This window comes from Vipera ursinii, assembly GCF_947247035.1.
Source record: "Vipera ursinii genome assembly, chromosome: 1".
NCBI lineage: Eukaryota > Metazoa > Chordata > Lepidosauria > Squamata > Viperidae > Vipera > Vipera ursinii.
The window spans coordinates 25,204,501-25,276,589 of NC_139512.1; the positions used below are offsets into that span (position 1 = coordinate 25,204,501).

Below are 72,089 nucleotides of genomic sequence, written 5' to 3' on the forward strand. Positions count from 1 at the left end.
CACGTCGGAAGGAGCGAAGGTCGGGAGCCTTCCGGAGCTCAACCGGTAAACGGTTCCAAAGGTCAGGCGCACCCACAGAGAACGCCCTCCCCCTGAGAGCCACCAGACGGCATTCTCCGACCGGTGGCACCCTAAGGAGGCCCTCTCTGTGGGAGCGCACTGGGCGGAGGGAAGTTGATGCCGGCCGCAGGTGCTCCCTAAGGTATTCCGGACCCATGCCATGTAGGGCTTTGTAGGTCATTACCAGTATCTTGAATCTCACCCGGAAGGTAACCGGAAGGTAACCGGAAGCCAATGCAGTTCACGGAGCAGAGGTGGGAGTATCGGGAGACCCCCAACACAACTCGCGCGGCTGCATTCTGCACCAGTTGGAGCCTCCGAGTGGTCCTCAAGGGCAGCCCCATGTAGAGAGCGTTGCAGTAGTCTAACCGAGAGGTCATGAGCGCATGAGTGACTGTACACAAGGCATCCCGGTCTAGATAGGGCCGCAACTGGTGCACCAGGCGAACCTGGGCGAAGGCCCCCCTAGTCACAGTTACTATATGATCTTCTAAAGAAAGCTGTGAATCTAGGAGAACTCCCAAGTTGTGAGCCTTATCTACGGGTGGTAATAACTCAGCCCCCATAGTGAGAGATGGATTTTGATTAGAACTCTTCTTCCCTTAGACTTTCAAATATTATTTGTCTTGGATATTGTCTTTTGCAGACACCTGAATGCTGAAATGATTTATTTTAAAACAATATCTAGTTAATAGACAAGATGGAAAGAGAGACTGATACTATTTGAGGAATAGTCAAGTCATTAGATATAAGAGAATAAGCACCTTCTCTGTGTATTTTAATTGAATATTGGACAGAGAAGGAAAAAGAAAAAAAAGTCAGAAAATGACAGGCACTTAAAACACCAGAAGCTGACGACGTATATTCCATTAGATAATGATGGAATGGTCATGTTGATAAATGCTCGTAATACTAACATAACTTTCACACACTCAAAAGTTCTAGCAGTATTACTGACTGAAGCAAATATCTCTTCTGCTTCCCAGCCAACTGCATGCATGGTTCAGCGTGTTAGACAGTGGATACTGTGTTGCATACAAGTCACAATCTGTGACCTGTGAAATCATGATTTGTGAAATAACTCTCACTGGCTGTGTTCAATCCATACTAAGTAATAAGCGATAGTTTACAGACCACTGTTACTGAATTTTCACACAAGGTAAGTCAAAATGAAAGCAACTATGTGCACCCAGAGATTCACAATAGAAATATTTTGCTAAGGTGTATTACCAAAAGTAATTCTCTTAGGGAGGAAAGAGTGCCTGGGAAATTTCTTTCATTGGTCCATGGAAGAAGGAAAGTACTAGGCAGTCAAAAAATGGTTTAAAATAGTGATACAGGGAGATGCTGAAATGTGAAAACACTTCACATTTTAGCCCAAACAGAAATGAATGTAACTCTAATGTAATGTAATAATTAAAAGGAATTGAAACAGCAAGACAGACTAGACAGTGAAATTTATATGGAGCAATTTAACTTTTGAAATGGTTTCCTGCTGGAAATTATTAGCTCCACAGACAGCCAAGTCATAATACAACTAGTCCTCGATTAGTGACCAAAATTGGAACTTAGTTGCTAAGCAAAGCAGTCGCTAAGTCAAACATCAAGATGTTATAATTTGACTTCAACTTTCAATCCTGCAAAGGATGTAAACACATGGATTATGACTACTTTTCCATCACTGTCATAATTGAAGCAAGTCAGTCACTAAACAAGGACCTAATTATATAGTTACTGTATTAGGCCTAATCCTAGTTTTGTGAACAATGAATCCATTAGAACAGACATGTCAAACTCGCGATGTCATGCAACGTATTGGAGCTTTTTCGCCATTGCCAGCAATGGGGTGGGCATGGTTTCCTGATGAGGACCCAGATTGTTGGGGGCAATAAGCTGACTTTGTAATAATGCCGCTTGGGAGGCCCCGAAAGCCCTAATAAGCAGGCATATACATAGAATGAAGGCCATTGCTAAGCACATTGATTTGTGCTTAGATTGTAAGCCGCCCTGAGTCTTCGGAGAAGGGCGGGATATAAATGGGATTAAAATAAAATAAATGACGCTTCTGGCCCGTGGGCTGGCAGTTTAACACCTCTGCATTTCTCATACAGGAGAAAACATATCAACCCATGGTCTGTCCTCATCCAATTCTATTTCTTCATAAGTGCTTTTAATTTTTTTCCTAACCAATATATTAGGAAATACCTCCTGTATTGTGTCTGATTTGACCATTAGTTATCTCCTGTATAAGGACATTATTATTCATCTGCCATTGTTTTCAGAACCAAGAGCCATCCATACTCTCAGCAGAATCCAATGGTTCAACTTTCCCATTTCAGAATGCAGAAGGGAACATCATCATCATCATCATCATAATGTTGGAAGGTACCTTGGAGGTAATCTAGTCCAACCCCCTGCTTAGGCAGGAAACCCTATACCGGGGTGTCAAACTGCCGGCCAATGGGTGTGTCATGCTGAAACCGCGCCCACCCCATTGCCGGCAATGGAAAAGTCACAATATGTTGCGACACATCACATGACATTGCGAGTTTCACACCCTTGCCCTCTACCATTTCAGACAAATGGTTGTCCAGTCTCTTCTTAAAAACAAGTGTTGGAGCATTCACAGCTTCTGGACGAGGGTTGTTCCACTGTTGTTAATTAATTTGTTTGAATGTAGTCTCATAATTAAGGAAACTTCTTCCTGTACTTGATAACCCTTTCGTGCAGCATTTCCTACATATAGAACTAGCTAAATACAGAAGCTGGGCTATAACTGAGGTTCCCTTGACCAAGAGGATCCTTGTAACAAGGAAAAGCTTATAAGAACTCCAGTGGTCCAATCCAGAATCAAATATCTCTCTTTATATAAATTAACTGAATGTAAAATGCAGTAGGTGAATCTATGCACAATAAAGGATTAGCTCGAATACACACGTTTGTCTACCTATGTGCCCCACTCCCTCCTTCTCTCAAGAAGCAACTAACACCTGTACAGGTGGTATCTCCTAGATGTTATCTTTGAGAAAAACAGAGTTTTTAATTTCAGTTCACCCTGGTTGTCTTTTTTAGAAATTTGGCCAAACAGTTTCAGCTAAGCAGCATGGTTTGTGCTAATCAAGCTACGTTTTATTATGTTTAACCAACTATTAGATTACCATCTCAACCTGGGGTATTTTTTAAAATTATCTTACTTTTAAAATTTCTCCACTACGTACAAACACTGATATTATTTATCACCTCGCATACTGTTAAACAAAACTTTTGTCAGTGTATCTGGTTTAGAAAAAAGCCATTTGTCTTTCTTTTGTGCTATTCTTAGGTTCCCAAGGCTTCTAATAACCTTCTGGAGGTTTGTTCATTTTCTGATAATTCACTGCACCTCAATTTCCCGTCTTCCTAAATATATCAGTTAAAAAAAGTAAAGCAGAATTAGTATGTCACATCTGTGGTCTTTGGCTTATTTTAAAACAGGATCAAGTTAATGACTATGTTAATGCCAGTTAGGAAAGGCATTCTGCTTTTTTAGCATTCTAGGTTTTAGGAATTGTTCCTGGTGTTTTAAAGTTTTTAGTAAGAAGATTCCATAAACAAATTTAGAAAAGAACAAAAAATTACACTGAAAAATATAGTGAAGTGAGGAAACCCAAAATATCTAAGAACGTTGTCAGTTTCTTGTTTTTCAGAACAATAATATGGACATGTTGCTGTTGATATAGAGAATGTGGGAGGCTGGATACAATCATTTCTGACTGCCCATCACAGCTGTTTCATCCATGTGCTACTGTTAGATTGGTCTCTTGAAATGTAGTTTTAACCTAAGAGTGGTGTCTAGAAAACCTGCCAGAGATGATACAGATGCACACTGGCAATGATCGAGGTTTGGGGGAAAACTATTGTGTCTAAATAATCTATAAAAGAAAAGCACACAAGGGCATGGATTTTCTTCTTTTTTTCCTTCTGTTTTTAGTCAATACTAGTTTATCCACTTCGATAAAATAGTTCAGAATGAGGTTTGCAGACTTGCAATTTTTCTTTCAGAAGAAACAACTTGAGTCAATACTTTTGATGGCACATTTTCATTTTGAACCATATTGCTTTCTGTAATGCATCTTTTTTTCCATTTATTTGGAGTGATTTGCACCAGCCGCTATGATGACCTGCCTTATGTGTGTGTGTGTGTGTGTGTGTGTGTGTGTGTATTCTAGATGAACCTTTTAATTTCTCAAATGTGATAAAAGTAATAATTGGTATTGTCTTCCTTCCACTGTAGCCTAGTTTTATATTCAATATTTATTTCACTGAACCAGGAGCTGCCATTACCAGTGTAACTACAGAGCTAAATTATAGCATTGAGCCATCAAGTGGCCAACTTCAAATTTTTTGGAGGACAATCATGTACCTGTTGGGTGTCAGAGTGCAGGTAACAAGGCAGAGATATAGGACTGAAATACTCACAATTGGCCAGGATCAGAACATAGGTTCCTTGGACTTCCAGTTTTGCGTATATAGCAATGCAGCCAAGGGATTTTGCCCTGCCAGGGGATCCTAAATGGGTCTAAAGTCGCCCCAGAGAAGCGACAAATGAGGAGGGGCCCCCATGGATCACGGAAAGATGGTAGTCAATCCGTTTGGTCCAGGAGAAGCCCTCCAACCTAACAGGAGAAAGGCTAGCTGCACTCTGGTGACTAGCCCAAGCTATTGGCAACCGAAGTCCAAAAGCACCAACTAGAACTGTGAACATTTGGAAACTGGGTGAGAATATCTTTTTTTCCCCCTATTTTGCAACTAATTTCCTGGAAAAGATCCCCAAGAAGCAAAAATCCTCCAAAAGTGAGAAGGAAGGGGATTGCCCCACCCTTCCATAGATGGAAGCAGCTCTATTTTTTATGGGGAACAGAAACATATTGAAACGGAATTTAATATAAAACTAAAGTCTGGATAAATCTGAAAACTGTGGAAATTGTTAAGACCTTCTCTTTGAAAGAGTATTGATGAAACTACAAGAAAACATTTTTTTTGTTTTAAAAGTTGAAAAATGAACAACTACTGACATCTAGTGGTGGATTAGAGCATAAAATTATAGCTGCCTGGGCTCAGAAACTGGCAAGACATCCAGAAACAGATAACAACCTGTCCCTTTGATCCTCAGCAACTCCCAGATAAACAGAGAACAGCTGGGAACAGAGGAGAGAAAATACATTGGGCTATCTATTATAGAGTGAGATCTACAAGTGTTATAAAATTGCTGACCTTGTTGGATTATAAACACTTACTGAGCGGAGATTTGTTAGGCTTAAAAATTATTTGTAAAGAAAGAAAAACTTTGACTTTTGGCCATTCTTCTAGGGGGGAAACTACTGAATTACCTTTGGATGGTTGAACATTTTGGACTGCAAATTGTGAATGATTGATAATGGTAGCACCCGAGCAGAAGAACCGTTATAAATTATTGTTTTCAGTGGTAGATTGACAAATGGAAACGCATTAGAGTATAAAGTCCACATATAAAGACAACAGCTATATAAAAATGTGTTGTTTGGACCTTAAGATTGGTTGGTTGGATAAAACTAATAGAGGGGATTATTCAGAGGGGGGAGACAAAATGGATGTTGCATACCCAGCTAGAAGTGGTAGGAAACCACAGTCAAGATTTTTTTTACTGAAGCTCCCAGCCTGGATCATCAGAGATCTGCATGAGTAATACTTCAAGACAAGGCAAATATTTTCCAGGAGGAAATGCATGCAATGTTGCAATTAATTCAAATGACAATTGTTTTAAATCATAATGAGATTAAAAACAATTTTGATGACATAAATGAGCACATCTTTAACCTAAGCTCACAACCAAAAAACTCTCAGAAAATGACAATAAAAAATGAACAAATAAATCAGACAATAGAATACAAACAAGAGGAAAGTGACCCAAAGATGGAGGCTATAAATGAAAGGAAGTACAGCTTAGCACAGGCAAAGAAAAATCTGCAAGATTCTGTTATAATATCGGAAAGGGAAAAGACTTATTTTTCAGAACTTCAAAATAAACCAGAGGATAAGAAAAGAGATCCAACAAAATGGATTATAAAGATGCCAGGAGAACTACTAGAGTTTGGGAGACAAAAAATAAAAATAAAAATTGAGGGAGAAGGAAAGGGGAAGCCTTTTAATGAATACAAATGGGCGAAACTCCCCATCAAAATACTCCACCTAATCTGTCTTCCCCAGCTCTAATAACACTTATAAAAACACCAGAAGAATTCCCTGGCAAACTGAATACACTGATGTAGAAAGTTGTCTGGCAAAAGAAGAAGCCTAAAGTTAGATTTAAGAGATCAGATGATTCGACTTACCAGATGGAGTACTATATGACTAAACACTTGTTTGAATATGGCTAAAAATTAGATAAACGTTGGATATAAATGGGTTCTATAATAAAAGGGATGTGATTTATAAATAGTATAATATCTTTGTTCATTTTTTTCTGTTAAGAGAAATATAAAAATACTGAGATGCAGAATGTATAGACATTTAAATGTAATTAATTTTGAGAAAATTAAAATTGATAAGAACGTTTTGAATGCTGAATGGAAACTAAGCTTAAAAAAGAATGTTGAAAACAGGACCTATGGTGATTCAATAAAATGACTCTTCACAAATACAACTGAAACATAAGCTGATTAGAAAAGATATTATACACTGATGTTAATGTTATTTGTATAAACACCAGAAAAATATTTACATTTAACTTTGTATGTATTGAAAGTACTAATAATTGTAGTTACTCAATGTTGGCAAAAGGAAAATACTATTGGAAGAAGAGAAGATCAAGGAAATGTATTACTAACTAGTATGTTGATTATGGAATCATAGAAACTATTATTGATTGTTGTTAAATATATGAACACAGATAGCACCTTGTTTACCAAGTACTAAAGATTATTGTAAAAAATTAATAAAATATATTTTTAAAAAAGAACATAGGTTTCTTGATCTTAACTCATTTTACTAAGAACTCATAGCATTAATATTGGAATTAATTTAATTAAAAGATGTTGATTTCAGCTCCTGATTTCTTGCCCAAGCTTAACTGGAACAGTAGTTTTATGTACAACCCAGCAGTAGCTTCTTTTGAAAAAACAAGTGTTTTGTCCTAAATCAAGAACTTATTCTGTTTTATTCTTTAACAGACGAATGACTGTGTTAAAAACTGTCTGGATATCAATATGCTCAGGCAAACATTTTAAATACATTCTTCCTCTTGAAGATCTTTTCCTAAGATACAGAAGATTAGTTCCTTTATCATCCCTATACTATGGAATGAACTTCCATAGGAACTGTACTTGCACTAGTTCACTTTTAAGAAAATAGTTAAGACACACACCTTAAATCTGTTTTTTAAAATTATTTTAACAATAGGCTGCATGTTGCTTATTTTGCTTTTAAAAAGTTTTTATTTGTATATATGATTTTATGCTGTAAATTGTCTTGATAGCTCTTATTTATATGGAATACAAATAACATGAATAAATTCAGCTACTTCTGACTGGAAACTATACTTTTAAAAATTATCTGTAAAACTAGAATACCAATGGTTTTTATGTCAGTATAAGGACAGGAGTGAAGTAGCTGTCAGTATAAATTGCTGCCCCTCTCAGGAATAAAAGCAGCAAAGAAAAGTGGCAACTTATGTATAACAAGATTAAATCTACAAATTCAAGAATATTTTCTACAGTTTAAACTCATATATCCAATGCATCTGGAGTACATCTAATTTGGTAGAAAGAGACTGTGGTTGCTCAATGTAAAAAGGTAAATACTTTTCAGTATGTATATAGTCAGAGGTACTTTTAAATTTCTGTTTCTTCAAAACAGAATGTATAGAAACGATGCTCAACGACTTAGTTAAGGTTGGGAAATGTGACAGTAAAATCAACAATACACACAAGAAAGATTTTAATTTCCAAGTAATGTATTTGGCACCAGGTAAGTTTGATTGTCTAAGAGTTATATATCATGCAATATCTCTAATAGCACACTCACAGAGAAACTTTAGTCATTTTAAATAACAGAAAAATGATCATTTAATATTTTGTTTTACCTCGAACAGAAGCTTCAGAATGGATGTAAAACACTTTGGCAATACATTTTTCCTAGTACAAAACTGAATAGAAAATTTAGAAAAGTAAAGTTCTATATACAACAGGTGCTGGGGCTTTGGAATTCCAGATGTAGTAATCTGATGAAAGTACCTCACGAGCTAAAATTCAAAGAAATGGAGAAGGTAAGTTCTTAGATTGATTATATATACATTTCATTTTTTAAAATTTAGAAAACAGATGCTTTCATAAGACATAATAAAGTGGCAGAATATTCTAACATAGAGATACATGCTTCATTAAAAACTTAAATTTTCAGACCAATACACAACAAACAGGCATAAAGGTTTGGAAGTTAAATGTATTTGCTTCAATTCAAATTGCCAAAGATGTAATATGCTCACCTGTACTGATCTTGGCTTTGCCTGATGAAAAGACCTGGATGGAATGTTGGTCTGTGTAACATCCAGTAAGTGTGAAATCCAAGATTTTAAAATAAAGCTAAAGACAACCAAGCAAAGAACACTGAGAAAGAGATGCAGTGACTCTCATTTCTGGTTTTTTCAGCGGGGGGGGGGGGAGAGGGGAGCAATATACTAGCAATTTATATATAATTGATGAACTACAAAGAAATGCGGCAATCAATTTAAATGTACAGATGATTGGTCTACATAACACAAAGATCTATATGTCAATCTACAGCGGGGGTGTCAAACTGGTGGCCTGCGGATGCATCACATGCAGGCCACGCCCGCCCTGGCTCTGCAAAGGCAAAAAATGTTGCGATATGTCACGTGACGCGATTGAGTTTGACACCCATGATCTACAGTAAAGGCTGACTTCCTTATTTATTTGTTTTAAACTGAAAACTAAGTTAGCTACACCATAGCTTTTTGAGTAATTTTTACCTTGATAAGATTTGATTTTTTTAAAAAGTTGGAGAGATTGGTTCTTACAATGGTAATTTTCTTATACATACAACTGATTCTGAAAATGAGATCTCTTGGAAAGATTCATATTGTTCCTTTACCCAACAGCACCTAGAAACTGCCATCCTCTGAGCACACGGATACCATTTTCCATTGACTGCAAAGCCAGATAGCTAACATCTAGTTTTCCCCACAACTTACTTTGATGTATGCAGTATTTCCGGTACAAACAGCATCCACTGGCTGATCCTGATTTGTTGGACCAAAAGCAACAGTCCCAGTAAGAGAAATTTCCAGTGATTTTGGAAATTTTTGTCCTTTAGAGTTAAGAAAAAGAGGCTAGAAATATTTCACAGAAATGACATTAACATTTATATGGCACTTTTTCTACAGGATAAATTATGTAGGATAAAGATCTGTTGGTCCTACATAAAACAGAGATGGGGGAAAGCCAAGAACAAAAGCTGTGTTTGGAGGAGGAACATTTTACCAGTCAGAATACATCTTCTTGCAATGTACTTCAGTGTAATTTTTGGTCAGACTCACTTTTGATATTGGAGCCTAACTCAGAAAAAGCAGGAAAGTTTGCAAGATATTTCAGAAAAAAAAAATCCAAAGGAATCCTGGCTTACAATGATGTTCGTGGAAGAGGTGGACATATGAGAAAATGACCAAGAAAAAAAAATCCTCCAGGTGCCATTAAGGTTTGCAAAGAATTAATAGCCTATTTTCAGAAACAGATACTAGAATTAGTGCACTGTGTGTGGAAAATAAAAATGGAAGGGATCCAGGAAGATAATAAAGCAGAGGAGTGTAGTTTACAGCTAACTACAGCTTTCAAAGCCCTCCAAGTTTACAGAGTTGAAAATTTTCACAAAAATAATTAAAGTAAGCACGATAAACCTTACAGTTATTTTGTATTGATCCTATCTACATGGGCCAAAATATTTGGCCTGTCAGCTGATGATACCACAACACTGCCATGTATTCTGCGGCTATGAAACCTCGCCAAAGTGCACCTTTAGCTGCAAATAAAAGATTGCTCGTGCCTTTTGATCTCATCTGCTACTTTGGAAAAAAAAATCTGGAAAGATGGTAAGACAGAATATGGTACTTTACCAAGCAACTTAATTTCATTCCAGATGGAGAAGACAAGTACAGGCCTAGATGAAAGAATCTATCTTTGGAATTGTTTGGTTTATCAGAGACCTCTAGTATATTTTTAGGAACATGGAAAGGGGCTGTATATTAGCATTGCTCTGTTTAAGCCCAGTTTTGTCAACACAGTGCTTCCAGCAGCCTTTAGGTAGGAATTTTCCCCACTTTATTTGGAACTGTCCGGAATTAAATGATAAAGCACAATATAAAATAAATTCCTTCCTTCATTAGGAAACAAAGCAGCCTGCAAGGTGTTTCCAAATGAGGTTGAGCCTTTCCTTGGATCAGATGGGGCCAAATATACTTAACTTACCTATGAACCAAATCAGTAAGCTTTTCTCTTTTGATACCTCCAGTTGGCCATAGCTGATTTTGTATTCCAAGTGTGTAATAGGACCTCTAAGAATCAAGAGCAAAGCATTATTACTTATTGCAGAATGGTAGTCTAAATGACCTTATTATTTAATAAAGTAATTTTGAGTAATTTCTGAACAACTAAGAAAATAGCACATGCCTTTTTTATGAATTATATCTGACACAAATCAACAATTTATATTAGTTATTCCCACTCTTGGTGCCCTGTAGATATATGGATTTCAATTTCCAGAATTCTCAGCAATGGACATGCTTGTGGGGATAATTGTGGCATATAAAATCCTTACATCTGGAATGTGTCCAGTTTTCTGGAAGGCTGGTAACTAAATAAATTCCACATTAAAGACATGGCTTTGGGATTTCAAATGATTGCAATAGAGAAAACTTACAATAAAGCACATTTCAATTTTGAAATTCACTTAACTATCTCTAAAATTCAATTACATAAGTCATTTAAGGATTTCCTCAGTGCTCATTTTCACCTTCTCTTTTTCAAAGCTTCATATGCTATTTCAGTATTCAAGTTAACTATGCTGCGTTCTATACAGGTAGCCCTTGCTTAATGCTCCTAAATGGAACCGGCAATGCTGCTACTAAGCAATGCGGTTGCTAAGTGGGAACTCACATGACCATGACTGTGTTCTTTTGGCTAGAAACAAGACTACTCAAGTTTTACACACTCGGCCTTTTTTTCTCTTCCTTTTACTCCTAACTACTCCTCTGCCCTTTGGCTCAACTGCCTGCTTATTGTCTTGTATTGCACTGAAAGCCGAGGGCTGGGAGCCATGGGTGCACTACAGAAACAGCTTATAGCAATAGCACTTAGACTTATATACTGCTTCACAGTGCTTTACAGCCTTGTCTAAGTGGTTTACAGAGTCAGCCTATTGCTCCCAACAATCTGGGTCCTCACTGATGCTCTCTAGAGAAAACAGAAAATGTAGAAACTGTATTCTCTACAGCAGTCTACAGAAATCACAGAGGGGAGAGACTTGATCTTGCTAGGGTGGGGTTTCAGTATGTTCCTCTCCATCTAAAGCCCTTAGCTTCCAGATTCTGAGTCAGAACCTCAATAGCATCACTTGGACATCAAGAGCTATAACTGGCTATAATCAGCACATTGCTACCTGACACCTGACACCCCATGTTGATATCTGGCAACCTCAGGTAGATGTTAAAACAAGAGTGGGGAGGGAATTGAGTCCTGGGATATACCACAAAGAAAGGATTAAGAGCTAGAATTCTCCCCGTTTAAATGCCAACCAGAACTGCACTGAAGTAAAAACAGTGCAACACTATGTTTCCTGCTCATAAGCCTGCGTCTGTAGAGAGTTATATCATGATTGATAGTATTAAAGGCCACTGAGAGATTAAGGAAGGCCAGAATATATGCACTACCCTTATTCTGATTCCATCACTGGTCATCTACAAGCATGATCAATGTCATCTCTATACTGTGTTCAGACTTGAAAGTCAACTGAAAGGAATCTCAATAATCTGTTTCCTCAAGAGCCTTGTGAAGTTGCTGGCTGACCACTTTTCAACAACATATCTCCAAAAGGAAAGTCAGAAGACAATTCAGAAATCATCCACCACTACTTGGTCAAGGAATAGCCTCTTGAGGAAGGGATGGACACTGCTCAGGCAGATTCATCCCTTCATTCAAGAATGAATTCCCCACTCTTGAGACACAACTACTTGTCATCTTCCAGAAAAGCAATAGCATTAAGACTTAGATACCACTTTACAGTGCTTTACAGCCCTCTCTAAGCGATTTACAGAGTCAGCACATGGCCCACAGCTATCTGGGTCCTCATTTTACTGACCTTGGAAGGATGGAAGGCTGAATCAACCTTGAGCTGGCTAGAATTGAACTCCTGGCAGTCAGCAGAATTAGCCTGCAATACTGCATTCTAACCACTGTGCCACTAGTAAGGTAAAGGTAAAGGTTCCCCCGCACATGCATGCTAGTCGTTTCCGACTCTAGGGGCCGGTGCTCATCTCCGTTTCAGAGCCGAAGAACCAGCACTTGTCCGAGGACGTCTCCGTGGTCATGTGGCCAGCATGACTAGATGCCAAAGGCGCACGGAATGCTGTTACCTTCCCACCGGAGTGGTCCCTATTTTTCTACTTGCATTTTTATGTGCTTTTGAACTGCTAGGTTGGCAGAAGCTGGGACGAGTAACAGGCGCTCACTCTGTTACGTTACGCGGCACTCGGGATTCGACCCGCCAAACTGCCAACCTTCTGATTGACAAGCTCAGCGTCCTAACCCACTGAGCCACCACGTCCCTATACTATGGCTCTCTAAATAATGCTTTAACCAACCAAAGAGGGGTCTACTGAGTTTACATTCTTAGGCCTAAGGAGCCTGCTCACTTCCCACATAACCAGATGATTAATCAAGTCAACAGTTGGAGTCCAGCTCACAGTTAATCTAAATGATTTTATTTGCCAGATCTCTTGAAAAAATGTCACAACAGCCCTTCAGATGATTTTCTGAATCATCTCTCTTTCCTCATGGAGGTTTAGAGCAAGTTACCTTTAACAGGGCCACAGGGTGGCAAAATGCAGAGGAAAGATGAGAGGAAAAATACTGGGATTTTGCCACTCTTATTGTCATGATGTCATCCTTAATAATGGCCATTATCTGTGTTTAGTCAGGCATGTCCTTTACCTTCCTACAGTGGTACTCTACTGCTTCATCTCTCAGAGCCAATCTGAGCCAAGACTCCAGCCACCCTCTGACTCCAAGAGGAAAATAAGGCCTGTGTACAATAAACAGTCAGAAACCTCCTCAAGCACCCCCTAAAACCCAATAGGTATCTGGAAGACCAATAAAATGGTTCCTACACTCAGCTACTCTGCCCTCACCCCGCCCCACCCCCCCAAAAAATTCTATAAATGCAGATTTTTCAAGTACTCCCCAAACAACAGTCTCTATAAAGAAGTCTTTGTTTTGTTGATTTGAGGGAGGGAGGGATTATTCTCACCGGTTAAAAAAGGGAATATAAGCTTTGCAGTATTCAAAAGTATTTTTCATACTTTCATGAAGTTTCAAGTGAATTGTGAACTTCCATTGTGATTCTTCTTCTTTCAACTGATAAAATCCCAAAATAGGTGGAACAGGTACCTGGTTGGGATGCACAGAGATAAATAGCTGAATTTGTTATATTTCTAAATTAAAATCATTTAATGTATTCTATAAATTGTTGGTTTCCATTTTAGTATGTTGTAAAGCTACCCTTAGGCTTCTTTTGGAAGTATGTGATAAGGGTGCACATTCTAAAATAAAATAAATTAAAATAGGATGACAGCTTCCAGATGTCAGATATAAACTCTGTGATTGCTAAACAGTAAGATAATTAGGCAGAGAGTGCTTAATTCTAATGGAAAATAGGAATTAACAACTCATTTGCAAGCTAGATTCTCTAAACCACTGATCAGCAGGGTGCTGGAAATATTTCTAGGATGAAGGCCAAAAGCTCTCCTAACACCACACAAAGCATGTAATGAGCTGGAGGGTTATTGCTAACTTGAAAATTCCTTTCAGAATCACATAGTTGAGAAGGGATCATCTGTCATGTTGAGAAGCCAAGCTATTGCCAAGGAAGATACTGGGGCTGCCTTGTCTTTCAGAGATGAAAATTTAGGTAAAAGTCAACTCACATGTAAAAACATTACTCATTAAAAGTTCAGTTTAAGGCATTTTTTCATAATAAATTTAGATGAGCATTGTTACTTCAATATCCTTAACGAGTGTAGTCAAACTGTCCTATCAACTTTTTTCCCCTAGTTTGATATAGGAGCCTTTGGTAAACATTAGATGATGTTGTTTCTGACTGGTTTATTACAAATCTTGAAAACTTACCTGGGAAGTGTAAAAGCACAGATTAAACAAATCTGAAGGCGGTATAAGAGGGAATCTGTAAGGTCCACTGAAAGCTGAGTCATCCATTGCATCAACACTACTGGAGGTCAGAATAGCAGAATCAAGGGATGTTACACAGGGATGGACCAAAATATCTTGGAGAGGAGAACCATTGGCAGGGAGGTTCAGACCAACAGTCACATTGGGAGCAGTGCCTTCTATATCACACTTCAAACACAAAAACATAGCAAAATAGGAACTTACTGGTGAACAACCTAATTTAATACACTTCCTACAATAAATTGTGTATTACCTTATGGCAAGAGGAAACCTCAATTTTTTTCTTGCTTAGAGTAAGGAGTGGGCAAACATCGTTTCCGTAGCTAAAATGAACCTTAGTCTTATATCATATTTTTAGTTAGTTTTCAGATCAGAACTGAGTTCTTAAATTATTTCCTTACAAAATACAAGTACAGTAAATACAATAACTGATGTTTAAAGTAAGTTCATTACAACCCTCAATTCTATAAATGTTGCCTTATACAAAGTATAGTGATTCATTCAACCACAATAATGTACTCTGATTAGCAACACCCTTCAAAATATCAAGCAAGAGTTCTGTTTTCACTATGGTCTATAGATTCCTTTAATAGAAATTGATGGTAAATGATTTATAGAATCCAGCATGCATATTATAGCATAGGATTATGGTTCTTCTTTATTATAATGTTTTAATCTTTTTTTGTAAAAGTATTGATTTAGTAAAGTATTATTATCTACTGCATATGTAAATATATGACATCTAAATTTGCTTTCCAACCTGGACTTTGTCATTTACACTGTAAACTACTCAATTATTTTTACCTAGAAAATAGATTCAAATCTCTACTGAGTTGTTAAACACACTCAAGTTGCAGTCTTACTTTTTTAAGTATAAGACACACTGGAAAAAGTAGCACTTATTTTGGAGTATGCACATATTAGATTACATTGCCAGTGCTTCTACTCAAATCAAACACCATACCAATATATGATTTAAATGAACCATAATTGGACTTCCAAATAAACACAGGTAAATCAGATTTAGAGCAGTTTACTCTTTTTGCTTTTTATCTCTTCAACTCTTCCATGTCAAGTTATAGGAGTATATAATGTATCAGAAATGGGTTACTGCTTCTCAGTTTAATTCTCAATTTAACCCTCAATTTCATAATTGGCTATACTGTTGGTGTCTGCACTCTGCTCATGGAACGCGTCACCGGTCTGTTTGTTGAGGTCGGCCGTATTTCTTTGAGTTGTCGCGCATCCGTTTTTGGGGATGTAGTTGTTTCTGAGTGTCTGTTGTCAAAAGTGGATTGCTGATAGTTCCATGTGTTGTAGTCACGCATTGCAGCATGAATAAGGCAAAAAGCGAAGAAAGACGCCGCCTTTATCGTGTCTGCAGAAACAACGGGTACCCACCCAACTTCATTAGACAACACAGCAGGCCAGGTGAACCTACCTGCCATCAATGTGAAAATGCCTTAACATCACGAATAACACTGCCATATATCCACGGTGTATCCAAGGCCACAGCGCGCATACTAGCCCCTCACAAGGTCGGTGTTGCCCACAGAACTGATCGGACTTTACGAGCTTGTGTCATGCACCCTAAAGATCCACTCCCCAATGAAGAAAAATCCTCGGTCATGTAAAAGATGTCATGCCAGAATTGCAATTGCAATTACACTGGGGAGACGGCAAAACGACTGAGGACTAGAGTGCATGAACACAAACTCGCTATTAGAAGACAAGAACAACATTCACAGGTGTGGGCACACATGGCTACACACAACCACGTCTTTAATCTAACAGGGACCGAGGCAATTGCCAGTGACAACTCTAAAGGCGGCCGCTTGTTTAAGGAAGCTTGGTTTTCAAACCACTCCTCTATCAACTGGCACATAGACCTCCCCGCTGCATACCAGGCACTAAGGAACTGGGAAGAGGAACGACGTGCGCGATACGAAGGCAAACAGCGCAAGCATTCACAGAGTGCCTCATTGTATCAAAATCAAGATTGCACAAACACACAACCACCCTGCATTGTAGAACACAGGGAAGAAGAGCAACAACTATCTAGAACCTCTGGTGTAACTATCAGCAATCCACTTTTGACAAGAGACACTCAGAGACAACTACATCCCCCAAAAACGGATGTGCACTAAGGAATTGGGAAGAGGAACGACGTGCGCGATACGAAGGCAAACAGCGCAAGCATTCACAGAGTGCCTCATTGTATCAAAATCAAGATTGCACAAACACACAACCACCCTGCATTGTAGAACACAGGGAAGAAGAGCAACAACTATCTAGAACCTCTGGTGTAACTATCAGCAATCCACTTTTGACAAGAGACACTCAGAGATAACCACATCCCCCAAAAACGGATGTGCGACAACTCAAAGAAATACGGCCGACCTCAACAAACAGACCGGTGACAAGCTCCATGAGCAGAGTACAGACACCAACAGTATAAACGTGATCTCCCCACCCCAGTGTTTCCATCCTGACATTGGCAGTTAGCCAACAAAAGGTTGATCTTTTAGCAATAAAAACTTATTTCATCCCAGTATTCACTGTTTATTTATATACACACACACACATATATATACACATACATATACATACATACATATATATATATATATATATATATATATATATATATATATATATATATATATATATATGCAAAATTGATAAAAAAATTTAGCAGCTTGTCCTATTACCAGCAAAACTAAGAGCAAGATATGCAAGAGCATAACTGTAAAGTGAGACTTTCATTCTAGTTTAATTTACCAGAATGAACCGAGTCTAAAAAACCCCAATATCTTTGCTTTGACGTGCTGAAGCATTAAAAATATTAAGTTCAGCTTCTCTACACACCAAGATGAGCTGAACTCTTGCTCTTCCAGATGCATCCATGTGTCAAATAGGTTATAGAGTTTTGCAATAGGAATCATCTCACCTTGCATGTTACAGTTCCATAAACTTGCCACATGTCTGCCACATCCCTTTGGTCATACTGGACAGATTTGACTTTTTCAACAATACAGATATTAACTTGAGGCTTTCCCTTGTACGTGTTGCTTCTCCAAGCTGGTGGTTTCTGAGTGTGACTACTTACAGCAACGTGACTATTTTCCAATGAACCATTTAAATTTGCATCTAGGGGAGTCCCCAGAGGACAGGCCTGCATAACCAAACTTGGCAGCTGGGCAATTTTGGCACTCCTCTCTGCTTCACTCTTCTGATTAGAGTTCATAAAAGCCAGGAGTCCCGACAAGAAGTCAAAAGCCTGAGAGATTCCACAGATACTGAAGAGAGGTGGTCGTGGTATAAGGGACTGCTCAACTAAAGGAAGGCCAACGTAAATCAATCCATTCTTCCGGAAGGCCACTACAGGCCAGAGATCCTTCCTTTCAACCTGCAGTGTATAGGCTGAGGTCTTGTTGATTCTGGAACAGCCATCTCTACACTCCACAAAGTGTTGACCTTCATCTGTCAGCCTCAATGCAAAAAGTAATGCTTTAAGGAAAGGACCATCTTCTGGTATTGGCACATAACTTGGCCCATTGAAAAACTGTGCTCGCTTTTCAACCGTGGGGTAACGTCTGCAAGATGGAAATAGAAGTACAGCAGAAATATTAACATTCTGTATTGTGTTCCTGCTTGCAAAAATCTGGAATATGGTACAAAAGATCACATCAATCTATTATTATTCCACATGTATAAAGCTCGAAATACATCAGATAGACGTTGGGGCTAATTTGCTAAAATCAAATCATAAATTGGCTCCAGCATATTTCCATGTTAAGAAGCAAGCATTTTATGCAGTGACACAATGAACTTTTTGCACCTTTTATGTTCTTATATTCATGTATTCAGCTCTCATTTCACTTGAACAAGTACTCATACCCCAAATGTATCTCCTTTAGTGACTGCTGAGATGCCGTAACTGAAGAACCCAGAGACTTGACTCTTCATAGTTCTGTTACCAACAAGATATGCTAATCATAAAGCCACAATGCTTGCATTATTTGCCAGCCTAACTATCTGAGAAACAATGTTTTGTATTTCTCCATTCAGAATGGTTAACTATCATTGGCTGCACTGATATCTCTCCTTAGCCCTATAGTTAATTATTTCATTATGCAGTGCGAAAGAAATATCAAACACTTGTAATATCACCAGGAGAGCAGAAAAACATATTTTTAATAAATGGGTTTAACTACTATGTTGTACAATAATTTTTAAAATACTCCTTTGTCAGAAGCAAGACTTTCCCCCCCAACATTAACCTAATTCAAAAATGTCAAGTTGACAGTGTAACTTTAAAGTATAGTAGGAACGAACAAAAGGGAATAATTGGTATTATGTTGAGTTGTTATTTGAACTTGGCACAGTGGAAGATTTCTATTTGTTATTTCTAATTCCCAGTTTGACTGAGGGATGCCTGAAGTGTTCCTGAGTCTATACTGCAGAGTACAATTATTGCTAAACCTAAACAATGACCATCACAGTTAGTGTACAGATTTTTCAGAAACACTATATGGTCCTTATGTTTTTCATTTCAGCTCTTACAACATTCACATGAAAGAAGTAAGGGCTTGTGGGTGGCAGAGTATATTCTTGTTTAGATATAAACAAGCTTTTTCATTCTGCAGTGGTGTGAATGCTTCACTTTTATTTAAACTTTTTTCAGGGTTTATGTTTCTGATTCTGTTTACTGCCATCTAGTGGTTACCAGTTATTTGCAGCTCAGATATGGAACTTATTCTGGTCTCTCCAGTCTTTGTTAAAGAATAGAAGAGCAATTATACTCCAATGGGTTAAGGCTGAACAACTCATTTGTTATAGAAATTCATAGTCTCCACCCATCTACAGTACAAGCTGCAAATTGGCCTGCATTATCATATTTCTACAGAGACAATGGGGGACGCGGTGGCTCAGTGGGTTAGGATGCTGAGCCTGTCGATCAGGTCGGCAGTTTGGCGGGTCGAATCCCGAGTGCCGCGTAACGTAACAGAGTGAGCGCCTGTTACTCGTCCCAGCTTCTGCCAACCTAGCAGTTCGAAAGCACGTAAAAATGCAAGTAGAAAAATAGGGACCACTAAGGTGGGAAGGTAACAGCGTTCCGTGCGCCTTTGGCTTCCTAGTCATGCCGGCCACATGACCACAGAGACGTCCTCGGACAAGCGCTGGCTCTTCGGCTTTGAAACGGAGATGAGCACCGGCCCCTAGAGTTGGAAACGACTAGCACGCATGTGTAAAGAGATAATGACTCATACAGAAAGAACGTAAGATTTCTAGTGCTTATGCTTATGTAACCAGAATTAACTATAAATTTAATTCTGGTTACAATTCACAATTCTCCACCCCAATAAAGTTTAAGAGCCATTACAAAAGATCTAAGGTCTGTTCCCAATTTTAATTTCTACGCTTTCAAAAAATCATAGGCAGATTAATAATGTACAGACACTTCTCTATGACAGATCTCAGTCTTTTGGAATTCCAGATATCAGTGAACCTTGAGAAGAATGAAAAAAAGCAAAAAAGCTCCAAAACAAGCTTAAATTTATATATTAGAAATGGCCTTTCCCCCAATGTCCTCCTAGCTTATATGGTAAAAATGTCAGCATATAATTGTCTGGGGTGGTTGTATAACAGAGAATAGTGCATTCCATTGAGACATCTTCAAAGTTTTTATTTTGTATTGGCAATTCAAAGTAAATTTGGATTGTACAAGACTATGTAGAAAAGAAGTTGTAAAATTGCTGTTTGTCCACTTAACCTAAACTTGTATATTCTGAAAGCATCTATGTAGTAATAGGCACTTCATTCTCATTACTTGCTTGAGATACCAAAGCTAAGGATATAAAAAAAAACCTGAATATGACTGTCTGCATGCAAACATGTGCTCGGCTAAATTATAGATTCTCTCCTAAAGACTGCAGGATACTAACTATATTGGGTCAAGTTCTGCTTTATAGTATAGGCAGAAAATAATAGTCTTCGGAGAAGGGCGGGATATAAATGGAATTTTAAAAAAAATCAGCAAAAGGTGCCAATATTTGCAGTAAAAGAAATGTATGTTATACAGGCTTGAACCAGACAAATACACTGTATTACCTGGAAAACAGCACAGTGCTTTGTACTTCTTGCTCATGACTGATGAGCCATAGTCCTCTCAGAGCCATCACTGATAATTAGCAGACTGGAAGATCACCTTGTCTATGATAGTTTTAATGCCAAGAAAGTTCCAGTTCTGGGCATTGTTTGATATGGCTCATATATTCTTCCTTCTCATTTCCAGTGCTGCAACTTGCTTCTGCATGGGAAGACTGGAGTCTCTTATTCTCCACCAAACTCCCTTTCCACAATCACACCATCAGGGCACTTATTGGAACACACTTCTCTGGTTAATTACATTCCACACAAAAATCTAGGGGAAACAGATTAGGGAATATTAGTGTACTGGACAACAGGCTTTCAAAAGGAAACAAGGCCCCCTCAGCCAAATTAGACCCAGCCCATTCTATGCCTGGAGTTACACCCCCAACAAACACCCCAGTTTTGTAGATCAGCAATTCCTTGTACAGGGCTTCCCAATTTGAAAACCTCAGCATTAGGAAGAGGATCCCGCCTCACACTGACCCTTATAGCAGGCAGACCTCCAAAATAGGAAGAAGCCCAGCTTCTTTCAAAGAAAAACAAAACAAAACAAAACAAAAACCCCAGAAAGTCCAGTTGTCTTTTTTGAAAAGCACCTTTGGGAGAAGCCCAGCTTGACTTCCATGTACAGTAGTGTATTATTTATTCTCTTGGCTTCTCTCCAAGTGGGAAAGGCAGATTCTTTTGCAGCACAAAAAGCCTTTTCCCTAGCCCAGGGGTCGGCAACCTGAAAAAGGAAAAGAGCCACTGGGAACCGGTTCCATCACACATAAAAAAAGTGGGAGCCGGGTGCGTGCATCCATGCATGCGCAAAAAAATTTTTGCGCATGCGCAAAACGGGTTTTTCTTGCGCATGCGCGGACGCGCGCAGTTGCCTTTTTTTAATGTGTGATGGAACCGGTTCCATCAGGTCTCCGTACCTCCGCGTGAACGGGCAGCGGCCCCGCTTCTTGGGAAAGCTGCCGCGGCCCGTCTGCAAAGCTGCCGAAAGTGGTAGCTTTGCAGACGGGCCACGGCAGCTTTCGCAAGAAGCAGCGCCGCTACCCATTCCGAGAGGTGCGCGCGCACCTCTCCGAACGACTGTAGGTGCGCGCACACCTCTCCGAAAGACTGTAGGTGCGTTCGCACCTCCCCAAACATCGGCAGGTCTCCGCACCTCCGCCCTTCGGAAAGGTGCGCGCGCACGTCTCGGAACGGGTGGTGCCACTCTCCATTTGGAGAGGTGCGCGCGCACCACTGCTCGTTCGAAGAGGTGCGCGCGCACCTAGCCCTAGTCAACGCCTCCCCTCCTTCCTTCTAGAAGACAGTCTCCTAACCCGAGGAGGCACACTCTGCCCCCAAATCCTTAAGGCACCCCTGCTAAACTGGAGCTTCGAAAACGCCTTCCCTCATAACAGGTGGTCGCTTCACGTCTATGGAGATTCTCAGTCATCCAGGTCATAGTTGTCAATCGCTTCCTCGTTTAAAAGCCCCCCCCCCCGAGCCAACAGGCCTCAACTGCCCCAAGCAGAGCCCCCTTTTCCAGAGTACGTGGCCTCCTCCCGCTGTAATTCGGTCCCCCCTTCAACCAGAAACGCTTCCGCCACCCATCCCTCCTCCGGGTGACGATCTGGGGAAGCCTCCGGCCCCAAACCTCTTGGCCGGGGCTCTCCTTTCCTCCCCCTCCGAAACGAGCGGAGAGTGGTTGCATCGGAAGGCCGAGGAGACGACGGCGGTGGCGGTGGCGGCAGCGACAGCAGCTGACTGAGGCGCCTGGGCGGAGCCACCTTCCAGGCCTCGCCGCGGCTGCGAGCCGAGCAGCACCGGTGGCCGCTTGGGAGGGGGGCCTATGGTTGGTTTCCGAAGGAGGAGGAGTTGGAAGTTGCCGCCGCCGCCGCGGGAACGGCGAAGGCGGCAGCTGGAGCAACTTCCCTGCGGGAAGAGACAATGGAGGAGGCCTGGGCTGGGCGCCGGCCGGCCGGCCTGAGGGGACGGATTCGAGAGAGAGACAGCGACGCGAGCGCCCTGGCCGCGGTCACGCCCGAGCTCTTTGAGGTAAATATTGGCGGCGGGGGGGGGATGGGGAGCCCACCCTCCCTCCTTTTCTTTCCCGCTGCGGGAAGAGGAGCCTCGCTGGGGGAAGAGACGGCAGAGGCCGCCCCTGAGAGAAGCCGACGGCCCTCGCCCGGGGCAGCGGGTGGGAGTGATTGCCTCCGGAGGAGGGCGGGGGCCAGTTAAGTCGCGTGCGGCAGAAAAGTTGTCACGGGAGAGCGAAATCCTGTACCGGCGTGGTTGTGTGTATGGACTTCTTTTTTTTCCCCTCCCCCAATACGGAAGAGCGCCTCTGGCTCACACACCTTCCCGTCTAATTGCTCTTTCGACGGGCTGCTGGCGCTGGCCCGGGGATGGGCCGTCCTGTGGTGTGGTGGGGAAGAAGGGAGTTGGTGGGGCGAGGGGTCTGTCCGGGGGGGGGGGTTCAGGAGGGGAAAGGAAAGAGGGAGACGGGCCTTTGCTGGGAAAAGAGGGCAAAGCGTCCTTCGCAAGTGCAAGAACGAACTATCCCGGGGATTGGAAGGCTGGAGGGCGAGAAAGAGAAACGGGGTTATCTCTGCGAATCGGAAGGTGCTGAAAGAGAAACGGCGGAGACAGAAGAAGAGGCGGGAACGAGACCGAAGAGACCCGGTGGAAGCCGGAGAGGACGAGCCACGGAAGATCGCCGAGTCAGGCTGAAAAAAACCGCGAGCGGCCGCTTTCCACCGAGCCACGCTTTACCCCTTAACGGTGTGTCGGCGAAGGCCGCAGAGCCGATTCCGGGCAGCCGCCGGAGACGAATGGATGCTTGACTGGAGACCGGAAGAGAAGGCGGAAGCCCAGACAGGCCGCCATCAGACTCCGAAGGATGGTTGAGCGAGAGGAGGGAAGGGCTGAGATGAACTGGAACGTGGCGCAATGGGCAGAAAGAAAGAAAGAAAGAGAGAGAGAGAGACAGAGAGAGAGAAACGTGGATGGGGAACGACTAGGAACCGAAGAGGCCCGGAGGGAGAAGATGAGGGATGAAGAACGGGGAAAGTTGGAGTTTTTGGAGAGCGGAGCTTAGAACAGCGTTTCCCAACCTTAGGAACTTGAAGATGCGTGGACTTCAACTCCCAGAATTCCCCAGCCAGCATAGCTGGCTGGGGAATTCTGGGAGTTGAAGTCCACGCATCTTCAAGTTCCTAAGGTTGGGAAACGCTGGCTTAGAAGAAGGGTAGCCGCGGGTGCATTGCCTGAGACCGGTTGAGGGTTGGGAGACGAAGAGAAGTATTTAGGAAGTATTGGCTGTGCAGGAGAGGTGGGGGAAAAGAGGAAAGGAAAAAAAAATCATGGAAAACTGGGGGGGCGGGAAAGAAAAGTGAGGAGCGGATTAGAGAGGGGATTGCGGAAGGCAAAGGAGCCTATTGAGTAGGAAGAGGTGACGGTAGACCCTCCCCCAGACCAAGAGAGAGATGGAGGAGAGAAGTAGTCACTTACAGAAAGACGAATGGAAAGTGAGTAGGATGAAGGGAAAAAAAAAAGTTGGAGAGGGTAGAGATGGAAGGAAGTGTTTTCATTGATAATAGGATAGGGTAGTAGAAGACCTGGGAGAGAGAGGACAGGATGATTGGAAGCTTGGACAGTCAACTAACCATTGCCCAGGTGAGAGTGGAGCAAATGAGAAAAATGTGGGCAGTCGCTTAACTTGCTGCCCAGAAAAGGAGCAAATGGGAGGATAGGAAAGAAGTGAGGAGGGTGGAATTGAAGAAGAGTGGGAGGTAATAGGAAGTTGCTGGGAGTTCTTAATGCTTAAAGTTCTTCAGTGTGATTGGAGTGAAGAGATGTCTGAAGAAGACCATCAGGATAGTGATAATCAGAGAGAGGTAATTGCAGGCGATGGGGCAAGCTGTTCCAAGGGTGGGCGATTGGGAAATTTGAGACCAATCCCCTCTTCCAGCCTCCTGATCACACTTGAGTATTAGGCAGCTGGGTTTCTGGGGATCTAGCACCAGGTTGATGCTCTTAAATGCTAGGCGTGCCTTTATTAAGACCATCAGTTGTGACTTGATTGAGAATAAAAGGGTAGATGTGGCATATATTGAACTCTGGATGATTGAGGATGAAGTGCCTTTGTCTGAGACTGCTTGGGTTTCAGTAGCGTCCCCACTCCTTTAGAGGTGTAACGAAAGGGACCTGAAGGTGTAAACATTCTATGCAGGAGCTCCCCTCCCCTAAATTATTTTAGATATTTTAATACTTTGGGTATTTTTGTTTACTGTATTGTTATTGATTGCAAACCACTTAGAATCTGACTATTGTAGCATAAAAGCATTTGGAATAAATTGTATCCCAACTTGGCATGCAGCAAGGCAAGATTATTTTGTAAACAATGATTTGCAATAAAATTTAGAATGGGAATGAGTGTAGAAAGAGATGTTAAAGATGGTACAGTAGAATGGGGATGGAATATAGGCTTCCAATTGTGTTCATTACAGTCATGCTATCTGGAAAGATAGTTTAACAATAATCTTATTTTTAATTCCTTTAATTAATGTTTCTCCTTGCAAAACTCCATTTTGTTTGCAATTGGTGTTCTTAAGAGAGGAAAAGCTTGCACAGTAATATTGATAATTAAATATTCCAACTCCATCAGCTATTCTGATTCTGTGACAGAGCATTCTAGCAATCCACAGCTGTGGAATTTTGAACTGAGAATCATTCATTAAAATCCTAGCTACTAAGGGAGTAACAGATCAATATTTAAATTAAAGGTCTTATAGGCTCCTATTTTCATAATTGCATCTACAGCAAATGTTTACGTGGTATGAAGGGAATTCATTTTCCAGGATTGTCTTAAATTACAATTATTCAGACATAGCACTCTGCTCTAAAAAAACTGGCAATGCAAACTTCTCTGGGCATGTAATAGGAGCAAAGTGGGCTTTGAATTTACTTTAGGAACAGAGTTACCTGGGGCTTTATTTTTCTGGCCTTATTTGCTTCCATTAAAAAAAACAGAGTGAGCATGTCTATAAAGTTATGGTCAGAATGATGTTAGTAGTAAAGTATATAAAGGGTACATATAGGGAAGGAGGCATGCCCTGGAAAATAAAGCCTCAGTTGAAAATGAATCTACAATCTTAGCTCGTGCCAAAACATGGACAATTCAAAATTAGTCTTCAGAATATTTTTTTAAATAAAATTATATAAATGTCCCTTCATTAAAAAGTCACAATCCTTCCTCCTGCTGCATCTGATTTACTGGAAAGTAAGTTCCATTGACAGAATTCATGTAATACCTGATTTTTTTAGCATGATGTGTGACACAGGACTCCTTCATTTTCACTTAGTATTATGTGTGAACCATTCATATTATTAAAAAAGACATAGTTAAAATAATCCTCACATAATAACAAAAGCTAACTATTACATACAGGACTGCTGGAAATATTTCAGGATGACACAATAAAATCAAAAGAATCAATATCCCAGAAGAAGCAGCCAGGAATAGATAACAGGGAATCCATAAAATCTAGCAAACTATAAAGCCATGTTTTAAAGCCTGTTGTAATGGCTAGTCTTTTTTTTTAAAACAACAAACCCACCACATTGCATTAAAAGTGAATTAAGATTAGTTGCCATGACATTGTTTTGTGGAGCATGTGTTTACTTTTTGAAGATTGCAATTGGGAAAGTCTTTTTCCTAGTCTTCTGCTTCATGAAGATTTCCAATGTTTATTTGTAATTTTAGAATGCAGATGTTAGACTTTTCAATTTGTCAGATGTTTTATGCTGGTAAGAGATCTTTGTGACAATCCAGAAATACCAGTTAGTACGGTACTATTTCATTTTGTGTAAGTAAACCTGCAAAAAAAAAGTTTACATATTACAAAATTCCAATTAAGAAGCTACAAAAACATCAATAACTACAGCCATACTATCTTTGTCCAGAAATGAGGGACTTGGAGAAAGGTAATCCATAGTGTCTAGTAAATTACCTTGTACTGTTCTGTAGCTTCAAACATTTCAACGTAATAGATTCTCATATCACTTCTGGTAGAATACTCTGGAAGTTCAAGTTCAACAGCTTCCCAAATTAGAGGAAAAGAATGTAAGCGGACTGGTTTTTACCATGCAAGTTAATTTACATGAGTTAACTCAAAAGACAGCTTTTGCTCTGAACAAGAGATCAAATGTTCAGTGGTGTTTTAGAATACCTAAAGGTGATCAGTCTCAAAATTACGTTTGATTCAGAAAAGCTTGTTTTTCTTAGTGTTTTTTTAAAGCCCACCTAATAAATTAGATTTCAATGTTAGATTTAAAAAATAAGCAAAAAGTCTGCTTGTCTTTTTCCCCCTCAAATGAAATTACTACCAACATTGTAATAATTTTATATTTAAACATTTTAACAAAGTTATCATTAAAGTGTTCTATTGATAGGTCTGTATAATTATTGCATTCTGTACACTTAAAGTTTGAATTAAATTAAAAAATTTAAAAATACAAATAGCTTTTCCCAAAGACTTACAGTTCAGAAATGTCATGTAGAACATGAGGGTGACCAGGGTTTGGGGTTTGTAAATGGGCAAAATGGGAGTGGTGAGATGAAAGCCACAACGGTGGAAAAACTGGCACAGTGTATTTAAGAAAAATGTTGAAAAAAATGAGTCATGAATACAGCTTTGATGAATTGGCTTCTTAAAAGCTTACCTCTGGTAATTTTTGGAAAATGTGGATGCTGGAATATGTGTACTTATACTCTACTCTTATCAAGTGTATTCTTGTAAACTTATAAGGCAAACATTTAAATGCGAAAGGAAGTTATGGAACATGAAATTGCTTTATATTAAGGCAGACCACGCTTGTATGAGCAGGTCCCTGAAATATGAGATGGAGTTTTTTTATCACTGTTGTTGAGATCCTTGTAACAGGATAAATTCAGGATTTTTAAAAAGACACCTTCATTGACCAATCGTTTTGAGCTATTCTGTGGGAAAAGCCCTCCATATGACATGTTAGCCTTAGGGAATGACACTGTTGAATGAGTTAGTAGTAAAGTAGACTGAACTTTGTTATTGACAGGTCCTGAAGTATAGAAGGCTGGCATTTGTTACTGATGCCTGCTAATAATGCAAACTTTAAATGAAATATTTAAAGTTTTTAAAATATTTAGTTTTTAGATTAAATGCACAAATATCAGAAGTGCCCTTGGTCTTATTACATAATTGCAGAAAAAATGATTTGAATAACTTTTTTTTAAAGATGTGAATAATATGTAGACTATATTTCCCACTGTAGCTTCTTGTAAAAGACTCTCTTGTATGACTAGGAGCCCTTTGTAGCAGATGAGTACATTGAACGCTTGGCATGGAGGACTCCCGGTGGAGGCTCTCGAGGTGGCATGGAAGCTTTTGATCCCAAAAGGTAACACTTAGCTGCGTGATCTAGCCATACAGTTTGTACTTTAACCATCTTTAGTATAGGACAGCCTTTCCATGATTCAAAGAAGTATCTAGTAAGATTCTTAAGAGATTTTCAGTATAACTTAGAAAGTAGCAAGGGAACAGTTTTTCTTTTCAAAGCATAGATTGGAGAGCAAATGGATCTTATGCAGCCTACCAACTGATCGTTTTAGTTTTTGTAAGTGATACCAAAGGTTCAGTGAATTAATTCCTTTGGTATATAACTCTATATGGGCAATAATATGGAATAAATTAGGGGCATATAACATGTATAGACTTTTGTATTAAGGAGAAGAAAGTATAACAGGATAACAGAGGTCTTCAATCCACTGCTCAGGCAGGAAACCCTATACCATTTCAGACAAATGGTTGTCCAGTCTTAAAAACTTCCAGTTGGAGCACCCACAACTTCTTGAGGCAAGTTGTTCCACTGGTTAATTGTTCTAACTGTCAGAAAGTTTCTCCTTAGTTCTAGGTTGCTTCTCTCCTTGACTAGTTTCCATCCATTGCTTCTTGTCCTGCCTTCAGGTGCTTTGGAGAATAGCTTGACTCCTTCTTCTTCATGGCAACCCCTGAGACATTGAAACACTGCTGTAATGTCACCTCTGGTCCTTCTCTTCATTAGATTAGACATACCCAATTCCAGCAACCATTCCTCATATGTTTTAGCCTCCAGTCCCCTAATCATCTTTGTTGCTCTTCTTTGTACTCTTTCTAGAGTTTCAGTATCTTTTTTACATCGTGGCGACCAAAACTGGATGCAGTATTCCAAGTGTGGTCCACCCAAGGCACTGTTTGTCAGTCCTATTTTGCAAAGTCTTTGTGATGTTTACGTTACCTTATGTTCTATAATGTCTCATTTTAGTACCAAGGATAAACATTTGCATATTGACACCTATCTTATTAAACTGTTTATTCTCATCAGATTGCAAGAAGAATTTGTGAATCATATCAATGAGTTGAAGTTGTTGGATGAACGAATCCAAAGGAGGGTGGAAAAATTGGAGCAACAAGTCCAAAGGGAAGCTAAGGAGTTTGCCAAAAAAGTTCAAGAACTGCAGAAAAGCAATCAGGTAAACACAAAGACCACAGATTCTTTCATTGCTCTGATTCACTTCAGTAAATTATACCTAGAATGGCTGAGGTTGCACATTATGCTTCTCCATAATGTGGTTGATTTGGTTTTGGTTTAAGTGTGTTTTGAACCCAGCTGCTATGGTTTGTAAAATCATGGTTTAGAACTAGGTGTTAACTTTCTGCTGAATTCTGTTGTACATGTTTCATGAAAAGATATTATTATTATTTTTTTTTTATTGAAAAGTTTTAAAAAATACAATTTTCCTTTAAGAAACCCCCCTTCCCCCTCCCTCCTCCCCTCCCTACCTCCCCCCTATCTCCCCCCCTCCCCCTCTCCCTCCTCCCTCCCCTGCCTCCCCCCCTCTACTTCCCCTCCTCCCCCCCCTCCCCCCCCCTCCGACTTCCCAGAGCAAAATACAAGGTATATATCTAAAAAGCAATCATAAACAATCATATACTAACAATTATAAACTCTAAAATCCATCACTCTCTAGCTTATATAAAGTAAACCAATCCTTAACAATACTAAATATATATAAAAAACTAAAATAAAAGAAAACTAGCATCATTCCCATCTATGTTCTTCCACATTTCCCTATTACCTAAACATATTCTCATTTACACATCACAAACACCTATCCCTATTAACCTCTCTAGCCAAAATAGACTATAATAGATAGTTCTTACACAAATTAACCCGCATTAACCCACAAAACTTTCTTCCTCTTCCTCTGTAATAAATTGTCCATTAATTCCAAATTAAAGATTCTGTTACCATACATATCATCCCAAAACTTTTAAAAACACAACTACCACTTGTCTATAAGTATATTGTGGAAGTTCCATAGATTTCTGCTGGTCTTATTTTTTTGTCTTTTTTGAGCGTTTTAAGGCAGCACGCGTCACCCTCTGTTCTCTAATATCATCCAAAAGAGTTGCAGCTTGAACTCCTCCTGTACCCTTCTCGTCTATCAGTCCATCTTCATCCTCTTGATGTTCTCCTTCTCCAGATCCCTCTGCAGCTTCCAGAAGTGTTGATGGGGTTACATTTAAAACATTGTTGTAAAAGTCATGCGCTTGCTTCACATTACCCAAACAGTACCTTTTGCCATCATACATGAAGCTCAGCCCAGCTGGGATCTCCCATCTGAACCTTATATCCCTTTGCTTGAGCTCTTGCACAAGAAAAATAAAATCCTTCCTTCTCTTTAAAATCTTTGGAGGAATTTCTTTTAGAACCAAAACTTCTTGACCAGCAATCACAACTTTGGTATCATAGGCAGCTTGTATAACTTCATCTCTAACTTCCCTTTTTACAAAATAAACCACCACATCTCTAGGCAACTTTCTCTGTTTAGCAATCCACGAATTCACACGAAACACTTTGTCCATACCTTGTTTTATTTCAGATGCTGGATGATTCAATACCCCCTCAAAAGCCTCAGAAACCAGCTGCTTTAAATCTTCCTTAATATTCTCTTTTAGGCCTCTAATTCTCACAGCAAACTGCATCTGGTAAAATTGGGCCAGACTCTGTTCACTATCCATTTTGTCTTTTAAATCTTCAATTTCCAAAACTTTTGCTTCTAATATAGCATTCTTTTGAGTCAAGTCTTGCACTTGGTCATCCAGCACCTCCACACATTTAGCAACTTTATGCACTGAGGACAAAATGTCTGCCTTCATCTCTCTAAGTTTCTGTTCCATCCTTTCTTCCATTCTCTGCTCCAATTTCTCCAATTTCTCCTCCATCTGTGCAAATTTAGCACCCATTGACTCCAGAATTAACTGGGTATGTCTTTCAAGATCCTTCGAAGTCAATACATCAGGAGAATGCAACGCCTGCAGTAATGATTGTTGTTGCACCGGAGAATTTCCAGCACTCCGAAAAGTTCTAGGGGGAGGTTTAGCCGCCATCTTTTACTTACAATTGTGACGCACTTTCACTTTAAGTTTTAAGCAAAGTCCATCAAGCTTGAGAGTAAAATAAAATAATCTTCTTCATCTCTTCATCTTTCCCTCTTGTACTGCTCTGCCTGCTCTTTTCCTTTCATAGTCTCTCCTTCAAGCAGGGATGGTCGCAGACGCCTGGCTCTGCTCCATAAAGTCCGGAGCAGAGACGCTAGCCAGCTGGGAGCAGCCCAGGCTACGGGGGAGTTCAATCCTTCAGCCGCCCAAGCTCCAAGCTCAGGCGGCCCCGGAGAACTCAACCCCCACCTGGGGGCTCACCCCCTCCTCTTCTCCCGAGGAGGGGGCTTCAAATTCGCCCGAACAGCTGATCGGCGCTGTTTCGGGCGAAAAATCACACAGCTGAGCTGCGGGCAGCCCGGGAAGGCTGTCTCCGGCGCCACGGAGCCACCGGAAGCATGAAAAGATATTATTTTTATTCCAGGAACATTTAATGCAGTAACAATTTAGGTACATATATTAATCAATAAAGGGACGCGGTCGCTCAGTGGGTTAGGACGCTGAGCTTGTCGATCAGAAGGTCGGCAGTTTGGCGGGTCAAATCCCGAGTGCTGCGTAACAGAGTGAGCGCCTGTTATTCGTCCCAGCTTCTGCCAACCTAGCAGTTCGAAAGCACGTAAAAATGCAAGTAGAAAAATAGGGACCACTAAGGTGGGAAGGTAACAGCGTTCCGTGCGCCTTTGGCGTCTAGTCATGCCGGCCACATGACCACGGAGTCAACCTCGGACAAGCGCTGGCTCTTCAGCTTTGAAACGGAGATGAGCACCGGCCCCTAGAGTTGGAAACGACTAGCACGCATGTGCGGGGGAACCTTTACCTTTACCTTTATTAATCAATAATTCCTGTTTCCAGCATACTTAACTGTAAACAAAATTTGAGAAATATTTGTCCTTTATTGATCATGACAACTCAACTTACCTTGATATCTCTATACCTTTCCTTATAGCAGACATGTCAAACTCATGACGTCTTGTGACATTGTGTGACATATCGGACCTTTTTCCCCATTGCCGGCATTGGGGTGGACACATCGCGACGTGTCCGGCCCGCAGGCCAGCAGTTTGACACCCCTGCCTTATAGGGAGAGATTCCTTTTCAGTTGCTTTAATTACATCAAATGAAATATCTGCAACTATTAACTAGCCCTGCTGGAATATGGACAAATATATGAAATTTAATTTCAAACTTGTTTGGGGGTCAGCTTGATATAATTCTAAATTTAAGATGGAAACTACATACTGAGCTTTGTAATGACCCATTCCAAGTATTTTATTTCAGTGGAATTAATTTGGTTCAAATTAGTTAAAATGCTATTTTTCATCAGTTGATTTTTAATTTTGGTGGGTATTTACACATTTTGGAGAGGTTTGGCTGGGTCCTAAATCATCCTTTATACTGGCTTCTGAGCTTTTACTTGAACTGAATGTTATTAAAGAACTTGATTTCCATTCATTATAGAAAACACAAACATTTTTTGTCTATTTTTCCCAGGTTGCCTTCCAGCATTTCCAAGAACTAGATGAGCATGTCAGCTATGTGGCAACTAAAGTCTGTCACCTAGGTGACCTGCTGGAGGGGGTAAATACACCAAGACAACGGCTAGTAGAGGCTCACAAACTGATGAAATACTTTAATGAGTTTCTAGATGGAGAGCTGAAGTCTGACGTTTTCACCAATCCTGAAAAGGTAAGACCCATCAACCAGATTGAATGAGGTTACTCATGATAAACTGAGTTGCCCTAATTATAATTCTTGCTAAAACTTTTCCACAATTTAACTCCCCGGTGAGCAACTTGTCCAGGCTCCATTGTTCTTGAGTGCAGATTAACTTCATTTGTCTGCTGATTCAGCTATTCTCAGTGTGGCAGTGCTGTCACTTTTTCATTTGCAAAATCATAAGCAACCTGAAAGAATGCTAAGGAAGTAATCCTTTAGAATGCCTTAGAAATCCCTTATATTCTTCTTCTGAACATCATGCCCTAATTCTTCCTACTTGTGAATGAACATTTTTCCACACATGATCCTTGAGAAATCTCTCAAACAAAATCTCTTTGTGTAGATAAGTATTTTCAGGGTGTGTATTTAGATTTCTTCTTAAGGCATACAATGAATACTGAGGTGCATTGATAAAACCTAGCAGATGTCAGAATTTTTTTCTTGTGAATGTAACTGCACAATTTCAAACCAGGGTATTATTTTAATATTGGCCATTTTAAATAGGGCACAACTACTAGCCACCTGCTGCATCTCAGTCTGGAAGGGCATTTGGAGTAGGGCCCTTGAAGGTGATTCTAGGCTATGGTTAAGTATATATGGGAAGAGGCATTATTTCAGATACTGTGGTTTAATAAAAAGCCATTATTCCCAGCCTTTTAAATAACAGCATAGGAACTGGCAGCACAACAGAATTTAAGGAGAATGTGTTTTCTGTGTGAGTTGCTTATACCTTATCCCTGTCTTTCTTAATCTCAGGACACTTATGCTCAGGACAAATTTCTTGGACCTACCAAATGCAGCAGAGCTGGGAAAATATTTCCCAATGATCTCTCTGACCCAGTTATATTGCATGTCTTGCTTTTCTTGCCAGATCTTACAAGGCTTTTTATAATTCATACTGAAAGCTGCTGAACTAGTAGAGGCACACTCCCAAATCAAGTTCCTACTGTAGGTTATTATCACAGTAATCAAAATAGTCTTAGTTCTTCATTCCAGATGAAATCCTGACTGAAATAACTCCAAATAACAAGACATTCTACAGATGTCTTAGAGTTATGAGGACACCAGTTTCTTGATCAGCTTAGCCACTAGTAGTATTTGTGAGACTGGCAGATAGTTGCCAGCTGTTACAAGGTAAGAGAGGGTTTCTTTAAGAATGGGCCATCACTGCATCTTTTGGGCAGGAAAGAACACACTAAAAATGTGTCGGGAAATACTTCTCCAAATATTTCTGATTTTTACAAGTAAGGGGCATTGAAGACAAATTAAGGAAGACATTGAGTACAGAGAACAAATGATATCAGATATAGATCTCTCTTATAGTAAATGTTATGTCTTTTCCTTATAGATTGAAGAGGCAGCTGATATTATCCAGAAGCTGCATCTGATAGCACAGGAATTACCTTTTGAAAGGTGAAGTGTGACTGATAGCTATAAGTTATCTTTGATTTGTGTTTGTACAAAGCTAGATTTTAATTGATTCTTTCTACTAACATTTTGGGGGAAATGAAACTCAATAGTATGATGAATTAAAATGTGAAACTTAATTTTAAAAGAATAGGTCAATAGCCCACTAATGTTTAATATTAATTCTATCAGAGGTGGAAACAATTGAGTGGTTTATAGTGCAATTCTGTGCCCATTCCTTGAAAAGTAAGCTCCGGTATATGCAGTGGGATTTATTCCCAGGTAGAAGTAGGTAGGTTTGCAGCCTGACTTAAAACGTAGGAGGCACATTTTACAAAGATCCATGATATTTAAAAATCTTTTAAACATATTTGTTTATATATATATTCATTTAATGTATTTTATACCACTCAGCTGTTGAAGTTCTCTGAATAGCTTTTTAAAAATATAAAATATAAGTAAAATTACTAAAAAAAAATAAATTGAAGGTAAACCAACAGCCATGCAAGGATCTTAAACACATTCTGAGTGTTGTTAGAATAAAAAGCTTAGGACAGCAGTTCTCAAATGTTTTGGTTTCAAAACTCTTTTACATTCTTAAAAATGACTGAGGAGTCCAAAGAGCTTTGGTTTATGTGGGTTATAAACATGGATATGTACTCTATTAAAAATTAAAACTGAGACATTTAAAAATATTTATTGATTTGACTATGGACCCTCTGAAAGGGTCTTGGAATCCCCGGGGATCTCCAGACCTTTTTTTTTTTTAGAATTGGTGGATTTAAGGATTAGAAAAAAAAAAATCTTCATTTGAAAACGCTAGAATCACTGGGGAGGGCTTCTGTATCCCAACATCACCACTGCAAAATCTTCTGTCCAGTAGCCACCGTCTTTTCTTTATTCAGAAGTCTTCAGGAGCTGGTCTTAGTAAATGTTAGATTTGTTTGGCAGAAGCCACTGCTTCAGGTGACCTACAGCCAAGCCACTTAAAGCTTTAGTGCCAACACTTTGCTTCTCTCTTTGATCAGTTTCCAAACGTGGTTTCCTGTCCTGCCCTCTGGTGCTTTGGAGAATAATTTGACCCCCTTTTCTTTGTGGCTGTCTCTCAAATACTGGAATACTGCTATCACGTCACCCCTATTTCTTCTTTTCTTTAGATTAGCCAAACTCAAAACAAATAAATGAAACAAATGAAATGTGCTAAAACTTCAAATAAACTTAGCATGTCTTGAACAGTAACCTCTCAGTCATCTTGCTTAAAGTGGTAGAATCCACTTATAAAACTTTGTTTTGTTTCTGCTGTGTGCTTATGGCCACAATTTCTGTAAATAATATATATATATATATATATTTAAAGCTGGAAATTTGAGTTGCAAAAAGGATGGTCTGTCTTTCCTTTAAGGGAGAGTACAGCCTCTTTCAGAACAGGTTAACGGCAAATACTTTGTTTCATCTAGTTAGTATCACCTGGCTGATACTTCAGTCCATATTTGTTTCTGTTTACTTATGGCTCTTCTTGAGGATGAGAAAGAATGCAGCATTCTTCCTGAAGTTAGTGTTTGTTTTCCACATATTTGGGTGTATTCATTTATTTATTACTTGGAAATTTCTTCTATTTGTGTTTATTAAAGGAGCTTTTCCATCATTCTGTTTGGATCTTAGCCTTAAAATAGCGATAGCACTTATATACTGCTCCATAGTGCTTTACAGCACTCTCTAAACAGTTTACAGATTCACCATATTGCCCCCAACAATCTGGGATCTCATTTTACTGACCTCGGAAAGGACGGAAGTCTGAGTCAACCTTGAGCCGGTCAGGATTGAACTTCCGGCAGTGAGCAAAGTCAGCTTGCAATGCTACTTTCTAATACTGCCCTCCTCAAACTATAGTGTGTAACTGAGCTTGGTAGTAAAAGAAAAACCTCAGAATGTGTTAAATGAAATAGACATAAAAGAGAGCTGCATTGGATAGGAACATAGGAAAGCTTGAGTGACACTGCTAGAAATTGCATTTAAATACACAGCCATCATACCATATTCTTTTGGGATAGATAATATACAAACCTCAAAAAGGATGTAAATAAGGACAATAAATTACCATCATAGAAAAAGAAAAGGCAATACAGCTAAATTTAGTTTACATCAGTGAGGTCTTTTAAAACTATGTACAATTCTTAGGCATCTATTAGCAATATCACCAAATATATATTTTCATATTTGCAAAAGTTAGACAAGTTTTGCTGCTATTAGGGTTGTACACTTGGAGACCTGAATCTTAGCACTATTGACTAACACTTGGCTTCTCTTGTGAGTCCCTGGTTTGGTAATAATTGGAAGGTGTTTTCCTGGGACCAGAGCAGCGCACTGGTTTATTTTATTTTTATTTATTAAACAAATTTATATGGCCACCCAACTCACAACAGGTTTACGTGCTCCTCATTGTATATTTCATATGCTAGCTCAAAGTACCTGTGGTTGCCACCAAGTACAATTTGACAGCGAGTTGCCCTTAATCTTATTTTCTGTAAGCGTGTAATTATATGGTATAAATGATCATGGCATTCATGCATTAATTTTTCAAAAAGCATTTTGCTTTGTTCTTGGTGTTAGATAGCTAAAATAGAAGCATTGCATCCAAAAGGTACACCTCATAAATGTCTCATGGTTGGAAGATTGAAATCCTAAGGCATGAGTTTTATTCATTGTTTTGTTTCCTTCACAGGTTTTCTGAAGTAAAATCTAAAATAGCAAGTAAGAGTGCATCTTTTATTTTTATTTTTTTAAAAAAAATAATTCTGCTGCTGCCACTTAATCAACTCTGACATGTTATTTTATTTCCTTTATCTTCTTCCTTGAACTCAGGTAAGTACCATGATTTAGAGTGCCAACTAATTCAAGAGTTTACCAATGCACAAAGAAGGGGGCAAATCTACAGGATGAGAGAAGTAACTGCAGTTTTGCTACATTTTAAGGTAAGAAGTCTATCTCTAAGGCTGTAATGTTATACATATTTACAGAATCTCTTCTGTAGTATTTAATTCTGATAAACTATGTTTATATTGAAACTCATGATGACATTTTTTTCCCAGTAAAACTGTGTAGCCATTAACACACCAAAATATTTCGTCCCTATTGATTGTTTGTATTCTAGTAAACCTTTTTATTCCAGGAATAGTACTTTCTTTTGTCACTGCAGATATGACTGCTGGATTATTTCTTCATTAATTCCTTTCTAGCATCGGTATGAAATTTGGACTGTCTTTCTAAAAAAACCCCTTCCTCTTAACAATCTATCTCTTGGCTATGTCTCTGTTGATAGAAACTGTTTGAGTCAGACGTTTGTGTGTAAGTTCAGACTGATAGCTCTTATAGACAGAGGTGGAAATTTCCTTCTATGCTACTCAAACATCCTATTTTGCATGTGTTTATAAGTGCTTGTGTAACAGCTCAGTGACTACAGCTAAGTGGGATTAGGAGCAATAAGGATATTTAGTAGTATATTTTGATTCTGGGTGACACAGTGGCTCAGTGGTTAAGATGGTGAGCTTGTCAGCTGGAAAGCTGGCATCTCAGGTTTGAGACCCGAGCTCCATGCGATGAGGTGAGCTCCTGTCCTTGTCCCAGTTCTTACCAGCCTAGCAGTTGGAAAGCGTACAAATGCAAGTAGATAAATAGGTACCACTTAAAAATAACAGCACTCTGTGACATTATGCTGGCCACATGACCGTGGAAATTTCTTTGGATAGTGCTGGTTCAATGGATTTGAAGTGGAGATGAGGTCTGCTCCCTATAGTCAGCAATGAAGTAAAATCCGCCTGGACTCCTTTACCTTTTTTTATTCTGATCTTATACATCACAAGAGGACAAAGTTTGGTATTCCTGAACATTGTATTAAAATTGTCATCCTGAATGAGTAGCAATTGGTCCATTGCTATTGATTTAACTCAGGAGACAATGGCTCTGAGAGCTATTGAATTGGGGAAAATAAATACAGTAACAGGGATAGTAGGTAAAAGGCTTCATTTTATGACCGACAGCTGTTTGGCTCTGTTGTCATCCAAGAGACTAAAAAAAGAAAGAAAAAGCCAGAAAAGTAGAAATTCTCTACCTATTTTTTAAATTAATTTCAAGCAATAACTACACAGAACATTTAACTACATTCCAGAATCTTTTTTTCTCCCATAGGGCTATTCCCACTGTGTTGATGTGTATATAAAACAGTGCCAAGAGGTAAGGATTTGGGTTAAATATTACGTTGTGTATATATTTATATGAAATGCCTATACCAGTAGTTCTCAACCTGTGGTCTGCGGACCCCTGGGGGGCGGGGGGCTGCAATGTTGTCACAGAGGTTGACAAAAGAAATGGTTTATGACTTAAATCTTGAGTTAAGTCTGGGGGGGGTGTTCATTGCAACAAAAAGGGGGCCCTGGTGAAGAAAAGTTGAGAACCAATGATCTATACAATAGATATAAATATTTTAATGTAGGAACTCTCTTCTAATTTTTCTGTGATTCAGGGTGCCTATATGAGAAATGATATTTTTGAAGATACAGCCATTCTGTGCCAGAATGTGAACAAACAAGTTGGAGATATATTTAGTAGTCCAGAGACTGTAATGGCCAAACTTATTCAGAATATCTTTGAAATTAGACTTCAGGTAACTTACATGTGTTCCTATTTTTCAAAAAAGCTACATGCCAATATAATAATTGCTTTTGGGAAAACACCTGTACCAATTAGCAAGAATACATTATGTATGATTGGTAGCCTTGCCAGTCTTTCCCAAAACATTTCTTTCCATTTGTCATGGACATTGTCTGATAATGGACATGATGACTTGGAATTATGGGAGTTGAAGTCCCAGATACTTGGAAAACATCAGATTGAAGAACACTGTACACGTCTGGTCCTTTGCGCATGCATACTTTCTCTTGATTCAAGCTTTTGTTAAATTTTCCAGTCTTGGATGGTTCACCCAACATGTGATTCCCAGTTGTACACGGACAGTCACGGCAGAGGATCTTTAAGGGCATGATTAGAGAAGACTGGAAGGTTTTGTATTTAAAACCGAATGCTATTTCAGACAACTGATCTTAAGATGCTTCTTTTGAGTGTTGGTTATAATTAGTTTTATTTTCTGTTATTCCTCTGCTTAGGAGATGTTTTGCTTTATGTTTAGATTCTTGGATTTTCTGTCTAGCTATATCTATAAGCATAGGGAAAGAAAAAGAATGCTTAAGAAAACTGAAACCTAGTGCTTCTGATAATGCTCTGCATTAGAATTGGAGAACAGCAACAATGTCAAAACAGTGGTATTTCTTTTGTAATGAATGAAAATGATTTGTTTAATATGAAGTCCATACTGTACATCTGGTGAAAATAATGCAAAGGGTATCAGCATGTCTGTATTTGTTTTCTTTTTGTTCTCCCTCTTTCCTACCCAGGCTTTGGAACAAAAAGAGGCTAACAATGGTTAGGTTACAGTGAAAAGACAAAATTCAAACGACGCAGAAATGCGCTGCAAATGGGCGCATTGCAATGTTGCCGCTGATTGTGATGGAAATTTCATAACTGAATTAATCTGCATAGAATATATATTAAGGAACTTGTATTCTTAATGGAAAGGAAATAATAGAATATTGGCCTTTATTTTCACAGGGTTATATAAAAGAACAGTTAGAAGAACATAAGAAATCAGATGCAGAGCAATATCTCCAGAGTCTTTATGACCTGTACACAAGGTTGGTTTTATTTTAAATAACTTAAAAAATAAAGCTATAAGAGGCCCAGATATGATCATCTCATTTGATTTGTCCTTCTGCAGTTTCTGTGTATATGCTGTCTTTTTTTGAAACTCTGGACGTGTCTTTGTGCTGAATATTTTTTTTTGCTTTAGTTTATATAGTAGCATGGGGAAGCTGGCTCTGTATGTGCATAATACTAAGGTAGAATTTTCTTTAATCGTAAGTTTTTTTTAAAGCAGGATCGTGAAGGAATTATTTTTACACATCAGCAAATTAATCATTAATCATCAGCCAATTTCTGGTTTCATTTCTTAATACTCTTTCTCGTACCCAAAATAGTTCAGATGCCATTAAAAAAAAACAGGAATAGGTTCTGAGTTCAGACGTCAGAAAAAGACATGAAAGCAAGCCTGGATTCATAAATCAACAGTAAACTCTATGTTCAAATTATGATTTGTTTCCAAAAAGTAAACTGATTTGTATGAGTTTGAAGTTATGCTAAGCTAGAAACAAGGCACATTACGGCCTAACATTTTGTGTAAAACCCTCTTTCACTCCCATTTCCGACATAAAAGTTTGTTGCCTAACTGCTGATGAAGTGCTAACCTTTGTGTTAATGAGCCCAGGGCTGGAGTGCCAGAGTGCGGGGAAACTGCTTGAATAGCATGGGCTATTCTTGTGTGAGACAAATAGAAGTCAGTTGGGAAGAATTGGTTTTGGCATTCCGTAAGGGAATGTGAAAAAGATTAATTAAATATCTCTTGTTCTTACTAGGGTGATTTTCTAGTAATCTCTAATTCAGTGAACTGTTAAGGTCCATGTTTGCTTACTGGTAGATCTCTGGGTGATTTCCAGTAGGTCAGCAAGGATTTCTGACTTCCAGTTGTTTTAACAATAGCTATAACAAAATGACACCCCCGCTCCCACCCTCAATTACTTTACAGAAGGGAATTGTAGTGTTTTTGTGTGAAAGGACTATGAGCTGTGTTCATTTCTCATAATCAAAACAAATTCCTGGGCTGAGAATTCTTTAATTTTAAATGTTTGTCTTTTGCTCTAAGCTCCAGCTGCTGGATCTTGGGTTTCTAGATAAAATAGGCTTGAGTTCTGCCTACATTTATAATAAGGTTAGGTGCATTCTGACTCCTTACTGTGCCCCCTAAGAAGTGAACTTTTATAGATGTTATACCTGTATTTTACCTCCTGCAACTACATTGTTTTCTTTTCTTGCTCCTGCCTTAACATAAAGGACTACTAATCTTTCAAGCAAATTGATGGAGTTTAACTTGGGCACTGATAAGCAGACTTTCCTGTCTAAGCTTATCAAATCCATCTTTGTTTCTTACTTGGAGAATTACATTGAGGTGGAAATTGGTTATTTGAGAAGCAGGAGCTCCATGATTCTGCAGCGCTATTATGATTCCAAAAACCACCAGAAGAGAGCTATTGGAAGTGGAGGGTAAGTACTACTTTTTAATCTTACTATTGTTGTCTTGCATACTTGTAAAATTTGTATAAACTTCTTTAAGTATGTATACCTTGCTTAAAACGTTTGCATAATGCTAATGTTAATAATGGTTTGATTGTATAGTGACAATTACTGATTATGTGCTATCAAGCCAATGTCATCAGGCATTTCTTTTTCCATGTAGGACTTTAATTGGTGTTGGATGATCTTAAGCATTATTTTGCTAGGATGTAAATTAAGGCTATTAGTTAAAACTCCTTTCATATAGTTATATACACTGACCTTTTCCGGTCCGTTGGGTCCTGTGTTATTTTCCAGATTTCTTGGCATAGTTTGGTTAGATATTTTACTCATTCTTCTTCTGTTGCTTTCCATATTTTGGTAGATACTTTCTCAATTCCTTAGCTTTCTAATTTAATAAAGATTGCATTGCTGATATAATTTTGTCTTATGGTACTAAAGAGTCTTGTAACAAGGGTATATCTTCTTAGAAGTTGACATCTCTGGCACAAAAAATTCAGTGAACTCTTTCCATCTTTTTTTAAAAAAAACTTTTTTGAAAACATCAGCTACAAAACCAGCCTGATAATATGCAATGATGATATGACCATAAATGTCCTAACAGGGGTAACAGTGTACTCTCTTTGGAGGTTTCTATTATGGTTCTTCTAAAAGTTCTTAGAAAAGGCAACAAGAAATCAATAAAATCTTTAATACATTGGCAAACTAGCTACTATAGCTTAACCATGCCATACAGCCTTTTAAAATGCAAACTATATACATTACGGGTACAGATTTTATCCAGCAATTAATATGTCAGTGGAAATGAATTTCCACATTCCTGCGATGCTTTCTTGGATGATTTAACAGAATGCATACAAAGCTACTCTATTAGAATTGTGTCTTTTACTAAACCTGCACAATTAAGATCAGCTTCTGAAACCGCTATGTGAGCCTGGAAAAAGTTACAACTGCTTTATTAATTGAAAAGGCATTGTATGTGTTCCCATGTATGTATGTATGTATGTGTATATATATATATATATATATATATATATATATATATATATATATATATATATATGTATGTATGTATGTATGTATGTATGTATGTATGTATATGTATATGTATATGTATATGTGTATATGTGTATATATATATACATATATATATATATATGTATATGTGTATATATATACATATATATATATATATATACATATATATATATATATATATACATATATATACATATATATATATATATATATATATATATATATATATATATATATATACATATTTTAAAGAAGTTGCCCAATTTTAGCACTTATCTATTCATGAATGTCTTTGACTCTGCCATATCATACTGAATTTGCTTATGAACAACTGTATGTCTCCAGCTATAGAGGGTGCTCTTGATCAGTATTGTGGATTTTGATGCATCACAGAAAAAAATGGCTGTTTTTTAAAGGAGGTATATGTCAAATAATGTCACTTTATAAAAAAGAAGCCTTTTCCCCCCAGTGGAAGGGTATTTGTTTCTTCCATTTAATATGTAAATTTGTAGTTGATAATACTTGAAAAATAAATCAGAGCAAATTGTAACTTCAGTGAATAATTCTATTTGGGGCAATTCTTTTTTAGCATTCAAGACCTCAAAGAGAGAATACGACAGCGAACCAACCTGCCTTTAGGCCCAAGCATTGATACCCATGGTGAAACTTTCTTGTCCCAGGATGTTGTGGTTAATTTATTACAAGAAACTAAGCAAGCTTTTGAAAGGTGTCATAGGGTGTGTATATGCATAATACAAAGCTTTCTAGCTATTACATATTAGAGTACTCATGTAAACAATAAACTGTTATTGGTTAACTGTAATTCAGCTGCTAAAATAATTGCATTACCTTGTTTTTATGTTATCTTTATAAGTTAATTTAAGTAGAAAAATTAACAGATTATTTCATGAATTAATGAAAAAATATCATACCTTTTAGGGAAATTGAAGGGCCTGAATAACATTCCAGATAATTGCTGCTTATTGTTAAGGTCCCCACAATAGCCTTGCACCCTCTGTTTTGTGTAGGTTGAGTCTGGATACCAAAGGCCATTCTGGAATTTAGACACTCCAGCATTTTAAATTGTCTTAACATATTCCGAAGATAACACCTGTTTGTGAAAATCAGATGAACAAGAGAGGGACAATAAATGTTGCTTTATAAAAGAACAATAAATTGTCCAGAACAAGAAAAGTATAAGAAAAAGCAGTATTTGAGGCTTATTAGATATATCTCAATTTGTCTACACGTTGAGATATATCTAACACAAGAGCTGGAAATGACTTCAGATAATCACTAGCAAGAATCTGATATGTGAATGTTGACCTATTTTTCCACGATTACACTTATTTGAAAGTAGTCATATAAATATGTGCAAATGATTTCTAACCTATTCTCACTAGAAAGAGGCTGAAGTTGATGTTTTTCATTTTTAAAAGCTTTCAGATCCTTCTGATTTGCCAAAGAACGCTTTCAGGATTTTCTCTTTGCTTGTGGATTTCTTGTGTATTGAGCATATTGATTATGCTGTGGAAACTGGGCTGGCTGGTAAGTCTATTTCTGTTTTACATTGCAGGATATATTAGTTGATAAGAATGATGATTGGTTGAAGTAAATTTATAATCAGTAGCAACAATGAAAACTATACATTAAAAGTTTTAAAGGATCATTTAATTCCATAATACATTTTATTTCCACCTTCTATTGGTTCTAAATAGACAACTTGTTTAAATATCAGTCTGCACATGGTTTAAAATAATTCAGAAGATGTACATAAGAGCTAGTGAAAGGACAGAACCTCTGTACTATTCATTGGTGGCCCCCAGGGGGAGGTCCTTCTCTGTGGGCGCCCCGGAGCTATGGAATTGGTTACCGGTTGAGCTCCGGATGGCGCCCGACCTTCGCTCCTTCCATCGCGATCTAAAGACATTCTTAAAATACAATTTTCCTTTAAAAAAACCCCCCTTCCCCCTCCCTCCTCCCCCCCTACCTCCCCCCTCCCTCCCTCCCTCCTCCCCCCCCACCTCCCCCCTCCCCCCCTCCCCCCCCCCCCGACTTCCCAGAGCTGAATACAAGGTATATATATATAAAGAAAAAAAAAGAAAAGCAAACATAAGCAACCATGTACTAACAACTATAAATTCTAAAATCCATCACTCTCTAGCTTATATAGGATAAAACAAACCTTAGCAATATTAAATATATATAAAAAACTAAAATAAAAAAAACACTTTCTAGCTTATATATGATAAAACAAACCTTAATAATATTAAATATACATTAAAAACAAGAAAAAAAACCCCAAAATAGAAAGAGAAAAAAAAACAGAAAAAAAAGGGAAAAAAGAATTATTCAAATACTATATAATACTTCTCATCTAAAGACATTCTTATTTGAACAAGCCGGCCTGGCCTGATGGGGGTTGGGTGGGGTTTTTTATTGTTTTTTTAATATTTGTATTCACTGTTTTTAGTTGGGCATATGTTTAATTCCTTTTAACTTTTGTATTTTTGTATTTTTTATATATTTGCCCTGTTCACCGCCCTGAGTCCTCCGGGAGAAGGGCGGTATATAAATAAAATTATTATTATTATTATTATTAAACCTACCTTTAGGTTTCCGTATGATTCTGAAAAAAATAGATGTTGCTGCTTTAAGAGTTGCATTAACTTGAGAAAGTCAACTCTTGAAAATAATCACAATGTTCTTTGGATTTACACGAAAGCACCTTTTTCTGAATCATTTCCAAAGCATGTGCAGCTCTTACAGATAACCTTTGCAAAACAAATCATTCTTCTTAAAATGCTTGATAAATTTGTCCTATGATCAGTTGTATAATTATTACTGATAGACTGTTAATTGGAATTTTTTTTTTAGTCCCAGTGAAATTTTAATGTGTTGACATTTCATTTCATTTTTAGGTATTCCTTCTCCAGATGCCAAGAATGCAAATCTTTATTTCCTGGATATTGTAAATCAGGCTAATACCATTTTTCATCTTTTTGATAAGCAGTTCAATGACCATCTGATGCCATTGGTGAGGTAGATCATTTATTGTATCCTCGTGCCAAAAGTCATGTGGAGTTTGCATTCTGATTCAAAAATATTCCTTCTCTCAAAATCTTCCTGAATATAGCCATATCAAAAGTCCAGAGCCTTCGTTTAAATAACCTCAGTTTAGTCATTCTGTATCAATGGCTTCCCTTCCAAGGGATTGGACTTCCTTTTGGAAACTTGTCCCTGTTCACTTCATACCACTGTGTGTATTTTTTATAAGCAATAAAGCTAATGCTGTTTCCTCCATGGACTTGCTTGTGCTCTTCCCTGAAGTTGGCTAGTTTGAAAACGGAATGTTGAACCTAAATAGGCCTCTGATACTATCTAGAAGAGCTCCTCTTAGATCCTGAAAAAAATGTGTAACATTTTGTCTGCATCCTGCGTTCCCTGCCCCAAGTATTCTTTTCACATCAGTTGGATTGCTCTGTATATAATTTTGACATGAAAGCCTATTTTCTGAGAAGGGAAAATAAAAGGGAGATGAGCTAAAAAAAATCCTTGCACAAGTTAAGTGCTTGGAATGTTCAGGTTGTCTGTAGTTGATTCATACATTATAGTAGAGGGTTGATATTAACTGTCCATTCTTTAATTTATCACAGCTCTTCTCCTAAGCTATCTGAATGTCTTCAGAAGAAAAAGGATATTACAGAACAAATGGAGGTGAAATTAGATATGGGCATAGATAGGCAAGTGAAGATTTCATATTTTAGTTTCATCTTTCATCTTGTCCATTATTGTATTACGGTATTAAATACAGGACTAAATATTATGGGTGTTTTTTTCGAAAATTCACCACAAGGAGTATGTTAAATATTAAATAATAAAAATAATTTGACAGCCTTGTGTTCCTTCATTTTTGCAATTTCATGAAAATAGATACGCGTGTGCACTTCATTGCAACTTACGAAGATCACACTGCAACTTTGTAAAATTTAAAATGCTCTTTCTAAAACTACAACCTAGTATTTTGGTTTTGAAGGACACTGAATTGCATGATTGGACAGATGAAGCACATCTTAGCAGCTGAACAAAGGAAGACTGATTTCAAACCAGAAGATGAGAACAATGTTCTGATTCAGTACACTAATGTGAGTAACTATATATAGCTTAGTAAGTGATAAGTGGCACAGCAAGTAATTGGGTTGCTGCTGCTCCTGTTTCCTACAGTTAACTGTGCTTGGGGTATTCATTGTATTACCTTTCTTAATAGTAAAATTTTTCCCCACTTATCTAGGAATTCTGATGCAGGTTTTTTGTGTGATTTAAACGGAGGGGGATATTAGCATTTCCTTATACAGTATGTTCAGTGCTAATATAGAAATGTTTTTAGACTAATTGTATTTCTTCAAATAATTTAGATTTTCTTCAAGAAGTCTATGTCCTCTGTATATCGAGCCACATTATTTGCCATCATGATTTAGCAGCTACCACCAGCAGTCAACCTACCCTTTCTATAGAACAATTTATTCTACATTTCAGCTACAATAGGCCATATGCAGAAAAAGCAAGAGTGAAAATATTCACATTCCTTTTCTGAGAGCATAAATGACAGAGTTAGAACTCTGTTGCCATAGTCAGGTACAAAACCCAATAATTTTAGATCAATGCAATCTTGTGTTGTGTATTAGTTATAGAGTTCCTGATGAGTTGCAAGGTTTGCTTGTTTTTTCACCTTAGTTGTCTAATTCTTATAGCAAAGTAGCCAACAAATGGTTTTGTTTATCAGCTGGCTTGTTGCAGAGCCTAGTGCTGAATGGAGATTATTGGCCTAAGGTCACCTGGTTAGTTTGCCTGCCTCAGTGAAGAGTAAAACGTAGGTCTCTTTCCTCCTGATTCAGCACCTAAATTGCCATACTGTTGGTTCTCACGTTTACTTTAAATTAATTATGCCTAAATTAAGAGAGCCAGTTAGATGCAATGTTTAAGACATCAGGCTAGAAATTGGGAGACCATGAATTCTAGTCCAGCCTTAGACATGAAGCCCCACCAGGTGACCTTGGGCCAGTCATTCTTTATCAGTCCTAAGAAGAAGGAAGGAAACCACTTCCAAAAAACCTTGCCAAGAAAACTAGGAACTAGTCCTCACAGTGGCCAGGAGCCAGCAACTGAATCAAAGGAACAAAACAACATGCTATTTTAATAGAAATTTATTTTTTTATTGGAATTCAAATCTCTCTTGTCTATTCCACAGAGTAAATGCAGAATGATTCTGACATTCTGGATGACTTCACAATTAGCCAATTATATTATAATTATTTGTTTGAAGATTATAGGTTGGTGGATATGTGCGATTATTTTCTGTGAGTCATATTAATTTTACTAAAAGATTTAACTTTTAGTAAAAAATTGTGTAGGTTAGTGAGGGGCAGAGTGCTTTGTAAATAATAAACTAATGGGTAAGATATTCAAGGCAACAGGTCTTTTCAACAATGTATCTAGAAAATTAGTACAGTTTCAATTATAGATGTCTGAAATAGGCTGCAGTGTAGTTACTTCAGGTAGGACTGGTTTTACCAAGCTTTTTCTACGTAAGCAAACTGCTATCCATTGCAAAGATTTAAAATCTTTTAATAAAAGAGAGGTGGAGAGAATTTCATGTTCTGGAGGAAAAAAATCATCTGAAAGTGATATACTAGTTATTTTAATTGAACAAAAGTTGGTATCCTAGGAATTGCCCAGAGAGTCTCCTCTCACCCATTGTGTAGCTTTCATGTCAAGATGAATCTTTGCTCCTTGACCTCCTTGTTTATGTTACAGGCCTGTGTCAAAGTCTGTGCCTATGTTAGAAAGCAACTGGAAAAGATCAGGAATTCTATGGATGGCAAGAATGTGGACAGTGTTTTGATGGAGTTTGGTGTTCGTTTCCATCGCCTTATTTATGAGCATCTACAGCAATATTCCTACAGCTGCATGGGTGGCATGTTGGCAATCTGTGATGTGGCTGAATACAGAAAGTGTGCCAAAGAGTTCAAGGTGAGTATTGACTATTATTACAAATGCAATCTGACCTATGGCTCATGTGTATTGAACTGGCTAGCATAGGTATTGTTAAGGAATTTATTGTGCAAAGGTCTCCTTGTGCTACCAAAGAGTTGCACAGACAAGGAAGGGTACTGAGAGTAGTAAAAGTAACACACAAGAATACACTGAGTTATAAAAACAAAAAGTATTTTACTTTGAGGTGGTGTAGGAACAAAAATGCACAGTCAAAAATAAACAGTCCAGGTCATAAACAATAGCAACAGTCCAAACTACAAAGTCTTCTTACCGGTCCAGAGGTCAAATACACAGTTTAGGTTACAACAGTAGTAAACCAACAGCAGAGCAAAAACAGTAACAATAGAGATCAGTGAATTCAGAGAGAGAGAGAAGCTACGTTCCTAGCTTCCTCTTATGGCCATGAGAACACTTACACACCCATTGGCCAATTAACATCTTAAAGCCATAGCATTATGGTTAATATATTTTCAACCCAACATTGTAGGCTAACACCATATGCCTAACAGGTATGCTGTGGTCTTAATGTTTGTAGAATGAACACAGTTAAATGGCCTATCTCTCAGGTTTGTTGTGTCCCTGAACCAGATGACAAAAAGTATTGCATTAAGATATGTGTAAATAATTGCTAAAAGTGTTTAAGCTGATTTTCTGAAAAGTACCCCCTTGATATTTATACTGAATTTTGCTTTGCTTTTCCTGATTGTCACAGGTTGTGTTGGTATTGCAGCTTTTTGACACGCTCCATTCCCTTTGCAACCTCCTTGTTGTAGCCCCAGATAACTTGAAGCAGGTCTGCTCAGGAGAGCAGCTGGCTATTCTAGAGAAGAATATTCTCCATTCCTTTGTACAGCTACGCTTTGACTACAGATCTGCTCGTCTTGGTCGCCACTTCAGCTGAGCATGCGGAAGAAGGAAACCAAGCATTCACAAGGACTTGGTTTATCAGCAGCATACGAAAGTGGCTTTTGAGTGAAAAATAGAGTGTGGAGGTTGCTTGGACGAACAAACTGCCATAACTAAATTGGTCTTTACCACTGTCCTGTTTTCATCTTGCTTCTGGAATAAATAATCTTATCAGGTTCCTCCTAAACCATTTTCTGTTTTCCTTTCATGGGAAAAAACATGGTTGTCAGAAAGCACACGGTGCACTAGAGCCTTGTAACTTGTTTTCTGGATGGAGAGAAATACTTTGATTTTTCAACATTTGTCAATTGGCATGTCTTATCCAATTGTCTAGTTCTGGTTGTTCCTTTTCCTCAACGCTTAGTGCTTGCGTATATCTGAATGCTTCTAAATATTGGAAATGTCTCCAAGAAGCATCTGGAGTCTAATGTGGGTGACAGTAGCCAAGGTTGCTCTTTTGCTGATAGGATTTCTGTGCCTGATGGGCAGAAACTCAGCAGTCATATCATATCACAACACTTAGATGTTGTAGGAAATTGTCACAGGCTCAAGATGTGCTATTAAGATTTTAAAAAGAAAATGACATCATAGGACACTACAAAACAAAAAGAGGTTAACGCTTCAGAAATTATGTTCATTTTTATTTGTATCTTGCCCCTCTCAAAATGGATGATAAATGGAATGGAAAAGGGAAAGAACAGAAGAATAGAATAGAAGAATAGAATAGAATAGAATAGAATAGAATAGAATAGAATGAATAGTTAATTTCATTGTTTTTAAGAAGTTTGGAGGTTGGCACAGCTGGTTTTGTGAGAAACGAGAGAAAGGATCTTTCACCTACATCAATGTAGCATCTAATTTAATTTTCAGAATATTATGTAAAGTGTATAATTAACTACATACACCTGGGACCACATGATTTCTTCCATGAAATTAATTACTGAATGTACTCACAAATAATCTGAGAATGTTAGGTACCAAAATACACCCTCAAAATGCGACTTGACTTACTGTGGATGGGCTTATAGACCAGTATATAGTGTATATTTCTCCTCTAGCCTTTTAAAGTCTTCCTGTATCCCATATGCTTGCATATAAGTCCATCTGTAGCTAAGCAGAGTCTCAAATTTATAACCAAAATACCATGAAAAATGTGGGTTGGCTTATCTGCGGGTGGTGCATTTTTCATGGTATTTTTGATTAAAAATTTTGAGAGTTGGCTTATCTCTGGGTGGGCTTATATGCAAGTATATGCGGTATGCATATTTTTTCTATCTGAGTAAACTTTCACTACTATGTAATCAGGTATATATAGTTTTGAGATAAAACAGTTGCTTTAAAATATATCCAACACCCTCTTCTCTGATTTTGAAAGTTTAGCCATGTAAATGTTGCTTTGTTCTGTAACAAAATGGTAAAATAATCAACAGAAATAGGTATGGGTGCATTATTACTGTTCTACATGAAATTTTTTCCAAGGAATACCATTTTAGGAGTTCTTATTAATTCTTAGTTAAGATTCCTTTACCATTTTGTGGTGGGTTCATGGCTGAGCCATTGTAGAACAGAAAAATATTGGTTTCCTTCTTACCGAAGTATAATAAACCAAACAGTTGTAGAGATAGAAGCAAGAATGAATGAAATAAAATCGGGGTTTATGCATAAGGACAAGAATGGGATCTTCAAGGCAAAGATGAAGATTGTATTCCAGTGGGGGTGCACTGTTTAATCCCGCTGGGGTTGGCTCCAGGGAGATAGTTCTTTGACCTGTATTTTAGTGTCTTCCAAAGGACTATCCTGTTCCCTTTAAACAGAGAAGACTAGTCTTGACATTTTACTTTGTAAGTATCCTCCTGCAGCTTTTAAATTACTGCAAGCCCATTTGAGCATAGTACTGTCTGATTTATAGTGCTGTAGATCTATCTTTAACCGAGTGTAGTATTTATGCCGATAAATCAACGAGGGAGAATTATGCCAAGCTTTCTCAAGCATTCTGGGAAAATGCCTGCTTTGTTCAGCTGCTCTCTTCATTGGCCATTGGCACAAATAGTTTCTTGGACACCGAAAGAAATGGAGATGTACTTGCCATTTTCTGAAGCTGTGATGTAGATTCCAAGCATACTTCTTTGATATCTCCAAGTCTTAGAGTTAGCTTTTGAAAGCAATGATTTTGCACATCACTATAAACATTTGTCCAGCAATAGAAAATGGGATGTTAACCAAATTGTAAAGATTTCAAAATGTCATGCAAATACTTGGCATAGATACAAGTTGGCAGATTGAACTGGAAGACTTATTTCCATTTTTTTAAAAAACATATACGTGTACATATACAAACATCCTTTAAAAAAAGGATTATGTTTGTATATGTACACATATATTTTTTCCTTATTTTTTGTTTTTGCTAGATTTATTCTCCGATTGCATGGGTTCTAGTTCTCTTTTAAGCCCATTAAAATAGAATGTGGATGGTTCTATAAGGCAAGCAGTCACTGATACTGCAATGTGCTTTATTTGGAGATTCTGTTCTGTTGCTTCACTGATACAGTTTAAACATTATTGTACTTTTTAATAAATCCTGCCCACCGAAAAGAATTAGAGTAGTCCACATTTGCCAACAAATTAATCATTGTTTTTAAAATGCCATTTATTGCTTAAGCCCATTTTGCCATTTCTGGAAATGTGTCACATGTCCTATACAAATGATGGCTGATTTACTACCTTTTAATAAATGAAGTTTGATTAAAGATACTGTAGGTCAATGGGAAAGAACATGTTCATTGGGCATCCAACAGTTTAGATAAAGATTGGCTTCTGTTAACAATCTCCAGCCAGCAGGCTATGTTGGCTGGGAATTATGGGAGTGAAAATCAGCTGTATATCTGGAAAGTACCAACTTAAGTGAAGACAGCTACTTATGTTAAAGTTCCAGTAGCACATTCAAAATGCTAACATGGCTGTCCTATTTGTCCACAAGCTAATAAACATAAGAGCTTTTTAAAAATATTTTTCAGTTACACTTCAATTTTATTTATTATTTGCTATGGCCAGTGTGTTATTGTATTTCAAATGTTTCTGAACAATTTACATTGAGCAACAATGATGCTAAAGCAAAAATAGTATTCCTAGCTGTGCCATCTAACAGGTCAATTAATCTACAGTATCTCCAAATTCATTCCCAAGCAAATTTCTTCGTGCCTGGAGGTGGTTCAGATATTAGGGGGACAACCTGTTCTAAAGTACTGGAGGTAGTCATTTAGAAAATTCAGTTATGGAGTCCTTGATGATGATGATCTCTTAAAGAAGGGATCCTTAACAAGCCATCTCTTCCAACTTTTGCTTGGAGGTGACCAGATGCAGATAATGTAAAATGGCAATTCTCACAAAACTGAAAATCTAAGTACTGCATTAGGTTCATTCTGATCTGTAACTGATCAGTTTCCTTTCCATGCTGCCTTCCCCTGTAGTTACTAGATAGAGAAACAAGTGATCTGCCCAAAGGAGCTGTTTATATGGATAGGAATTGCAGCTAGCAAGCATTTTCCTGTGCTGAATATTGTGTTAATGTATTGCACAAACTCAACAAGCAACCTATGAGTTAAATGGGAGGGCTAACAACAGGCATAGGATAGCTCTTCCTGTTGCTGTTAAGGATTCTGGTTGTGTTCAGATATTGTTTTGAGCTCTGGCTTGTTTAGTCGCATGTTACGTGAAGCCAGCCTTTGCAGTTTCGAGGCCTGGTTTATTGTCTGGCCTTGTAGATGAACCTGCCCATCATGACTTATTCGGCAAAAATAGCTAAAACATAGCTTAATACAATTCAAACCCTCTAACGGCCTCTGAGTATTGGTTGCATGCGGTGGTGGGATTCAGATATGTGAACAACCGGTTCTCTGTGTGGGTGCTGCTTCTGGAAGTCCATTCTGGGCCTGGGCAACAAAAAAAATTGGCTACTGGTTCTGCCGAAGTGGTGCCAACTGGGTGAATCCCACCACTGGCTGCATGGGAACATACTGAACAGGATTAGTACCCTTTATGGACAAAGACCAGGGACTAGTCCATCTTTTGTCCCCACCAAGAGCCAGACAGTGAAAATATCTTAAAACTATTTCCAATAGGGCAACCGTATTCTAGGGCTTGGCAGATCAATAGATCACAGTGTGGAGTATTCCTGTTCAAGATGCCAGCAGGTATGTCCTTATATGAAATACTCCATACTGTTCCTCCCATTTTTCATCTCCCCATTGGCTTTTTCTCTTGCGGTCTTTATTCTCCCATCATTGGGATCAACAAGCCTATTGATAGACTGTGCACCCCTTTCCCCACTTCAAACCAACACAACTTACTTGAAAAATAAAATTTGACTCTGGGGAGGGGAAGGGAGGGTGCAAACTGCTGTGCATTTCAAGGTATTATAGCTATTATGGCATGCAATTTAGGAAAATATTTCTAGTAGCACTTTGATATAATTTAAGTACTATTGACAAGTAAATTTTAAAGAATGACCTTTTATTTGAGGATAATGAATTAAAAGTGCTGCCTTTCTAAGGCTCCTTCTTCTAACACTGGCATTTAATGAGCGGCAATCAAGCAAATGCCTGAGAGGGGGGTGGGTGTAATTATACGCCTTCCAATTGGTTAAAATGGGAAATTACCCAAAGGGTAGAAAATAACATATGTGATTTTTCCCTCCCCTCTCCAAGTCCTGTAATTTTTTTTTAAACAGAACTTGGTATTTATATTCTATTTGCCTTACAGCAAAAGGAATAGCAATAATGAAAGGTGGCAGAGTACTTTATTACTCCACCATACAACTTGAAAAAGAAAATATTGTGAAGGGGATTGGAGGAGAACCGAAAAAATAAGAAAGATATATTTAAATGCTTAGAAGCAGGCTGATGGGGAGTCATAAAGGATGAAGGCAGCCGTAACATTTTAAGGGCACAGTTGAAATACTTTGATAGCTCTCTTGTTTTCTGCCGCAAAGCAAACAGTTTCTTCAGCTCAAAGGTGACATTAAAAGGGGGAGGGGGAAATTCTGTAACTTTTAGCAACATTTCACTTTGGACTGGATCTTGTCTGCTAACCCTTTAGGTAACCTGCATGATGCCCCTTACTGTCTAGCAATTATGACATCATTGGCCCACCTTTCCCAAAACCCTGAGGCTCTTAAAAGGTTTTTTTTAAAAAAAGATTATATTGAATTGTCAGATTTTAAAAAGACCACAGGTTGACTAATGCAGTGAAAGAAGTAAGACTGACTGGCTGTTTTTTTAAAAAATGCTTTTACTCCCTATTGCAGGTAAGAAAAAGAGGCTTGGAGCTATACTGGTCAGAGGGACAATCAAATGATTGTGGGAAGAAGCCTCTTGCTTCTCTTTTCATCCAAGAGAAGGATGGTCCTCTGCAGCCATCCAACAAGGTGGCTACTTGAAATCACACAGAGCTCCACGTGTCCTATTAGCTTGGGTGAAATTAAACATTAGGTATCGCTTTCTTCTCATTCCCAACGGTGCTTTTCAAAAGCAACTGGACTTTGCTTTTTCCTTGAAAATGTTTCGCTTCTCATCCATGAAGCTTCTTCAGTTCTGGCTGAATGGTGGGGAATGGAAGGATTTATAACCTTAGCAGTCCTCTGGTTATTAGCAGTCTGAAGGTTGGTTGTTAGAGAGCTAACAACCGTTCTTCAGAGAGCTAATGGCCAGATGATTGCAAAGAACAGATCCTTTCTTTGGGACAACCATAACCTGGATGATTGAGAATCTCCATATCACTGAGTTCTTCTCATGCTACCAGCCAGGGATTGAATGTGATGACAAATGGTTGAAGCCTCTGTTCCCTATAGTTGTCTCTGTTGCCTATCTTTTTATCAAATAGAGTGTGAGATTGCTAACAACAGCAGAAGTAGGCCTAAGGAAAAAGGCTGCAGAGCATAGAAAATATATTGGTGCCCCCTTGGATTTTTCAATTTAATAATAATAATAATGAAGTTGGAAGGGACCTTGGAGGTTATAATAATAATAATAAGTTGGAAGGGACCTTGGAGGTCATCTAGTCCAACCCCCTGCTCAGGCAGGAAACCCTATACCATTTCAGACAAATGGCTGTCCAGTCTCTTCTTAAAAACTTCCAGTGTTGGAGCATTCACCACTTGGAGGCAGGTTGTTCCACTGGTTAATTGTTCTAACTGTCAGGAAGTTTCTCCTTAGTTCTAGGCTGCTTCTCTCCTTGACTAGTTTCCATCTGTTGCTTCTTGTCCTGCTTTCTGGTCCTTTGGAGAATAGCTTGACTCCCTCTTCTTTGTGGCAGCCCCTGAGATATTGGAAAATTGCTATCATGTCACCCCTAGTCCTTCTCTTCATTACACTAGACATGCCCAGTTCCAGCTTTTGCTAATTAATAAATCAGAACGGTGATATACTTAGTATTAAAAAGTCAGATCAGCAATGCATGGCCACAGTGCATGGCTTCTGATGGACACTTAATCAGGAAGTATTGGTAGAAGTGAAAGATGGGCCCCCATAACCATTCTTTCTCTTCTTTTGATTTCTTTGATATTTTCTCTCTTTTTCAAGAAACGAGAAGCAGGAAGATGGTAATAGACAACACAATTACAGGTAGTCCTCAACTTACAGCCATTTGTTTAGAAGCTTTTCAAAGTTACAACAGTGATAAGTAAATGACTTGCAACAAGTTCTTGCCTCTGACAGCTGCAGGATCCCCACAATCAGATGATCAAAATTCAGGTGCTTGGCAACTTCTTGTATTCATGACATTGCAGTGTCCAAGGTCATGTGATTGCCATTTGTGACATTTCCAGCCAACTTCCAACAAGCATAGTCAATGGGGGAAGTCGGACTCACTGAACAACCACATGGTTTGCTTAATGACCACATGATTTGCTCAACAACTGTGGCAAAAATGTTGTAAAATCAGGTGCAACTCACTTGACAACTGCCATGGTCGTCATGGTTGTTCCAAAGCTGCTTTTTCAGGAGACAACTGGACTTTCTAGTTTTCCTTTTTCTTTGAGGGCATTTCGCTTCTCATCTAAAACTTCTTCAGCTTCTTCAGCTCCCCACCATCCAGTCAGAGCTGAAGAAGTTTCTTGGATGAGAAGCAAAACGTCTTCAAAGAAAAAGAAAAACAAAGTCCAGTTGCCTCCTGAAAAAGCAGCTTTGGGGCAATTTTCTCTCTACCAATCTCCACCCAGTCTGCTGTTGCACCAAATGGAACGTGACCTCTTATGCTTCTATTCATTAAGGAGAGAGTCTCAAAGTTGCTTTCTCAAATGGCAACCGGACTGTTTTTTCTCGAGGAAGAAGACAACATTTTGCTTCTCATCCAAGACGCTTCATCGGTTCCAATGAACTGATGAAGCTTCTTGGGTGAGAAGTGAAACGTCTTTTTCTTCCACAAGAAAAAAACAACAGCCCAGTTGCAGTTTGAAAAAGCACCTTGGAGACAGCTATGATCTGGATGACCAAGAATCTCCACGGACATTAAGGATAGAGATATAGAGGTTGAGGGCCCAATAATCTTCAAAAATGGTTACTAAGTTATAATTAATAATGTGTCAGACAAAACTATTAAATACAAATAAAGGGAACAGCTCGACTTCCGGTTCCGGTTTTTGGCATGGCCAGACGCATGAGGGAATGTTCCCCACATCATCTGGATTTCTTCATCGGGGGACCCCTGTAAAGGGGTTGAAAGTCACCCTGGAGGGGTGACAAGCAGGAAAGAGGTCTCTTCAGTCAGCGGTAGAAGGGCAGTAGCCCTCCCGTCAGCTTGGAGCAACTCTCTGAACTGACGAAGAAAGGATTGGCCACTCCCATGGCCCATTGTTTCAGCCGTTTCCTGTCGAAGCCAAAAGTACAACAAAGCACTTGAAAGCACTTGAAAACTGGGTGAAAATTGCCTTCTTGCTTTCCTAATTGTCTACTTTTTCCTGCCAAAAGCTCTTTGAATTTGCTTCCCCCAGCGAGGAGAGAGGGAAGGGAGCTTTTCCCCCCACCGTCCTTAAGGGCGGCCTTTGATCACGCCGGGAGAAAAAAGAAAAATTTGAACAGAATAATACTATTTAATTCGACTTACTTCCTTTCTATTTTTGGCGACCCAAAACTCCTATCCTTACAGAAACTGGCCATTCTGTCTATTTGGTTAAAAAAAGGGAGAAAAGAGAGAAAAGAACTACTTAAAAGTTACTTAAAAGTACTCAAAACTGATAAATTTACTCTGTCTGAAAAAGATTTTAAGTATGCTGGGGACATCTTGTGGCCTTTTTGGCAAATAAACCTGTTTATTTTGGAACTGCCCTTGACATTATCAGCTAAAGATAAAAACCTGAAACAGCTGGAGGTGAACTCAAGGCTTGTGGAGGTGAACATTTACTAACTTTTGTTTAAAAATTAGCCTCCACTAAGGACTATTTATCACTGCTTCAAAATGGAGACTGATCAGCCACAAACCTTGCTTGACTATAAGCTCATAATAGAAACAATCCATAAAGTTTCTGAGATGTTTATCTCCAGGCTGGAAAATTTAGGTGCCAACTCCAATTTACAAGCTGTAAACCAACGTCAGCTAAAGAATTTACAACTCAGAATATAACAAAACTGGAACAAATTACTACTGAGACAGAGGAACACAAGGTACAACAAGTTATTGAAAAAACTAATACAAAAAATTGACTCTATCCAAAGAACTGACAACTCTAAAAGTACAAGGAACTATCACTATGGCAAATAACCTTAAGGACCAACAACAAACTATGGGAAAACTTAATATTCAACTTTTGACTCCATCAAAAGAGCCTATAACTTTAGAAGTATACTATGTGCAAGATAGTGATGCTAACATAGAGGATGTGGAAGATCAACAAAGACAGTTTCCTGAAAGCCTGGATAAAGGTAAAGGTAAAGGTTCCCCCGCACATGCGTGCTAGTCGTTTCCGACTCTAGGGGCCGGTGCTCATCTCCGTTTCAAAGCCGAAGAGCCAGCGCTTGTCCGAGGACATCTCCGTGGTCATGTGGCCGGCATGACTAGACGCCAAAGGCGCACGGAACGCTGTTACCTTCCCACCGTAGTGGTCCCTATTTTTCTACTTGCATTTTTACATGCTTTCGAACTGCTAGGTTGGCAAAAGCCTGGATAGCCAAGCACTAATTACAAAACTGGATAAGACTCTCTACTTAAAGCAGATGAACCCAGATGGAAGAGGAATCCAGACCGAACTGAAGATAAAGTTTTTAGAGCAAATACAGAGACTAGAACTAACAAAGCAACAACATAATGATTACAAATGGTTTGTTTTTTTGTGGATCACTGATGGCAAGATGGCCTCCTTCGATTCAAATAATATGTATTGGAGCGAAGGGAGACCTATCTGACAATTTAAAGGCTTTGGTCTGGAAACCTGATTGGCAAAAAAAGAAAGCCCGAGTTAGATTTAAAAAGTGAGTTCTTAGAGAACCATTAAAGGCTATCCTTTTAGTAATCAGTAATCTATCAGGATCTGAAATAGAAAATGTTTATGAGATAGAACTAGAATGTGTTTATGTATCTATTAGGCTTATTTTAGACATAGTTTGTGCACTGACATAATGGAAATTTGGTTTATAGATCACAGGTTTGATGTTAAAAGATGTTTGATTATTCTATTTAAGAATTAAGAATTAGCTAAAATTTAAAACAGAATCTGGTTGTGTATAAATAGTTGTAGATTGATAAACATAGGCTGTGGTCCTGTCAGTAACGTGTGATGTATTAGGATGTGAAACAGACAATGTTTATTAGGTAGAACATAGCTACTCAGCCACTGTGTACATGTTAGATGCTATAGTTTTTGCTGTAAAGAAATAAGGGAAATTTGGGTTGTGAATATTATTTGGGATGTTAAACGCTAAATTTGAATAATATAATTAAAATCAAAATTAGGTAAAATTTAATAACAGGACATAGATATATCTCAATGAAATTGAATTGACAAATTTTTTAACTGACCATGCTATTTCTAGAAATTTATTAGTTTAAACTGATTGTATGAAATGTTAAGGGAAATTGAGAAGGATGTTTTGATAATGTAACCTGAATTATGTACTGAAAACTCTGTTACTGAATCTCTGATTACCCAGTCACCATGATGCTTTCTAAATATGTAGATTTTAACTGAAAAACCAATAAAACTTGTTTTTTTAAAAAAGGAAACAGCTCTATTAAATTTTAATTAACTTTGCATTTAAAGTGCGACCAAATTAATATGACTGCTAGGCTTTGAGAAGCATGCAGAGACACAAAGGTAGCATCTATCTGTATCTCTTTAAAGCAGCCATATCTTTTCCTGGAATCATGCTCAATTATATGAAAAGACAGCTGTTTTAAAGAGTAACAACAACACTAGTTCACATTTTTCTGCTGTGAAGCAAATCTGATTTGGAATCAAACCTGAAGTACTGCAAAGATCTAAAATTTGTTTGTTTTCCTGATCACGTACGTTTTATTCTGAGCGTGATACTGGCATGTCACTTAAAGACAAAATATGATCCTCAGACTATAAAAAGGTGCACATTCCTTACTTTAAGGTTAATAATATATTTGCCATAATATATATATATATATTTATTTTTATTTTATTTAGTTATATTTATATACCGCCCTATTCCCTGAGGACTCAGGGCGGTTTACAGGGAATTAAAAATCCAAAATACAAAAATTAAGAACAAATTAAAAAGTATTAAATTAACCCTGTAGTCAGTTAAAAAGAACCCCAAATTAAAAATTCTTCCTCAGTCTGGGCCCGAGAGCTGAAAAAGCCAGGTCTTCAGGCCCCGGCGGAATGATCGGAGGTCGGGGGCAGTCCTCAGCTCCATATATGTATATATTTACCGTGAAGTGTACAAAATACATTTTGATTTTAGTACATATAAGAAGAATCAAACATATAAGCTTAGAACGAGGCAGATAGCAGCAATAATAATTACTATTTCAGAGATGGGCTAAATCCTGGCTTTGCCGTTGAACCCTAAACACTATTCAATGTGTCCAATAATATTTTAAGGCCAGCCAGCACATTTGGCTATCCAGATGAAAGCCTTTTGGGGGGGAGGGCAGGGGAGGTAACGTTCATTTGACTGTAAACAATTCATTAAAATAACTTGCTAAATCTCACACTAGTGGATTTTTGAAAGTTGCTCAATCTACCTCCTTATCCATCCAAAGTCAATTTGAGTATGAATATGATGCATTGTGACCATAATGGCAAACAGCTTCTTCAAAGAGACATTTATTCTGCTGGCATGGATTCCAACTAGACAGCAATGATGCATTACAAATATATAATTATTTGCACTAATATTTGAGCAGGTGGAATGGATTAGTCCACTGTCAACAGTACTGTGCTGATAACATGTATTTTTCTGTATTAATATGTACTATGCAACATGTATTAAAATTGTCAATAATTCATTTCCACAGAGTTAGCTGTATTTATATTGCACTGTTCTGTTGTAGCTGGAAATGCGATGATGGGATGTGGAGAGAGAAAAGAAAAATATGGAACTAATATTAACTTTTAAAAAATATTTGAAGTTTTTCTGTAGGAGTAGAATTGGAAAAAAATGTGCTAACAATGAGTTTCTGTTTTGCTTTAAACAAACTGGACAAGAATTTTTTTGACACTGATGTAGGAGAAAACTGTTATTTAAAAATGGGGTGGACTCACTAAAGTGTTATTTGTTGGGTTATCAAGCACCAAGGGTTGTATGCAACTTACTTTCTAGCATTGTGTGCAGTCTTTGGCGTAATTTCAAAGTCCTTTGGGGCTTTGGCCCCCAAGGAAGAATAGCAACCCAAGGTAAATAAAGAAATGGTGAGGGAGTTCAATCTTCAATATCTTCAATCAGAATAGAGCTGGAAGTGATCTTGGAGGTCTTCTAGCCCAACCTCTATGCCATTTCAGAAAGAATCCAGTCCCTTCTTAAAAGCCTCCAGTGATGAAACACCCACAACTTCTGAAGTCAAGCTGTTCCACTGGTTAATTGTCCTCACTGTTAGGAAGTTCCTGACCATTATGAATGAGCTTAAGTCTAAACCACTTATATCTAAAATTAATGAAGGAAATAGTGATTGTCATCTTGAAGTCCCTTCCTGTGATCTTTTAGATATCACAGAGATTGGGCATTAAGTGAGAGGATAGTTGAACAGCTAGTGTTGTTCCAGTTTTCAAAATAGACAGTGGATGGGAGAGGGAAGAAGATATGCATAATTAAGCTAAGTCAGTTTGACACAGATGCTGAGCAAAATTCTGGAACATATGATTAAGCAACTGGATTCTCAACATTTAGAGAAAGACTACATTGCTTGGCGGGAGCCTGTATAGGTATATCAAAAATAATTCATGCCAAACAAAAACCAGGATTCTTTTTTGATACACACACCAGTAACTACCATAGTTTAGTTGACCCAGAAATGTAGTAGACACAGTGTACCTTGACTTCATCAAAGTTTTGGAGAAAATCTCCCATGAAATCCAAGCATAAAAGATGGCAAAATATAGCTTGGGTCATGATTCCATTAGAAGAACAGAGTAGGTTTAACAATCATACCCAGTGAGGGTTATGTCAATGGCTTCACATCAAAGTAAATGACCTTCACGAAGGATTAAAAATGCAATTATCAGATTTATGGATGGCACAGAGATGGGGGTGGGGTGGGCGGGAGGCAAGCACATTTTAGAGAACAGTATCTGGATTCAAGAGGATCTTGGCAAGCTGGAAAATGGGCAGAAACCAATGTGATGAATTTCAACAAATATAAAACACCACATTTTGAGTAGGGAAAGTTTAAAAGACAAAAATACAGGTAGTCAGGGCTTTTTTTGTCATAGAATGCTCAGAACAGAGTTCCGGCACCTTTATTGGATGGAACCTTGTAGGGTAGGCAAGGTGGGTTGTATGACATGTGTGAGTTCCGGCACCTTTTTCTTTTACAAAAAAAGCACTGCAGGTAGTCCTCATCATACAACTGTAACAGAACCTGCTCATTACAGTCACATGTTGTAACAGTTGTAAAATTGGTTGGTCATGTGACTGAACTGAATTTATTACCTTTTTTGCATAAAGCAACTCTGGTGGTTGTTAAGTGAATGTGGCTGTCATTAAATGAACCAATAGTTCATTTTGGGTGTGGTTTTGCTAAAAGCTGCCCTAAGGCACGGCCATGTGACCGCAAGACACTGCAAACGGTTGTGCATGTGTAGCTGTGCTGTTGAGTGCCTGAAGTTTGGTCACTTGACCATGGAGGGAGCCCAACTGTCAGACTTTGAATCCGATTGTCTGAATTGTATGTCCCCTGTTTTGATTGTAACTAGAGGATTGCCTACATAGAATGTGGAGACAATTTGGCAGCAACACCTGTGGAAAGATCTGGCTGAGTGGGTACATCACAATGAGTTAAACCACTGTTTCTCAAGCCTAGCATTTTTAAGATGTGCAGTCTGCAACTCTCAGAAACCTCCAGTCAGTATCATCTGGAACATCTAGATGATCTCTAAGATCACTTAACCCTTCTGCTCTATCATTTTATTTCTCTCTTGTGTGCTTTCTTCAGACACAACGTTAAACAGGATTATTAATGCACACTAATCTTCAAAAAAACTTTTCCTTCAGAATAAGAAAACCATGCTTATTTGTAAAGGAAATGTATTTAACAGAAGAATCAAAATCCATTTTATTCCTGTCAGCTTGATAATGATTAGAGTAAAACACCACACCAGAAATGTAAAACAACATGGTGATGAAGCATGTGAAGATCAGGATTGCCTGTGTGTTACCCTTGGCCAGCTAAAAATGGGCTTTGGTACAGCCATTAAGTTTGGAGTCTTCCACAGAAGTGGAGCACTTACATCCTTTGATTGTGGCTGCTCTATTGACTTTTTTCACCCCTTTTTAGTCTGTTTTTCAAGGGGTAGAGATAAGCAACTTCCAGACAACTGCTCTCCCTTGTGATAGTTCATTGTGGAGGCCAGATTGGACAGCCCTGCAAAGATAAAATATAACAAATAGACTCTCTAGAAAAGATCTGAACATGACTGTCGATGGTGGGGCCGAGAAGCCATTTTGATTTTCTACAACACTCAAAACAACTCTATATCAAAAGCACTTTGGGAAATCAAAATAGCAGCTGAAAACTAAAACTAAAACTTTGTCTAGCAATATAGGCCACATAGAAAGCCTACACAGAGGCAGACTTAAACTCAAAGTCCTTGGTGTAAAATATGTTTAAAAGCCAAACTTTAAGCTGCTGCTCCAAAAAAAAAAAAGTAGCTATCTTTTCTAGAGACAAATACTGGAAGCCATTGTTCCCTTTGGTAGTTCAGACGTGTTACTGGTATATGTGGCGGACAACAACAGCTAAGTGGGCAGCCCAGAAGCCTGTTTCCCACAAATACCATACGCTTACAAAGCAGGTGGATGAAAGACATTTTGAAGAGCAAATGCCTACTGTGAATAAACACTTAGCCATAGCAATAGCATCAGGAAAAGACAGAGAATCAGAATAAGGTGCAATTTTATTCTACTTTTTTCCCTACTCAGGAAATTTGAATCCCATTATAATCAAAATCATGAATGTTTTGCATGGAGGCTTTCTATTATTATGGCCAGAAACTAAGTCCTCTTGCCCTGTGTTCTCCATCTTTGCCTCCTGCAATCACTTGTTGACATAAATGACTTATTTCCAGATAGAATGCTGTATTTCTATTGTTAGGTAAAATGGTCCTCTTAGAAGGGCAACAGAGCCCCAAGAAGCTCCATTGTTAAGAGATGGAATGTTGAAGTCACCAGCTGATAAGATGGAAAGTTGAGTTTTCTCTAGGTTGCATTTCCCTTATAACAGCTGCCCTTGGGCTGGGCTGTGAGCTGGTGGGGAGGCTTCTATTCTTTGGCATAGATAGAATTGCAGGGGAATTTTTCTGGGCAGGGAGTTCAATCTGAGTCTGATGGGATTAAACAAAGAGAAGAACTGGGTTTGAACTTGGTCATATCCAAAAGATGATGGGGAGTGAGGAAGGGGTACAGTTTCCATTCTGTTTATTAGGGTCCCTCCCTTACACACTAGAGTATGTTCTCTTCAGGTCTTTCTCTAAGGAGTGAAGGTTGGCATGGCTAATGACAAGGTTGGGATGGAGAGTTGGAGCTTCCCTACCTCTCTCCTCTAATGGGGAGAACCCAAGGACCCAATGCACCAACGAGACTCATTCTAATCTTGAATGCACACAGCAAAACTTCATCATGACATCAACACACATTTGAAAGACAATGGGAACATCACAGGTGAACTACAAACATGTTTGTTGTTAATCATTCAAGGCTCCATGTGCAGGAGCCTTTACAAATCCTTTTTGGAAGCAGAATATTGGATGTCTTGCCAAGTTGAGATGGCAGGGATGGCAGAGCTACAAAAGTAGAAGGAGTTTGGAGTTGTGTCATGTGACTGAAGGTTACTATTTCAATGTCTTATGAACTTGCAAAGTTGTGCTACAACTAGCGCTTCTCTGCTGCTTTAAAGCAGGAAAGGGCACAGTAGACACCCACAATAAAAAGATGCTGCCCTGGAACTCTGGCATTAACTACTGCATTTACCTCTTACCTTTCTTTTTCACAATAAATGTTAGTTATTTAAGTCAGTAGATGATAGTTATTTAAAGAGGGGCATAGTATTGCAACAAATAATTGACCATAGATAGGGAGCACATCAGACATTAACAGGGTAGTTCTAAGCTTTAACATCCATTTCCTTAAGCTTTTGCAACCAAACAGTCAATCCACTTATACAAGGATACCTTCAGAATGGGGTTTATCATAATAATTAATAGTAATCACTCAAAGTAAATATTCTTTAATAGGGTGATGAAGTGGAATATGTGGTGAACTAAGGCTCTAACCCTGAAAACTGTCGCAGGCATCATCACCATCCAGCAACTATTTCCAGGAAAGGAAAAAAAAAAGTAATTTTGCCCTCTCTACACTTTGTAGAACTCAAGCAAGGAGAGAATTAAAACTGTTAAGCTGAGCAATGTGGCAATAAAGAAAAACTAATTAAAATTTCATTAAAAAAATAAGACCAAACACCTTTGCAGACATATTTCTGGGTGCTGGGGGTATACAAAAGAATGAGAAAACACAGGCTGTTTTAGGTATGCAAAAAATGTTTTTTTTTCCCTCCCATATATATTGACAGCCAGAGGGGGGTTATTATTGAGAATATGGGCAGAGCTGCTGCCAAGGTTCTGCTAGTACTCGTGTTTAAAAAGAAACTATGGAAACCACGAGTAGGAATATTAATTAAGTCCAAATTTGGAATTTCTTTGCCAGGAGTGGCTGTATGAATCCCATGAAGCAACCTGTTGAGCCTGCCATTCATGAGGGCGTTAGCAATATAATGAAGTGCTGTTCCCCCTCCCAATAAATTAACATCTTGTTGCAATAAGCAGATTTAAAGGTTAGGTGTAGATAAGGTACATATTATGCCCTTTTCCCACCCTATCACTCTGCTTCTTAAAAAAATATTACCCCCTTTGCTAAGGGCAGCTGTCCCCACCACCTCCACCTCAGCTAATAGCAATAGCACTTTCTTAGACTTAGAGGGCGGTATACAAATTAAATAAAATAAATAAATAAATAAATCGCTTCATAGTGCTTTACAGTCTCTCTCTAAGTGGTTTATAGAGTCAGCATATTGCCCCCAACAATCTGGATTCGTATTTTACCGACCTCAGAAGGATGGAAGGCTGAGTCTACCTTCAGCCGGTGAGAATCGGCAGACTTAGCCTGCAATACTGCATTCTAACCACTGTGCCACTATGTCTCATTTTGGGTTTGGGGCAGGGGGGGGGGCTTTTGTTTAAAGCTGGACAAGATGAGAGGTGGAAAACAATTAGTACAAAGAACGCAAGCCTTGTCCTTGCACTCCAGTGGTCTAATAAGATTTTCCCCCAACCAAGATGCCATTCAGGATAGGAATGATGCCACTACATCAAAGGTAGGCTCTCAGCAGAAAGTTTTCCTTGCCTTAGATTTTTCTGGAGAAGCATTTTGTTGGAGGGTAAAAGGGTAAAGAAGTAAGATAATATTTCCATGGATTTTGTCTTAGACGTCTTGCCTGTATGTTCCTTAGACAAGGTGAGTTATTAATATTTATTACAGCATCTCAGGGCCATTGTAGGTGACCAACTATGTCTGGCCAAAAAAGATGTGCATTACAATCAAGCAGGAGCCAAAAAGACACAGGTGGAATGCAATTTAAATAAGTTAATTTCTGTAATTCTAATAGAAAATTAATAGAATTTCATCATGGGGAAATATCCTTACAGGCACTAAACCAGGGGTCTTCAAATTTGGCCCTTTTATGACTTGTGGATTTTAACTCCCAGAATTCCTCAGCCAGGCTGGCTGAGGAATTCTGGGAGTTGAAGTCCACAAGTCATAAAAGGGCCAAATTTGGAGATCCCTGCACTAAACTGTTAATGTGTACTAATAGCAATTGCCCCATTTTATTCTCAAAATAACCATCAGAGAAGACAAGTCTATATTATTTTCCAGCCATTGATAAAATAAGTTGCATGCTTGAAAATATTCTTTGTCTTCTTTTTCTTTTTCTTTCATTCTCAATGTACGTCTATCCATTTCAGCACAGTCCAGTATTTTATTACTTATCGCTTCATCCAATGGTGTTATCTCTCTTATGTCTAGTAAATGCTGGAAATGTAATCAAAATCCTGGTACATGTTATCACCTGTGGTGGAAACGTGCTAAAGCAAAAAAAAAATTTGGACAAAAATACATATTTGGTTAGAAAAGATGTTAGGGAAACACGTAGATTTTAAACCTGAACTTTTTTTTATTAGGTATAATTCCAGAAAAACATGATAAACAAAATGTATATTTAACATTACATGTATTAACAGCAACGAGGATTGTATTTGCTTAGCACTGGAAATATGTTATTTTCCTTTAGTGCACATATGGGATGTGTTTGAGAACGCAGAAGTCACTGGCTTGCCCTTAAATGTCTAGGAATTTCACGGTTTCGAAAGACTCCAATTGGAGCCTTTCTGATTTATTTATTTATTATTTGGATTTATATACCGCCCCTCTCCCGAAGGACTCGGGGCAGTGTACAGGGCAATTAAAACACTATATACAACACATAATATACAAAAATTAAAATAAGTTAAACCAAGTAGCCCTAAACAATAAAACACGTGATTTATTGGTAAGTTTACAGGTTTTGCCTATTAACAGTTTATAATACTAAAACTAATCTTTTTACATGATGCATGGATGCTTCATTTGCTATTGTCAGATCTTGTCAAGTGGCATTCACTTCTGAAGATGTACTGAAACGGAGAAATGTTCAAAGCAAGAAAACCTGTCCCCAAACCTTTGACAGGTGTCAGTTCCTTCTAGGCCCCAGGAGGAGGCTAATGAAAAACAGCCACTTTGCTTTGGAGATGGGTGTATGTTTGCTATGACTAGGAAACCGACACAGCCTTGGGGGATCAGTTCAGTGGGAAATGGGGCAATTTAAAGGGGAGGTTCACTCAGACTTTCATACAAGGGAATCTCCTTCTGCATTTCTTGTTAGGCTGAAAAGGAACTGTGCGGAGAGCGACGGCTTGCATTAACTTACCTTGGCAGAAGGGAGGCAGCCTTGACTCAAACAAGGCTATTTCTGGGCTATAATCCAAATGCTCAGTAGGCAGAAGGAAGTGCTCCCTTTTTGGTTTTTTTTTTTATTTAACTATATCCCTTAATCCTGGGCAATGATTGACAATCAAGATTTATAGCACGAGGTCCCCCTCTCTAATCCTGCAAGTTGGATGTCATATGCATCTCTAGTGTGGCTTTATTCAGTTCCAGCTAAATGGAAGCTGGTACAATTGATGTTATGTTGCTGAGATGCTTTCCGGACTGGGAGTCTATTTACAGATTAGTACATATACAAAGTATTCATTGTCAGGGCCATTAAGGAAAAAAAACAACATAACAAACGGATGGAATGTAATTTAAAGGCTACCCAAAAACGTATTGAGGATTAAAATATTCCTTGATCACCAGGAAGAAATCCAATTGGGCCAGGGAGGAAAAACTCACTTTTTGCAAATTTAAATCACAAGAAGATAAAGATGTAGAATGATTAAATTAATCTCTCTATGAGGACAACAACAACCACCACCACAAAAACTCCACACACCTTTGCCATCTGTCTGTATGTTTTCAGTTTGCTTGATTTATCAAAATAGTGCAGCAACTATATTGAAGCAGAACCAAATATCAAATTGGGAAAAGAGGAGAGGGTGAATTATGGAGATATGTACCTGCATACACATATATTACAGGTCAAAACAAACCTGCTTATCCAACATGTTCAGAAGCTTTTAAAGATCTGTTTAGTACTGAGGCCACCCCAGGTCCTGCTGTGCTGCTTCATCATTGTGGTGGTTGGTGTTCCTGGGAGGGACGAACAAAGAACACTAGGAGAATAAGCCAAGAATAATCCCAGCAATGTCACCCAAGGTATGAATGTCATCTCAGCTGCCCAGCTAAAGCAAGCAGGAACTTACGTTGTGCAGCAGTAATGTAGGAAGATGCTGGAGGTAAATGATTATTTTAGTGATAATGGCAAAGGGATGAATTCATACTGTGCAGGAGAAAACAGTGGTAAACTACCAAGAAAATCAAATGAATAGAAAATATAAAATGATTGACGAGAGAGTGCTGGTTGATGGGCACCTCAGGTCAGATGGCACTCAACATACTACTAGGAAGAATAGAATAGGATAGGATAGGATAGGATAGGATAGGATAGGATAGGATAGGATAGGATAGATAGGATAGGATAGTGTAGAATAGAATAGAATAGAATAGAATAGAATAGAATAGAATAGAATAGAATAGAATAGAATAGAATAGAATAGAAGGGACCTTAGAGGTCTTCTAGTCCAGCCACCTGCTCAAGCAGGAGAACCTATACCATCTCAGACAGGTGATGTCTAGTCTCTTCTTAAAAGTTTCCAGTGATGGAGCGCCCAAGATTTCCAGTGGCAAGCTGTTCCATTGGTTGATTGTCCTCATTGTCAGAAAGTTTCTCCTTAATTCCAGATTGCTTCTCTCTTTCATCAGTTTCCAACTATTGTTTCTCGTCCTGCCCTCTGGTGCTCTGGTGAGTAATGTGACCTCCTTTTCTTTGTGGCAGCCCCTCAGATACTGGAATACTGCTATCATCTCTCCCCTACGTATTTCTTCTTTTCTTTAGACTAGCCAAACCCAAGTCCTGCAGCTGTTCTTTGTATGTTTTAGTCTCCAGGCCTTTGATCATCTTAGTTGCTCTCCTCTGAATTTTTTCCAAACTCTCAGCATCTTTTTTGTGATATAATGACCAAAATTGGCTGAAGTATTCCAGGTATGGTCTTATTAGGGTTTTATAAATTGGTAGTAATACTTTGTGTGGTCTTGATTCTATACCTCTGTTTATACAACCCAGGATTGTATTAGCTTTTTTGGTTGCTGCTGCACACTGCTGGTCATAGTCAAGTGATCGTCTACTAGGACTCCAAGATCCCTCTCACAGTTATTGTTTTTAAGCCAGGTCTTGCCCAATCTGTACTTACAGCTTTGATTTTTCCCTGCCTAAATGTAAAACTTTGCTTTTCTCCACATTGAAACTCATTTTGTTGGATAGAGCCCATTGTTCAAGTTTTTCAAGATCTTTTTGGATCCTGAGTTTGTCTTCTGGGGTGTTGGATATTCTTTTCAGTTTGGTGTCATCTGCAAATTTGATGAATTCCCCTTCAATTTCCTCATTTAAGTCATTTATGAAGAAGTTGAAGAGTACATGGCCTAAGACGGAACATTGTTATACTGCACTGCTTACTTCTCTCCATGTGGATGTAGTGCCATTGATCACTAATCATTGAGTACAGTTTGTCAGCCAGCTACAGATCCATCTGGTGGTGATATTGTCTATTCCACCTTTTTCTAACTTACGAAGGAGTAGGTTGTGGTCTAATTTATCAAATGCCTTTCTGAAATCTAAATATACTACGTCCACAGCATTTTGCTGGTCTACTAGTTTAGTCACTTTATCAAAGAATGAAATAAGATTGGTTTGGCATGATCTGTTTTGACAAACCCATGCTAGCTACTGGTTATGACTTTGTTTGCTTCTAGTTGTTTGCAGATCTGTTTTTTGATTACCTTTTCTAGGATCTTCCCAGGTATTGATGTTAAGCTGATTGGTCTGTAGTTTCCTGGGTCCGTTTCCCCCCCCCCTTTCCTGAAGATGGGAACCACATCAGCCCTTTTCCAACCTCAGGTACTTTCCTGGTGCTCCACGATTTATGAAAGATGGTGCAATGATCTTTTGAAGTTCTAATGGTATATATGACATGGCTTCATTAAAATCTTTGGGATATCTAGTTGGTGGCATTCCTAGTTACTGTTATTAAGTGAATTGCCATAGGTTGTTAAATGAGGACCTCATATGATGAGGAGAATGGACAGGTTTTCTGATCAATTTGAAACTGATAGAAGATGCAAATAGGATGTGCTGCTAGTGATTGGAGACTGGAATGTTGAATGTGAAAATATTAAGAAGAAATATGTACTTGGATCATATGGCTTAGGATGCTGAAATGAAGCAAGAGAGTGGTTATATGTTTCTGCCAGTCTAATTATTTCTTCATTGCTAACATTGTCTTTGATCAACCAAATGATGGCTGTATATATGGACATCATCAGATGGAATACATAGAAATCAAATTCCATACATTATTGCTCAAAGAAGGTGGAAGAGCTCAATTATAACATCAAAAGACATGACCAAGTGGAGCATATCATGACTTGTTAGAATTTGTTGCTTCATGGCGATCAATGGCTACTAGACTCGACGGTAGGTTGAAGGTTTCTGAAGAACATCTGTTAAGAGAGTAGTGGGTTACCTTGTGCAGTTGCTTAGCTACAGTGAGAACAGACTGCTGGATTAGATGGATTAAGCATCTGATCTATCAGGCCATTGCTTGTGTTCTTACCGTATGTTGCCATATTTCTGTAGACATTCCAAAAATTTCTGTAGCCTTCCAACTTGGTACTGATTGGAAAGCTGATCTTATTTCATCTTGTAGTACTAGAGATTCTAGAAAGTAGGGAACAGCTTCTAAAGCATGTTAACATTTTTTTGATAAAGGAATGCAAGGACAGTTAAGAGAAAGTGAATGATATTTGGTACATTATATGAAGTTATGCAAGGATATTCTGGAAGGCTTTCAAGATTCTTTTATTATATTCTACATCAGCAATGTAGCATTCTGAAATCCTTGCTCTCTTTCCTGACTTGGTCTACCTCAAATGACTTGGACGTTGACATCTCTACTGTACAGAATTTTACTGTAGCCCTTCCATCTTTGCTTGATTCTCTTTAAATCAGTTACTACCTGTCCAGATCCTACTGAGTCCAAAGATTTTTTTTG

The 72,089-nt window shown here is 38.5% G+C and overlaps 2 protein-coding genes across 4 annotated transcripts; one reads left to right on the top strand and one right to left on the bottom strand.

Moving 5' to 3' along the window:
• Positions 1-8,132: 8,132 nt before the first annotated feature.
• AP5M1 (adaptor related protein complex 5 subunit mu 1) lies at positions 8,133-20,976 on the bottom strand. Its single transcript, XM_083378231.1, has 8 exons — positions 20,664-20,976; positions 17,500-18,145; positions 14,490-14,717; positions 13,612-13,751; positions 10,557-10,642; positions 9,287-9,402; positions 8,561-8,657; positions 8,133-8,317 (listed from the first exon to the last, which is right to left on the bottom strand). The coding sequence occupies exons 1-8, from the start codon at positions 20,729-20,731 to the stop codon at positions 8,235-8,237; spliced, it is 1,464 nt and encodes a 487-aa protein (XP_083234357.1). The 5' UTR covers positions 20,732-20,976; the 3' UTR covers positions 8,133-8,234.
• Positions 20,977-22,530: 1,554 nt separating this feature from the next.
• Positions 22,531-49,748, top strand: EXOC5 (exocyst complex component 5). Of its 3 annotated transcripts, none has more exons than XR_014494259.1 (19): positions 22,531-22,739; positions 28,027-28,121; positions 29,085-29,232; positions 32,696-32,890; positions 34,269-34,333; positions 37,050-37,078; positions 37,190-37,299; positions 38,513-38,557; positions 38,847-38,987; positions 39,989-40,071; positions 41,324-41,533; positions 43,191-43,338; positions 44,041-44,149; positions 45,523-45,643; positions 46,258-46,344; positions 46,638-46,746; positions 47,850-47,931; positions 48,416-48,631; positions 49,368-49,748. XR_014494259.1 is itself a non-coding variant. In XM_083378099.1 (19 exons), exons 2-19 carry the CDS (start codon positions 24,503-24,505, stop codon positions 49,554-49,556), a joined length of 2,178 nt encoding a protein of 725 aa, XP_083234225.1. In that variant the 5' UTR covers positions 23,147-23,787; positions 23,931-24,502; the 3' UTR covers positions 49,557-49,748. The 3 variants fall into 3 exon arrangements, 2 of the variants coding, with proteins under 2 accessions (XP_083234224.1, XP_083234225.1); XM_083378099.1 differs by lacking the exons at positions 22,531-22,739; positions 47,850-47,931 and adding exons at positions 23,147-23,787; positions 23,931-24,580; XM_083378098.1 differs by lacking the exon at positions 47,850-47,931.
• The last annotated feature ends 22,341 nt before the right edge of the window (positions 49,749-72,089 follow it).

What these genes read in the sequence shown, in the direction of transcription:
- EXOC5 (XM_083378098.1), top strand. Translation starts at nt 22,632, where the DNA reads ATGGAGGAGGCCTGGGCTGGGCGCCGGCCGGCCGGCCTGAGGGGACGG. An exon ending in TCACGCCCGAGCTCTTTGAG is followed by an intron (nt 22,740 to 28,026) that starts GTAAATATTGGC and finishes TTGTATGACTAG; the next exon opens with GAGCCCTTTGTAGCAGATGA. An exon ending in AGAGCTATTGGAAGTGGAGG is followed by an intron (nt 41,534 to 43,190) that starts GTAAGTACTACT and finishes ATTCTTTTTTAG; the next exon opens with CATTCAAGACCTCAAAGAGA.
- AP5M1 (XM_083378231.1), bottom strand. Translation starts at nt 20,731, where the DNA reads ATGGCTCTGAGAGGACTATGGCTCATCAGTCATGAGCAAGAAGTACAA. An exon ending in TGTGCTTTTACACTTCCCAG is followed by an intron (nt 13,752 to 14,489) that starts GTAAGTTTTCAA and finishes CATCCCAACCAG; the next exon opens with GTACCTGTTCCACCTATTTT. An exon ending in CTTACTGATTTGGTTCATAG is followed by an intron (nt 9,403 to 10,556) that starts GTAAGTTAAGTA and finishes TTAACTCTAAAG; the next exon opens with GACAAAAATTTCCAAAATCA.